Below are 70,182 nucleotides of genomic sequence, written 5' to 3' on the forward strand. Positions count from 1 at the left end.
CGCGGCCTGAAGTCTGAGCAGTCTCTGTCTGAATTCTGGCTCTGCCTCCTGCCAGCTGCAGTCCCACTTGGGCCTTTATCCTGCAGGCCTCAGTTTCCTCCTCTTAACATCGAGACAAAAGCCCTACCTCACAGAAGTGTTATGAGCTCTGAGATGGAATGTTCCAGTGCTTTGCACAGGGCTGGTGCAAGAAACGGTTACCGAGACAGAGACTTCTGTGGCTTATTTTGTGCCATCACTGCCCCTCGCTGTGCTGGGTCAGGTGCTCTTTCCCTGGCCCTTGACTCGCTGAGTCTCGGCGCTTTCAGTTTTACCAAGCATAGGTCTGCGCATTGCCATTTTCTCTTCTTTCTCTCCTTTCACCCTTCCCCTCTGCTTTGGTCTTTGAGCCTCTTGTAGGTTGACTGGGGAGGGGACAATAAGACACGAGCCTCGTCCATCCCTGGCGGTCATTGCTGCTGTCTCCCTGGGGCCTCGGGCTGGGCCTCCATCACCTCTGTCTTTCCCTGGGACTCCTGCCCCTGGTGCTGTGCTCACACGCCCTGCTGCTGCCAGCACACCGGGGGCCCAGGACCATCGAGGTGGCTTGTCACCTCTTGCAGCATGTTTGCCCCATGGGCAACTCTCCGTCTGCGTCCTGACAAGCGACAGGTGTGCGGGCTGCCTGCCCCCCAGCCCCGGGCCTGCCCCCCCTTCCTGGTTCTCTCCCCCTTCCACCTGCTCCCAGCGGGCATCAGCCAGGTGTGTAGTGACCGGTGACCCTTCTGGGTCCATAACTCACTCGGAGCTCCCCAGTAATTTCCCTGTAACCTGGGAAAGGGAGATGGCTGGGGGTTTCTGGGAAATAGCAAAGCCGGTCCCCCTGCCCTTACAAGGGGGCGCCTGCCCTAAGTGGTGGGTTCTCTCTGTGGCCCTGGAGGTGGGTGTAATTTGGGGCAGCAGGAAGCGTTTTCCTCCTCTCCTCTTGTAGTGTCATCATTTCTGCTGAAGGCTGGGGGCAGAGACTTTTTCTGTTTTGTGCCCTGGTCTGTGGAAGGGAGGACAGAAGGGGGAGGAGAGGGAAAACCCCAGTGGGTTTCAGTCTTAGGTTTAGGGTCTCCCTGACCTAAGAGGGCCCCAGGAGCCAGAGGGGCAGCTGGGCGGGTCCCTTCCTGTGGCAGATTTGCTTGGCAGGACTTGGGGACTCATCACTGAATATTCAGCCTAACAGGGCCACTTAGAGGGAATAAGGGAACAGGGACGACATCAGAAGGGGCCTCAGCACCTCCCCCGCCGCTCTGGGGCCCGCCCCATTCCCCATCCTTCCTCCCCCCACCTTCTTCTCTGGCTCAGCATCCAAGGGCCCTGCCCGGGGCGGAGGGAGGGCAGGGTGTGGGTGTGGGTGTCCTTGGGGCTGGGGAGAAGCCGGTCAGCGTGGGGTTTGCCAAGTTCCCCCCATGGGCTCTGGGGAGCCTGGAGGACAGGGCTTGAGGGATGCATCCCACCACAGCCCACCCCGCATCCTCGGGCTTCGGCCCCCAGCCCCGCGCCGCCGGCTCCCATCACAGCATGCAGACCTCTGTGCTCTGTGTGCCTCTCCTCCCCAGGCCACCCCCAGCCCCGCGCCGCCGGCTCCCATCGCAGCATGCAGACCTCTGTGCTCTGTGTGCCTCTCCTCCCCAGGCCACCCCCAGCCCACAGTGGGGGAAGAAATGAAGACCCCTCTCACCCAGAGAGGAGCCAGGTTTAGGAAACACGGGGGACGGGCAGGAGAAGGACACCAGGCCGCACTGGACAGGCATCCAGGCTGTGCACTGCACAAGGTTAGCCCTGGCCAGGGCGCTGTTCCGAGTAGACACAAACTAATCTAGATGAGACCAAGTGGGTGAGCATGGGGTGCCGGCCGGGGCCAGGGCCTGAACCAGCCGGGTGTGTCCTTTTCCGTGACCCCATGCTGACACATCAGGAAGGTACCTGCACGCTCCCGGCACACCCACACACGCACGTACAGCTGGGCTCTCAGACCTGACCCCCATCCCCTCCTGGCTCCTGGGGGGCAGCTCCTGAGCCCGCAACTAAAGACCCAGGAGAGAACACACAAGTGAATGAATGAAGAAGTGGGTGAGTGAACAATGGAGGAAATGGACGATGAAAAGAACGGCTGAAAATTCTCACTGTCAGCCTTGATTCTGTGGGCCAAGCACAGCTCTAGACCTTGGAAGGCTCCCAAATCCATGCTGGGCAGAGGGGAGCCCCCTTTGCTATCAGGTTCACCCCCAAGCGGGCCTGGGGCTGGGTCCTGCAGGCTCTCCTAGCCGGTCCCAGGGCGCAGTGGGCAAACGCTGACTCTGGAGTCCACAGTTAAATCTCCAGCAGCCTGCCTGGGTGTCCGCTCCCCGAGCAGCTCACTCAGGCCATCTGGGGCTGGGGGTGAGGCGACCAGGAGGGGGCAGGTGTTTGCACCACTGTGGACCCCAGTGGGGACAGCGGGCCACTCCAGAAAAGCCCAGGCCTCTGTCCTCCCTCCCACGGCAGCATGGGCTCCGCCAGGCTGACCCCGGGCACAGGGCTGGGGGCAGTGCCAGGCGGCTAGGGTGCTCAGCCAGCTGGGAGCCCCCCCTCCCGGGCTCGGGCGAGAGGCTGGAACACAAAGCTATTTTTATTTATGGCCGTGTCAGTGGGCCGGCCCGCGTCTAGACAGCTGGTGTTATCGTCCGAGGCCATCCTGGAATGTGTGGCCCCATTTATTTAGAACAGAGGACGGCGTGAAGATTAAATGGCTCGTAAAAATAAGCTGGGGACCGATGCTGGGCCGGGGAGACAAGGTCACCCCGGCCGGGTCGATTGTCCTTGTTTGTTTTGGCCACAGGTATGTTTTCAGGGAAAACAAGGAGTGGTGGGCCCCCGGGAAAGCCAGCCCGGACCTCCCTCGGCCAGCACGTAGAGGGGGGCCACTGTCTCACCCACAAAGGGTGGGGGGGACAGGGAAGGACAAAGGAGACGCCACCTGGCCGGGGCCAGGCCTTCCGGGATGGCCAGCATTCTGCCTGCGGAAACCTCGGCTCCCCAGGGGGCTGGGAGCTGGGGTGAGTGGCCGCTGCGATCCCACCTGCCGCGCCTTGGGCGCCGCCCTCGGAACAGGGAACGGACCCCTGTGCCAGGCCGCTGCTGGGCACCCCTGTGTCTGGTCTTCCTGGAGATCAGGCCCTGGGAGACGGGTCAAGGAGATACCCACCCTGATCGCACATTTACCGCCTCATTCATCATCCATTCATTCATTCATCCATTCATTCACTCACTTGCTCCACAGATACATATTGAGACCCTCTGCTGTGCCAGTAGTGACCCAGGCCTTGTTGTCAAAGGGTTTCCAGAGAGACAAGGGGGAGCAGACACGCAATCACAGACATGCATCCCGTGCAAAATGCTGGAGACTCACAAATTATCTGCTCTTCTCACTGCCTTCGTTAACTCTGCCAGAGGCTTCCCGAAGCCCGTGGAAGTCTGCACTCCCGAGGAAGGAAGCCCTGGGCCCAGCGCTGACCACACACTGCAGCCCTCCCCTCCGGGTGCCTCCTCATGCCAGCACCCAACGCCAGGCCGGGGTCTGTGGGCTGGAAAGGCCCTGGGACCGCCTCTCCTGGAGGGCCTGGGAGGCCGCGCAGCATGCGCCAAGCCTGACGGACATGAACGGGTCACTCCTTTGTGTGTGACCTAGGATGACATCCTGGCTGCCCTGAGCCTTGGTATCACCGTTTGTCAAAGGGAGACGGGCACAGAAGCCCCATCTCAGGGTGCAGATCCGGGGCAGAGAGAGCTCAGCAAGGAGCCGCCCCTTATGAGGGCTTCTCAATGCCAGCAGTTAGCACCCGCGGGATACCTGCCATTCTCATCTCTCCACCTTCAGAGCCCAGCACAGGGCCTGACCCAAGGTGGGCATGCCAAAAACATTTGCCGATTGCACGAATGAAGTGACAGGCAGGGGTTTGCTGGGGCAAGGCCCACTTGGTGAGGGTTCTCAGGGGATGATGTCCTGGATCCAAACAGAAATGTCAATTCCTGGAAAAGAGAAGGAAGAGAAGTCAGCAAGGGTGGACTTGACTCAGCTTTTCCCAGGTAGCAAAGCAGCTGCAATTTGAACTTCTGTGCAGCCCCAGAACTGAGAAGGAGTGCAGGGGGTGGGGGGCCCCTGAGGCAAGGGGAAGGCTCAGACAGGGTCAGGGAGAGAGAGGCCCATCGGCCGAGACAGCGCGGCCAAGCAGGGAAGGCTGGACGCAGGGCCAGCCAGGTGCCCAGCCCGCCTCTGTCCCCACAAGCCCCGGCTTCTGTTCCTGAGAAGAGGGGACAGTGGGACCTCCTGCAGGGTGTGATGGGGCTGGGCAGGCTGGTTGGAGGGTCCCTGGTGCCCCATATTGTTCAGGGGCCACAGGACACTGGGCTGAATCCTGGTCCAGCATCCCCTGTGAGCTAGAGGGTCAGGGTGCTGGTGGAGCCCCTCTTTGGGTGGGGGTGGGGGTGCTAAGGGAACACGGCGTCTCTAGAATCTGGCCTCCACCCCACCCCAGCCCTGGCCAAAGGTACAAGTTCACTCTGACCTGGCCCAAAGGCTTACCTGGCCCTTCAACGTCAGGTCCTGGGGCTTTTGGGGTCCGGGAGGCTGCGGCCTCCTTCTCCTTGGCCTTTGGAAAAGCCCAGCAGTGTCTCCTGTTGGCCCTCCAGACCCAGCTGCAGCCCACCCTGCACCATTCCCAGCCCAGACCTCTTCTCTTGTCCACCTGATCTGTGTTTCTTGAGCACTTACTATGCACCAAGGCTGGCAAGCCACAGCAGGGACCGCAGAGAAGAGGTGCCTTGCCCTCCAAAGCGCCCGTTCCTGTGGCAGAAGGGCCTCAGGGCAGAGTCCTCGGGGCCACACCCAGGGCCCAGAGCAGTGTCGCCATGGAGCAAGCTCACTGGGTGCAACTGCAAGGTGCCCATGCCTCCATCAAGGGAGATGGCCTAGCACGGGGTCGAGAGCACAGGGTGTGGGGCCCGGGAGGCCTCGTTCCAGCTGCACCACCCCCAGCCGTGTGACCTGCGGCAAGTGAACTCGGACCCCAGACGAGGAGCCATGTGGTAGCTGGGGCCCAGGTCTTGGATGCCAGGAACTTTCCTGAACCGACGGCCCTCAGGAGGAGTGGGTCGCGGCCTGTGGCTTCTTTCCAGGAAACGACTGTAGAAGGGAAAGCAGCCTTGACTGGCGTGCGGCCGTTCTGGAGCCTGGGCTGGAAGGGACTGGGAGCCCAGCCCTCCCACCACGCCCACCACGTTGCATGGCAGTACCCCCGGAGCGCCAGGCGTGGACAGGTGTGGGTGCCAGGTGTGGGTGCCAGGTATGGGTACCAGCTGGGGTGCCAGGTGTGGACAGGTGTGCGTGCCAGGCATGAACCAGTATAGGTGCCAGGCGTGGACACTCCTGGGCTGAACACCCTGCCCTGTACTGAGTGGGCTGCAAACCGCCACCAGGGCTGCTCCAAGAAAAACAAGGTGCCCAGGGAGAACACGCAGAGTGCAGATTGTGGGTGGGTTTTGTGATGAGCACCCAGCGGGGATTCAGAGCCAGAGCAGAATAAGTGAGCTTGGATTCCTAGGGGTCTGGGTTACAGTTTCTGCCAACGGGCTGGTGGTGGGAGGCCACGAGCTGGGAGCACGACAGCACATTGTCTTATAGTACAGTACCCACCCAGCCCTTACCCGGTCCTCACTGTGTGCCAGATACCACTCCCAGCACCTTACACAAAGCAACCTGATGAGGCAGGTCCTATCGCCACCCCTGCTTGGCAGAGGAGCCTCCACAAATGGCAAACTTCCTCCCCCTGACAAACTCCTATTCATCCTTCAAAACCCTACTTGGCATCCCTTCTCTGACAGCCAGTGGAGTCCATTGCTTTCTCCTCCAGGCGCCATCTCCAGCATCTGCTGGTCTGTGCCCCATCCGCTGAGCTTCCTTAGGAACCTGGGTTTCTGAATTGGAATCCCCGGGGTGCAGCATGGGTCACAGACCAAATGGGGTAAGGGAGTCTGTGGGTCTTCTCCTCACTCCCGTGGGACTTCCCTGGCTCAGTGCTTGCCCTCTGCAGGAAAAGCCTCTTTAGTTTTCCTTGAAGGCAGCAAGGCCATCCTCCCAAAGGTGGGTCTAGGCTGAGCTCCTGCCCATGTCTCCTGGTTCCCCTCTAGGGAAACAACATTCCCAGCTCCTCGTCCCTGGGGAGATCAGATCAGAGAGGGCTCCCAGCTTCCAGGGATGCTGCAGGAGACCCAGGAGGAGAGGCCCCTGGACCAGAGGGGGCTGCCTTCTGGGAGACACAGGCATCTCTAGGATGTTTATCATTCCCACTTTCCCATAAATATGCTGAAAATGAGAACTTGGCCACGTATCAGTTTTGCTCCTTCTCAGAGAACTGCTGCACACCCAGGCTGGGTCTGATCTTTGCAGCACCAGGAGCTTGGCCAAAGGGATCCTTGTTCTCACTTGACAGAAGAGGCAACTGAGGTTCCCAAAGGTGGTGACCAGTCCAGGGTCATGAGATGGGCGGCCGGCACTCTGTGTCCGGAGCCTGGACCTCTGACCCTGTGCCTGGCTCTCTCTGCACTTCCATGGGCTGCTGTGGGCTTCACCCTGCAGCAGGCTGGCCTGGGCTCTCCCCAAATCCCACCATCCTTTCTGGGCCACAACCCCGGGCTCTTGGAAAAGAGGTCTCTGCTCATGATCTTTCCTTCTTCAGTTCTCTGCTGGAAGAAGTGGGAAAAAGGGAGCTGGGACTAGGTGGTGCAGTGACACGAGTTCCTCAGGCTGCAGAGAGAACCCCAGGGCCTGGCATGCTACCCCCGTGCCAGGCCCTGCCCCGCCCCGCCCCTCCTCGGGGAGCCCCAGCCCCCCGCCCGGCCCCGTTCCTCCCACCGCGGCCCTCGGAGGCGCTCTCACTCAAGGAAGAGCCAAATCCTAGTGCCGAGGAAAGGATGTTTTTCTTTCCAGTGGACAAAACATTTCTGGCGCTTTCAGGAGGGGACTGAACACTCTGTCCACTTTGGCGGGGTTTGGGATTCCTGGATGGACACAAGTGTGCCTTCACATGCAACAAGATGAATTATCCAGCCTCCGGCCCTGCTGCGCGCCCGCCCCACCCTCGTCCCACCCCTTCTCCCTTGTCACCCGCTCCGCTCCAGAGCAAACTTTCTGGGAAGTCTTTCCAAGTGGCCTCAGGAAGTGAACGCTTGAGTCATGTGCCTCTTGCCACAGGTCTCTGCTTCCAGGCCTCCTTGGCAGCAGGGAGGGACTGGGAAACGCCCCCAAGCCCCAAGTCCTGTGAACCCCAACAGCTCTCACGTTAGGGAAATCCCAGCCCGCCCCACGAGCTTGGCCTCTGTCCGGGCACTTTGGCCTGGATCCAAAGGTCGGTTCTCCCGGTGCCTCCCTGGGACTCCGCTGGCTCGCCAGGATTCACGGAGGCCTGGGAACCTTCCAGAGTCCTCGGCTGAGCTGAGCGCCCAGCCCTGGTCTCCCTGGCCTTCAATGCTTCACTTAACGAGGCTGGTGTCACGCGGCCAGAGGACAATGGATGGGTGGGACCAGGCCAGGTCTGTCTGCCTTGGGGACGGAAGGATGGACAGAAAGAGAACAGGAACGGCCACCCTGTGTCCACTCGTGAGTGCTTGGCAACAGCCCTGACCCCAGCCTGCTCCAAGGGTTGCCTCATTGCAGAGCTGCATGCAGGGTCTCAAGGCCTGCTCTAGACCCTGCCTATCCCACGGGGTCCCGTGGTGACCTTGGCGGAACATTCCAGAAGCCTAGGATCCCTGAAAGACACTGTGAATTTAGGACCTTGCTGCCACCCTCGGGAGCCGGGAGGCTTTAGAAAGCAGGCTTCCACCCTGGCTGCCCTCGGGGCAGGACAGATGCAGGCGAGGCCACCCAGCAAAGGCAGGGGGTTCCATGCCAGGGCCTGCACCCCCCGGGCAAGCTGAGTTCCGGAGGGAGGCAGACTGCTAACCAGTAAGCGAGCTTAAAAACCCAGCTCAGACACAACAGCTGGCAGCGGCTTCAAATAGTTCTCTGTCTGAAGTTGGAGTTGCTCACAGCCCTCCACTCCAGTAAATCAAACCATGTGCTCGGAGTTGCCTCGAACGGACCTGAGGCACCTCTGCTTGGCCGAGCCCCAGCCACGCCTTCCAGCCTCTCACGCTCTTCACTCTTCAACTGGCCCGCGAGTCACATTCCATCCCCTTGTAGGATCAGTTCGGAGCGGGCCTGCCTGCAGAAGCTGCAAGGATTCAAGCCCACCTCCTACACCCCAAGGAAAGACAGGGGGGCAGTGGGGGTGGTATCTCCACGGGCCACCTGGCACTTGGGCGTCACACGCCCTGGCTCAGTTTGTATTCAGGTGACCTCTGGGCAACACCCACCCTTCCCAGACCCCGGGACCCACTCACGGGAGCTGGGGAGACCAGAAAGGAGTCCAGGTCGTCCGCCCACTAAGAAGCAGTTGGGAAGGAACCACAAGCTCTTCTCCCCAGACAGGCCTCAGCCTGGCCCTCTGGCTTCCGAGCACATCCTGGGTGCCCACCCCGTGGAAGGACACCACTCCTCGGCAAGTGTGTTGTCCTGGGAGTGAGAGGCCAGGGCGGGAGGGAGCTGGTCCTGCAGCTGATGACCACGGTGATGCCTGCCTCTGACGTAGCACCCGCCACGGGCCTGGCGCTGGGCCGCGCTTCTCGTTGGCACCATCGTTCCACACATCCTCCCCGTCACCCTACGGGTGTGTGATCTGAAGATGGGTGGCATGGGTTGAGTGGTGGTCCCCCGAAAGACAGGTCCACGTCCTAAGCTCTGGGAACCGGGAACGGGAGCTTGTTTGGAAAATGAGACCTTTGCAGTTGTGATCGAGTTAAAGAGTCTTGAGATGATCATCTTGGATTACCCAGTGGGTCGTAAATCCATAGATCAGTGTCTTTGTAGGACAGACCCAGAGATCCAGAGGGGAAGGCCATGTGAGGACAGAGGTGGGGCCTGGAAGGATGCGGCCACAAGCCAAGAACTCCTGGGGCCACCCAAGGCTGGAAGAGGCCGGGATGGCACCTCCCTGAGAACCTCCAGACTTCCGGCCTCCAGAACAGTGAGGGAATAAACTTCTGTTGTTTGAAGCCAACTAGTCTACGGTAATTTGTTACAGCCTCCCCATGAAACTAACACAACATGAAAATTGAGGCTTGGAGAGGCTGACCAAGACCACCAGCTCTTTTTTTAAAAAATATTTTTATTAGTAAAACAACATGCAAACACACAAACATTCTTAAAATGCAACCATTCCATACATGGTGTACAGTCAATGGCTCACAATATCATCACATAGTTGTGTATTCATTGCCATGATCATTCTTTGAACATTTGCGTCACTCCAGAAAAAGAAATAAAAAGGAAAAACTCATATATCCCATATACCTCACCCTTCCCTCTCATTACTCTCATTAGTATTTCCATCTATCCAATTTAACCTTTGTTCCTCTATTATTTGTCTATTTTTTAATCCATATTTTTTTTACTCATCCGTCCATACCCTAGATAAAAGGAGCATCAGACACAAGGTTTTCACAATCACACAGTCACATTGTGAAAGCTGTATCATTATACAATCATCTTCAAGAAACATGGCTACTGGAACACAGCTCTACAGTTTGTGGTACTTCCCTCCGGCCGTTCTAATACACCATTAACTAAAAAGGGATATCTATATAATGCGTAAAAATAACCTCCAGGGTAACCTCTTGACTCTGGAATCTCTCAGCCACTGACATTTTATTTTGTCTCATTGCCCCCTTCCCCTTTTTGGTCAAGAAGGTTTTCTCGATCCCTTGCCGCCAGGTCCTGTCTCATCCCAGGATTCCTGTCCCACGCTGCCAGGGAGGTTTATACCCCTGGGAGTCATGTCCCGTGGTGGGGGGAGGGCGGTGAGTTCACCTGCCATGCCGGCTGAAGGAGAGGCCACCAGCTCCTACTTTCCCTGCTCTCTCCTCCCCACTCATGAGACTGATTTTAGAAAAGTGGATGTCGTTTCCATCCAGAGGGACAGAGGCTCCAGGGTCCAGGTACCTTCCCTGCCGAGATGACTGCCAGGAGTGGCTCGGGTGAACCTACATGTGTAAAAGGGTCTCCAGATGGCCAGGAGTGGGGCAAATCTTACTAACAGCTGCTTTTCTCGAGCACGTATGTAGGCCCGGCGGCTTTCCGAGGTTAAGACATTGGCTCACCTGAGCCTCGCAACGGTCCCATCAAGAGGGAAATATCCCACCCCACCCCCTGCCGACCCCGTCCTATGAAGGAGGAAACTGAGATGCGGAGAAGCGATGGGGAAGGGCGCCAGCGAACTTTACTTAAGCCAACTGGAAGTGACCGAAGGCCGTCACAAAAGACCACCTGTCGTATGGGTCCATTCACACGGGATGTCCAGAAAGGGAAAAGCACACCGGGGTGGCCAGGGGTCGGAGGGAGAGTGGCTGGGGGTGGGTGACTGCTCAATGGGCCCTGGGTCTCCTCTTGGGGTAGGAAAGTGACTTGGAACTAGATGGAGGTGGCAGTGGCACAACACTGCGAGTGCACTAAATGCCACTGAGTCGTCCTCTTTAAAAGGGTTTGTTAGGGTGCACGGGTAGTTCAGTGGTTAGAATGCCTGCCTTCCATGCGGGAGACCCGGGTTCGATTCCCGGACCATACACCCCCAGAAAAAAAAAAAAAAAAAGATAAAAGGGTTTGTTTTATGTTATGTGAATTTCACCTCCACCTTTTTTTTTTTTTATAAAGAAACCATTTGGACAAAGATGAGGTGGTCCTGGACCTCAGACCCTAGTTCCCTTAACTGTGGCTTCTCCATGGAGCCCCAGGGAGCTCATCCGTGGTGCTCCCCATTCACAGGCGAGCCCCGGAAGCTCGGGAGGTGCTCAGGGGAGCCTCCCACCTGGGCACCAAACTCCACCACCTGCTCCGAGCTCAGGCCCCGACACAGGGACCAGCTCAAAGATGAGAGTTCCTTTGCTTTCTGGCTGAAGTTCATGCCACTGATAGTCACCCGAAACGCGGGTGACCAGTTGTCACCATCTTTGCTGAACCCGAAATGTTAGGAAGGTCCGTCCCAAAGGTGCTTTGAAGTGCATTTCAGAAGGTGGGGCCCAGGGAACGTAGGGTTGGGGGTGTGTGCGGCTTGCTCTTTAACGTTGCAAAGAGACAGGAGGAGACAAGATCCGTGGGGAGACAGTCCTGGTGGGTGCCTGGTCCCAGCATGCTGGGCTGAGGTTGTGCGAAATACTTGTGGCCAGCCCCCTGGGTGGGTGGCCGGCTGGAAGAGGGGCGTCCCTGCGTGACAGCTCAGACGTCCACCTGGCATCATGAGCTCCTGGTTCAGTTTCCCAGGGACTAATTCCCTTGGGGAGACCAAAGCTCGGAGGTCCACCTTCCACTCTAGTACTTTCCCCTTGGACCTTGTCATGCTCATTCCTTCTGTGCTTGGGTGAGACACTGGCATGGCAGCTCTGAGATCTGGAGGAGGGTGGGAGACACAGAGCAGCTAGAGCTGGGCCAGTGGGGCAGGGGGGGTTCCCTTCTCCCCCGTCATGCTAACAGTCCCATGGAATCTTCTACATCAGGGCTCCCCAAGCTTCTCTGGTCTTGGCTCTTCCATTGCAGGACTTTGAAGGGCGCTGGGGAAGAGCATGGGGGTCCAAATGGGTACCATTCTGCATTTAATTTCAGGGGCCCCAGGGACCCTAGGGCCAAGGGTTCCCAGGTTGGCTACAACTGGGGATGTTCAAAGAGGGAGATTCCTGGGCCCCACTCTGCATCAGGATTTCTGGGATTTTGGATCTCCCCACTAAGTTCTCCAGAGGATTCGGATGCAGGAGGCATCAGTGACCCTCAGGCCGAGATTCCAAACCAGGTCCCATTCCCCACGCGGAGAGCTAAGACACTCCTGGGCATGCCCACCCCCGGCAGTGGTCAGGGGAAGACAGCGGGAGGGGGCCTCTGCCTTCTTTGCTCGCAGAACACACCCAGAGGAGGCTGCCGCTGGGGCCGGGGCAGGAAGGCAGAGTGGGGCCAAGGTCAGTGCCACCTTCCGTCTTGCCTGGGCTTTTCCACCGAGAACATTTCCCCTGCCCAGGAAAACCATTACCAGCCCGGCAGCCACAGCAGCAGCTGTTCTCCTGCCCAGGAAAAATTTCCAGCAAAGCGTTAGCTTTCTCTTTTGTTTAAAAAAAAAAGAAAAGAAAAAGAAAATCAGCGTCCAGCAGAGGCCACCGAAGGTCCCGGGCCGGGCTGCATCCTGCTTGCTGGCCACGGGGCCCCAGGAGGCCCTGGGGGAGCCGGGGGAGCGGCCTGCTCAGGGTTTGCTGCGGCAGGACATCATTTGTTGATTCTCGAGCCCGATCCCTCGCTCATGATTTCCTCCCTGGTTGCCATGGCCCCGCACAGAAAACACAGCAAACTCCTGGCCCCAGGCAGCTCGTTTATTTCAAATATTCTTTGCAGCTGGAACCCAACCATGTTTGGGTGTCTGGGCTGGAGCATGAACTAATTGCTCTGTCTTCGGCCCCCTCCCCGGCTCCCCCAGGATAGTTTATGGTTCAGTCAGGTCCAAATTCCTCATTTTGCAGAGAAGGAGCAGGAGGGGGGTTGGGGGGGGGGGAGGCATGCGCGGGAGGTGGACGGAGCTGGGGGGTTGCTCCCCTCTCCGGCCAAGCCCCGGAGGCTGCTACCTGCTGAAGGCGGGATGGTAACTACAACCACATGAGCCAGCGCTGCACAGACGGATTTATTAAGACGGTTCCCGTCGCTACGAGACCCTGTCCCCCCTACCCTCCCCCGCCCCCCACCTACCACCAATTCTCTCAGCAGCACAAAGGCCCTTGTTTTCCCCCAGGCCCCTCTCTCGCTCCCCCCACCGCCTGACCCCCTCTTTCCCTCCCCCACCGCCACCCCCTTCAAAAGAAGCCGGAATTCCAACTGCAACCCAGACATGAACTCCAACCTAAAAATACTTTGCAACCAGCCCTTTCCTCTGACCGCCGGCCCCGGCCCCGGGCGTGCCTGGGGGAGGCGTCTGGGGGTCCCTTTTGCCAATACCCACCTTGGTCATTGGAGGCTTTACCCGGGAAGAAAGAGCATTTATCAGGAAGTCAGTTTAGGAATGTCTGGGCCCTTCTCAAAGACCAAGTCCCACTCCAGGGAACTGCCCTTTTCCAGAACAGAGATGCGTGAGCTTTTTAAACATTGGTGTGCACGCCTGCCAAAATGCCAGCCCTGTGCAGACAGCCTCGACTCACCCTTCTGCCCTCCCGTGAGAAAAGCACAGGAATGACTGTCATTTTACGGGGGCTCGTCAAAGGTCACAAAGCTGGTGGGCATCAGGGCCGGTATTTGAACCCGGATCTGCCTCGGGGGTTCCTGGGCTCACCACTGGGTCAAACCCCTGGAATAATGTCGCTTTTCCCCAGAGACTTTGTAAGAGAAAGAGCTGACATGGTCCAAAGCGGTGGTCTTCGGACACTCTTAGGAAGAGTCGCCTGGGGAGGTGGGTGTGGGAGAATGCAGATTCCTAGGCCTGGCCCCCAGAGACCTTCATTTAGTCCATCTTGGGCAGGGCCCTGGAACCTGCATTTTACAAACACTGCCCGGTGATGCCGGTGCAGGAGGTCTGAGCAAAGCTGTTAGGTGTGTCTCCGAAAATGCGGGGACCCGGGCTTTGGTCCCCATGGTCTCAGGCCTCAGCCCAGGACACTTCTTGCAGCACCGCCCCATCCTACATGCCTTCAGAATGAAAAGTCCCCACAGCGCCACTAATGCTTTGGAACCAGTCATCAACATGTGATCAGAGCTAGTAAAGTTCTCGACTGCTCACTTTATCAGGAGGCTTTGTTCACCAATCCTCCAAATAAACCAGAGTTGCCTGCTCTCTCTGCTGAGTGTGGGCTGTGCCCACAGCAGCTGGCAGGATGGGCTCACGCTGGCCAAGGCTCACCCTGGGCACCGGGGACACAAGGACAGATAAAGGACAGGCTCCGACAGCCAGTACCTCAAGCTCAGGCTCCGTGGACCCTGCAAGGGCTTGTGCTCAGCTCCCTGTCAACTCAGCCTTTGTAACTATGTGCAGGAGACAGAGGCACCCATCCCTCTGCAGAGCCACCTTCGACTGGGCTCAGCAAGTTCCTTTAGTCTGGGCCACCAGGTCCATGTACTTCTGAGGAGGGATCGGGAGCCTTCTGGAATCATGCTCCGGGGATCTCTGCCATCTTGGGGTCCGGCTTGCATGCCTCTCTCTGCCAAGGGGTCATCATCTGCTGGAAACTGTGGGTGGTGGAGCCAGCTGGGCCCAGGAGGGGTCAGCCACACCTCTTTCCCTCCCCCAAGGCACAAAGGAGGGGCTCCAAAACGGTTTTGTATTTTAATAAACTTTCCTTTATTAGGTTACTGAGTATTACCAACGTTCATAAAATAGAATGGGAGTTTCAAAACTGTACAAGCCAAAAGGCTTTGGGCTGGTAGAAAAAGAAGGGGAGGGGGGAACGAGGCTCCCAGGGAGTTGGGTGGGGGGCGGGAGGTGCAGAGAGATGACGGAGAGCCAGCATCTCACCCGACGTCCCCGGGAGCCGCCGGGCAAGGCAACAGACTGAGCTCTGTACAAGTTCAATTCTCTTTTGTGCAACATCAACTAGAACGTGTCCCACCCTGAAGCCGGGGGATAGACAAGTCTTTAAAAGTCTTACAGGTAAGGTCACTCCCCTTGGGGAAAAAAAAAAAAAAAGCTCAAAATAATAAGGGAGCAATTTACACTCCTCACCCAGACTTGGCACCAATTTTGTGCTTTAAAAAATACACAACACTGGAAGATTTTTTTAAAGGTACCCTACAGCAGCTGTTTAAAACATACTTCTTACAGACAAATATATATGGATATATATTAAAGATTTTAAACAGATAAAGTCCTCTATTGTACCTGTACAGAAATAAGCTGACATCAGATTCCAAGAGAGGTGACTCTGGGATAAAATAAAGTTGGCAGCGCACGGGTCCACGGCGCTGGGGTCTGCTACATGGGGGAGTTGGAGGAGCATGTCCCTCTCCTGCTGGCCCCCCGCCCTCCCCCTCCCCCTTGGGAGGCTCGTGATGAAATTGGGACTGCACACTGCAGAGGTGTCATGAGGAGGTGTCATGCCCTGGGCCTGGCATCACCCATCCGGGTTTCTCAGGGCTTGGGACCCTCTTAGTACAGGTGGGTTCCCCGCTCTGGGGATGCACTTGGGAAACTTCAGCTAGAAAGGCAAAGTCAGACCCAAACAAACAAACAGACAAAACCCAAATCAAACCACGTGCAAAGGCATGTGAATCCGCGAGGTAAGCATTTACCTGGAGAGGCTGGGGGACCGCCGCCCGCCCACTCGGAGGACACCCTAAGACACTCGAATTGCACACGAGGCTGACTTTCCCTGAGGGGCCCACCGGGAACTCGGAGCGAGCCCCCTGGAAACTGTAGGTCAAGGGACTCGAACCGCGGGCTCACAGGGCACAGCCGGCGGGGGAGGCATGTGCACCCTAGGGCAGGGACGGGGGGATAAAAGCAACTGCACACCCGGACAGCGATGCCCGAAACGGGGCTTCCTTTCTAAGTGGAATAAATAAATGGCTTTTGTTATTGTTAAAAGAATAAATACGGGGTCCGGGGGAGGGACACCGGCAGCCGGGACTGATGCCAGGAGGTCCAGTGTCGGTCTCTGCCCTGGTGTCCATCGGTGGCACGCTCCCGACGTCCTGAGCTCTCCCGGCCGCGGCCCGGCCCCTGCTGGCCTGGACCCCCACCGCGGGGCGCGGCCTCCTGTTAGCACCCTTGAGCACCGTGGGGTCTCCTCTCCGGGCGCATGGCAGCCCCCGGCAGCACCCCCGTCCCCCCCCCCCCCAGAGCAGATCGGAGCTCAGCGTAGACTCTGGGGGAGTTTATTCGGATCTTTTGAAAAGGGGGAATGGGCTCCAGCCCGCGGGGGCTGCTCTGTGCCGACGTGGGAAAGGGGGAGAGGAGAATGTGTCGGGCTCCACCCATGTGCACCGGGCGGGGGTGAAGAGGTGGGGCCGGGACTCCTGCCCACGGCCACGGGTGCTGGTCCACGGCATGGGCGACCCCGGCAGCGGCGGCTCAGTGGGTTGGCACCAGGCCCGGGTGGCCCTGGCACGGGGCGGGCGTCACTGGTACAGGAGGTAGGCCTTGAGGGAGGCGGGCAGCGGCAGCGCGTGGATCTCCCCGAGACGCTCCTTCCCCAGGGCCAGGCGCACGGAGCGGCGGCAGAGATCCATGAGTGGCAGGGGCTCCGCTGGGGAAACGGAGGAAAGAGAGAGAGTGAGTGTCAGGTGAGCCCAGCTTGGCTGCACGCCTGGATGGTTCCGGAACAAATATCCTAATGACAGCAGCAAGGTTGGTGGCTGGCCCAAAGGGCCTTCCCTCGGCCGGGCAGCCTCCTAAGGCCCCATTTTGTAGATGGGGAAACTGAGGGACACGGCGTCCAAGTAACCTGCCCCTGGCACCACCCTGCTGGGAACAGACAGAGCTGGGATTCGAGCCTGGGCGGTTCACTCCACCCTGTCCTGACAAGCAGCTGCTGCAACTATCAGACTGGGGCAAATGATAGCCAGCCCACCCCAGCTGCACCCCCAGCCCCAGGCCCCACATAGGTGTCTGGTAAGGGAGTCGTTCTGTGTCAGCCCAATGGCTCGCAGGCTCCGTTATACAGCCGGGCACACTGAGGCACAGGGGGAGCTATGAGGTAGCAGGGCTGGGATTCAAATCTGAGCAGTCTGGCCCCAGTTCCATGCTCCATGTTGAACCAAGCTGCCAGCAAAATGTAAGAAATTTGTGCCTCAACTCACACGCTATGGGTGGCAGAGCAGGGAGGGGTCCGGGCCCGTCAGCTCCCACGGCTTGGCCCCAACCGGCAGGTCAGAGCTGGGGAAACCCTAGATCCCAGAGCTTCTGTGGGGCTGAGGACTGGAAAGCAAAGTGGAAATGCCAACTCAGCCACCAGCCACCACCAGGACCCTGGGATGTTAGCACCACCAGAGGGTCTCACAGCCAGGGCCTGGATCTCTTGGCCAAGCTGCCCCAGGCCCCCCAGTCAGAGTCACTTCTGGCTGCAGCCTCCACCCTGCAAGGGCCACTCTGGGTTGGTGCTGCAGGGGCACCCTGGGGCCATGCCTTCCCGGGAGGGCAGCTCTGTTCCTGGCGCAGCCAGACTTGGCTCCCAGAGGAGTCTGGAAAGGACTCCCGCCCAGACTTCTGAGCACCCAGAGGCCTGTGGGGGCAGAAATGCCCATATTCACCTCCCTCCCCGGCCTCCCCTTGCTGCCCCAGAGAGACCCCTCAGTTGCTCTCCTCCCTACCACCCCATACAGGTGAGCATGCCTGGAACTACTGGGGGCTTTAGGGGTCCTCCATAGCATCCTGGGTATGAAGTGAGCTTAAGCAAGCAAAGGGATCTGTGGCTTCATCCATGGTCACCTCTGGACTCTGTGACTCCCTCATGAGGGAAAATAAAGGTCAAACAAAAAACATCGCAGACTAGTATCCAGAATTTATAAAGAGATTGTTCATCTCAACAACAAAAAGACAGCCAACCCAATTACAAAATGGGAAAAAGACTTGAACAGACACCTCTCAGAAGAGGAAATACGGATGGCCAAGAGGCACATGAAGAGATGCTCAATGTCCCTGGCCATTAGAGAAATGCAAATCAAAACCACAATGAGATATCATCTCACACCCACCAGAATGGCCATTATCAACAAAACAGAAAATGACAAGTGCTGGAGAGGATGCGGAGAAAGAGGCACACTTATCCACTGTTGGTGGGAATGTCAAAGGGTGCAACCACTGTGGAAGGCAGTTTGGCGGTTCCTCAAAAAGCTGAATATAGAACTGCCATACGACCCAGCAATACCATTGCTAGGTATCTACTCAAAGGACTTAAGGGCAAAGACACAAACGGACATTTGCACACCAATGTTTATAGCAGCATTATTTACAATTGCAAAGAGATGGAAACAGCCAAAATCTCCATCAACAGAAGAGTGGCTAAACAAACTGTGGTATATACATACGATGGAATATTATGCAGCTTTAAGACAAGATAAACTTATGAACCATGTAATAACATGGATGGACCTAGAGAATATTATGCTGAGTGAATCCAGCCAAAAACTAAAGGACAAATACTGTATGGTCCCACTGATGTGAACGGACATTCGAGAATAAACTTGAAATATGTCATTGGTAACAGAGTTCAGCAGGAGTTAGAAACAGGGTAAGACAATGGGTAATTGAAGCTGAAGGGATACAGACTGTGCAACAGGACTAGATACAAAAACTCAAAAATGGACAGCACAATAATACCTAATTGTAAAGTAATCATGTTAAAACACTGAATGAAGCTGCATCTGAGCTATAGGTTTTTGTTTTGTTTTGTGTTGTTTTGTTTTGATTTTACTATTATTACTTTTATTTTTTTCTCTATATTAACATTCTATATCTTTTTCGGTTATGTTGCTAGTTCTTCTAAACCAATGCAAATGTACTAAGAAATGATGATCATGCATCTATGTGATGATGTTAAGAATTAATGATTGCATGTGTAGAATGGTATGATCTCTAAATGTTGGGTTAATTTCTTTTTTTCCGTTAATTAAAAAAAAAAAAAAAAGAGAAGGGATAATTGGAGATGAAGGGATACAGACTGTACAACGGGACTGGAAAAAAAAAAAAAAAAAAAAACATCGCAGAACAAAGCAGAATAGCCCATCAATTCCCTGGGACCCCATTCCACCAATAAAGCATGGGTTAAAAAGTTTCTTGGACTACTAAAATAACATTAAAAAGAAACTAAGTTAAGACCAAATCCTAGGGCTGGGAAGGGGGTGGTGGGGAAATGGGGAGCAGCCGGGGTTTCTTAGTGGGGTATGAAAATGCTCTCAAACGCACCTGGTGATGGCTGGACGCCCTGAAAACACTGAAGATGCTGCCTTGTGCGCTATACATGGGTGAACTGTGCAGCATGTGATTTATATCTTGATAAGACTGTTATTTACAAAAAGACCACTCTTAGCCTTGGCGATGCATCGACTAATTCTAGGTTTTGAAAGAAAATAAGCAACTGCCCCTCCTCTCCCCAAGGGGCCGCGGCTACAGCTGATGTGCGGCGGGAACTGATAAACACCTTTAATGGATGGTTTGGAACGGGGTCCTTCCCAGACACCTGACAGAGGCAGGAGGATGACCTAAATGACCTTCCGTGTCCATTAGGGTCAAGGACTCCACACACCCCCAATCGAATGGGCGCCATCCACCCTCCTACCTGCGTGCTGAGACTTTGCCCCTCTAAATGTCCTGCACCCCAAAACTCCCAGCCCCTAGATCTGGCTCCTCACCCTAGTGCTGCCCTGCACAGCTGCCTGGCCTCGAGCAGATGCTCCCCCTCTACCTGGGCCTCAGTTTCCCCATCAGTAAGACAAGGAGACCAGACCAGATGTCCTCCAGAGTCCACCTGGCCGAGATCCTGAAGGTCAGGAACGCCTCCAGCAGCGCTTGGCCGGGACTGCGGGGGAGGAGAGGCCCTTCTGCCCGGGCGAAGGGGCAATCTGGGCCGTGCGCCCCCTTCCCCACTCCGGAGTGCTGGCCCACCGCCACCTCGCCAGGCTGGAGCCCAGGGCCGTCCCGGGCCCCACCTTCCTAGCAGCAAAGGGGCTGCCCTCGGGGGTGGAAAGCCCTTGAGAAAGCATCAAGAACCACTGAAAGGGGCCAACAGGGAGCTCCTGGCACCGGCTTCTTGGCTGAACGGGTTTTGGGCCAATTCACGAGCAGCTCGAGAAGAAACGTTTCTCAGCACTTCGCGGCTCAGCCCTCAGTGCCCCAGAGGGCAGGAGCCTCACAGTACAGCTCTGGGGGTAGCGACAGCTTCCCCAGTGCCCACCCTGCGCCAGGCAGGAACCGCGGCCCCCAACCTACCGATGGGGAAAGGGGCCGGGGCAGGTGAGTACCGGCGCCTGAGGTCAGGGCCAAGGGCTAGAATCTGGAGACACACTCAGGTCCATCAGGCTCTAAAGTCTGGCTGTGCAGGAAAGAGGGAGCTCCCCACAGGCCTTTGAAGTTTATCCCAATGCGAAGGGGCCCGTGGTTACCTCCATCTGCCGGCCCAGACTGAAAGTGGCTGTGTGGGGTGGGGCGCTTCCAACACGGACTGACTTTGGACCACATGCAGTGAAGAATCGGCCTGGTCCAAAGAGAGACTCTGCCCTCGGCTCCTGAGTGCGGTCTATAGGCCGCTGGCTTGTCCTGCCTGGTAGGAGTGTCTGTTTGCCCGGAGACTTTGGCCACTAGACATCTAGCAATGTGATCGAGGACAGGGCCTGGGGCCCCCGTGTTCCAGTTCCAACCTCCAGGAGGGGAGGAGAGTCAAGGTCAGCCACATGGGCACAAGGTCAGCTGTGATGGAGCCCCAGTAAAACTCTGGACGCTGAGGCCCAGCTGCGAGCCTCTGGGTGGCGACACTGTTACGCTATGACACTCCTGGCTGAGAGGGGCCCCACCGACCAGGACTGCCCGGGGAGGGGACGGCCGGAAGGTCCACGCAGGACGCCTCCTGGACTCTGCCGAAGCGTCTCCTCCCTTGGCTGGTTTTAATTCATACTCTTGCTAAAAGAGAACTGTGAGCATAAGTACAGCGCCTTCCCGAGTTCCGTGAGCCCTTCTAGCAGATCACTGAACCTACAGCAGTTTTGGGGACCCCCAAATGTGTGTCTGGCATCTGACGCGAGGACAGTCTTGTGGGGATTTGGCAGCTTGGCTAATCTCCTTTGTGTCATGGAACCAGGAGTACGCTCTCCCAACACGCCAGATTTTCTAGAAAGGCTAGAGGTATGGCGCCAAGGCCTGAAAACATGACTGGCGCCACCCAAGGCCTCCCCTCGGGCCTCTTCTACACAAACAGAGGTCAGGTCCTCTGTTCTCTCAGGAGGCAAAACACAGGTATGAGGGCCCGCTGGGGCAGCTTTCCAAAGGCCAGCAGAGCCCGACGATGGCTGCAGGCAGCCTCAGGAACGGACGTGCATAGCGCCCTGGAAAACCACCCCAAGGATCTCTGCTGGCTGCTAACCCCAGAAGGTCTCTCCTCCTCAAGGCCTCTGTCCGGGGTGCACAAGGCTTTTTTACCCAGCTCCATCTACAAAGCCAGGATCCCCTTGAAATGCCACATAGAAAGTTCCCAAACAGGGAAGGCAGAGCTACTGCCACACCGCCCCTGAGGCCCGGGGCCGGCCGAGCGGGCCGCATCTGCATGATGGGGCGCTGGCCCCTCTGCCAACCCTCAAGGAGCGCGGCGTGCCTCATTTACATAATTTTTATGAATGAGAGAAGGTGAGGCCGAGAGGGCGGGCAGAATCAGGAGCTATTTACGGGGGCAGCTGGTGAGGAACGGGAGGCGCCGACTTCCCCGGGAGCCCGTGGGCCCGGCGCCTCTGCCACCTTCCGACCCAGCTCGGGGCTCCCGGGAGTGCGGGGCTGGGCGGCAGTCACAGGCCCAACGCTCACGTCGGGAGAGGCCCTGGACCCTGCGGGGGGCCACAGGCCCCGACCCCTGCCTCCGAACCTCTGTCCTCATCTGACCAGACTTCCTGGGGGCAGAGGACCGAGAATAGCCCCCTACCCCATCACCTCCCCCCACCAGAAGGGAGCCCCTGGCGAGGGGGGCAAACAGGCTACCCCACAAGGAGCCCCCCAGGGCCTGGCTGGAACGAGGTGCATGAAGGGCCAAGACGAGGCTGCTGAGTTGAAAGCTTCCCCGAGAGGAAGAGCCGACCCCTCCCTAAGCCCTCAGCCCCGAGGAGTCACACCAGTCCTTCCTGCTGCTGTAAAGGAGGAATTTCTAATTGCCAAACTGCAGGGAAAATGTTTCCTTAGAAGGAAGTATTAAAAGTGGGGGGTGTCAACTCTTATGAAAGACCTAAAATTACAGATCCAAGAAGTGCAGCGCACCCCAAAGAGATTAGACCCAAATAGGTGTTCTCCAAGACACTTACTAGTTAGAATGTCAGAGGTCAAAGAGAAAGAGAGGATCTTGAAAGCAGCAAGAGAAAAACAATCCATCACATACAAGGGAAACCCAAAAAGACTATGTGTAGATTTCTCAGCAGAAACCATGGAGGCTAGACGACAGTGGGATGATATATTTAATTTACTAAAAGAGAAAAACTGCCAACCAAGACTCCTATATCCAGCAAAATTGTCCTTCAAAAATGAGGGAGAAATTAAAACATTCTCAGACAAAAAGTCACTGAGAGAATTTGTGACCAAGAGACCAGCTCTGCAAGAAATACTAAAGGGAGCACTAGAGTCAGATACAAAAAGACAGAAGAGAGAGGTATGGAGAAGAGTGTAGAAAGAAGGAAAGTCAGATATGATATATATAATACAAAAGGCAAAATGGTAGAGGAAAATATTATCCAAACAGTAATAACACTAAATGTTAATGAACTGAATTCCCCAATCAAAAGACATAGATTGGCAGAATGGATTAAAAAACAGGATCCTTCTATATGCTGTCTACAGGAAACACATCTTAGACCCAAACATAAACATAGGTTGAAAGTGAAAGGTTGGGAAAAGATATTTCATGCAAATAACAACCAGAAAAGAGCAGGAGTGGCTATACTAATATCCAACAAATTAGACTTCAAATGTAAAACAGTTAAAAGAGACAAAGAAGGACACTATCTACTAATAAAAGGAACAATTCAACAAGAAGACATAACAATCATAAATATTTACGCACCGAACAAGAATGCCCCAAAATACGTAAGGAATACACTGCAAACACTGAAAAGGGAAATAGACACATATACCATAATAGTTGGAGACTTCAATTCCCCACTCTCATCAATGGACAGAACATCTAGACAGAGGACCAATAAAGAAATAGAGAATCTGAATATTACTCTAAATGAGCTAGACTTAACAGACATTTATAGGACATTACATCCCACAACAGCAGGATACACCTTTTTCTCAAGTGTTCATGGATCATTCTCAAAGATAGACCATATGCTGGGTCACAAAGCAAGTCTTAACAAATTTAAAAAGATTGAAATCATACACAACACTTTCTCGGATCATAAAGGAATGAAGTTGGAAATCAATAATAGGCAGAGTGCCAGAAAATCCACAAATACGTGGAGGCTCAACAACACACTCTTAAACAATGAGTGGGTCAAAGAAGAAATTGCAAGAGAAATTAGTAAATACCTCGAGGCGAATGAAAATGAAAACACAACATATCAAAACTTATGGGACGCAGCAAAGGCAGTGCTAAGAGGGAAATTTATTGCCCTAAATGCCTATATCAGAAAAGAAGAAAAGGCAAAAATTCAGGAATTAACTGTCCACTTGGAAGAACTGGAGAAAGAACAGCAAACTAATCCCAAAGCAAGCAAAAGGAAAGAAATAACAAAGATCAGAGCAGAAATAAATGAAATTGAAAACATGAAAACAATAGAGAAAATCAATAAGACCAGAAGTTGGTTCTATGAGAAAATCAATAAGATTGATGGGCCCTTATCAAGATTGACAAAAAGAAGAAGAGAGAGGATGCAAATAAATAAGATCAAAATGGAAGAGGAGACATAACTACTGACCTCACAGAAATAAAGGAGGTAATAACAGGATAACTATGAACAACTTTACGCTAATAAATACAACAATTTAGATGAAATGGACGGGTTCCTGGAAAGACATGAACAACCAATTTTGACTCAAGAAGAAATAGATGACCTCAACAAACCAATCACAAGTAAAGAAATTCAATTAGTCATCCAAAAGCTTCCTAAAAAGAAAAGTCTAGGACCAGACGGATTCACATGTGAATTCTACCAAACATTCCAGAAAGAATTAGTACCAACCCTGCTCAAACTCTTCAAAAAAATTGAAGTGGAGGGAAAACTACCTAATTCATTCTATGAAGCCAACATCACCCTCATACCAAAACCAGGCAAAGATATTACAAAAAAAGAAAACTACAGACCAATCTCTCTAATGAATATAGATGCAAAAATCCTCAATAAAATTCTAGCAAATCGTATCCAACAACACATTAAAAGAATTATACATCATGACCAAGTAGGATTCATCCCAGGTATGCAAGGATGGTTCAACATAAGAAAATCAATTAATGTAATACACCACATCAACAAATCAAAGCAGAAAAATCACATGATCATCTCAATTGATGCAGAGAAGGCATTTGACAAGATTCAACATCCTTTCCTGTTGAAAACACTTCAAAAGATTGGAATACAAGGGAACTTCCTTAAAATGATAGAGGGAATATATGAAAAACCCACAGCTAATATCATCCTCAATGGGGAAAAATTGAAAACTTTCCCCCTAAGATCAGGAACAAGACAAGGATGTCCACTATCACCATTATTATTCAACATTCTGTTGGAGGTTCTAGCCAGAGCAATTAGACAAGAAAAAGAAATACAAGGCATCAAAATTGGAAAGGAAGAAGTAAAACTATCACTGTTTGCAGACGATATGATACTATACGTCGAAAACCCAGAAAAATCCACAACAAAACTACTAGAGCTAATAATTGAGTACAGCAAAGTAGCAGGTTACAAGATCAACATTCAAAAATCTGTAGTATTTCTATACACTAGTAATGAACAAGCTGAGGGGGAAATCAAGAAACGAATCCCATTTACAATTGCAACTAAAAGAATAAAATACCTAGGAATAAATTTAACTAAAGAGACAAAAAACCTATATAAAGAAAACTACAAAAAACTGCTAAAAGAAATCACAGAAGACCTAAATAGATGGAAGGGCATACCGTGTTCATGGATTGGAAGATTAAATATAGTTAAGACGTCAATCCTACCTAAATTGATTTACAGATTCAATGCAATACCAATCAAAATCCCAACAACTTATTTTTCAGAAATAGAAAAACCAATAAGCAAATTTATCTGGAAGGGCAGGGTGCCCCGAATTGCTAAAAACATCTTGAGGAAAAAAAACGAAGCTGGAGGTCTCGCACTTTATATGCCCGACTTTAAGGCATATTATGAAGCCACAGTGGTCAAAACAGCATGGTATTGGCATAAAGATAGATATATCGACCAATGGAATCGAATAGAGTGCTCAGATATAGACCCTCTCATCTATGGACATTTGATCTTTGATAAGGCAGTCAAGCCAACTCACCTGGGACAGAACAGTCTCTTCAATAAATGGTGCCTAGAGAACTGGATATCCATATGCAAAAGAATGAAAGAGGACCCATATCTCACACCCTATACAAAAGTTAACTCAAAATGGATTAAAGATCTAAACATTAGGTCTAAGACCATAAAACAGTTAGAGGAAAATGTCGGGAGATATCTTATGAAACTTACAACTGGAGGTGGTTTTATGGACCTTAAACCTAAAGCAAGAGCACTGAAGAAGGAAATAAATAAATGGGAGCTCCTCAAAATTAAACACTTTTGTGCATCAAAGAACTTCATCAAGAAAGTAGAAAGACAGCCTACACAATGGGAGACAATATTTGGAAATGACATATCAGATATAGGTCTAGTATCCAGAATTTATAAAGAGATTGTTCAACTCAACAACAAAAAGACAGCCAACCCAATTACAAAATGGGAAAAAGACTTGAACAGACACCTATCAGAAGAGGAAATACAAATGGCTAAAAGGCACATGAAGAGATGCTCAATGTCCCTGGCCATTAGAGAAATGCAAATCAAAACCACAATGAGATATCATCTCATACCCACGAGAATGGCCATTATCAACAAAACAGAAAATGACAAGTGCTGCAGAGGATGCGGAGAAAGAGGCACACTTATCCACTGTTGGTGGGAATGTCAAATGGTGCAACCACTGTGGAAGGCAGTTTGGCGGTTCCTCAAAAAACTGAATATAGAATTGCCATACGACCCAGCAATACCATTGCTAGGTATCTACTCAAAGGACTTAAGGGCAAAGACACAAACGGACATTTGCACACCAATGTTTATAGCAGCGTTATTTACAATTGCAAAGAGATGGAAACAGCCAAAATGTCCATCAACAGACGAGTGGCTAAACAAACTATGGTATATACATACGATGGAATATTATGCAGCTTTAAGACAGGATAAACTTATGAAGCATGTAATAACATGGATGGACCTAGAGAACATTATGCTGAGTGAGTCTAGCCAAAAACTAAAAGACAAATACTGTATGGTCCCACTGATGTGAACCGACACTCGAGAATAAACTTGGAATATGTCATTGGTAACAGAGTCAAGCAGGAGTTAGAAACAGGGTAAGATAATGGGTAATTGGAGCTGAAGGGATACAGACTGTGCAGCAGGACTAGATACAAAAACTCAAAAATGGACAGCACAATAATACCTAATTGTAAAGTAATCATGTTAAAACACTGAATGAAGCTGCATCTGAGCTATAGGTTTTTTTTTTGTTGCTGTTGTTTTTTTATTTTTTGTTTGTTTTTGTCTGTCTGGTTGTTTTTTTTTTGTTTTTACTATTATTATTACTTTTAGTTTTTTTCTCTATATGAACATTCTATATCTTTTTCTGTTGTGTTGCTAGTTCTTCTAAACTGATGCAAATGTACTAAGAAACGATGATCATGCATCTATGTGATGATGTTAAGAATTACTGATTGCATATGTAGAATGGTATGATTTCTAAATGTTGGGTTAATTTCTTTTTTTTCTTTTTTCCGTTAATTAATAAAAAAAAAATAAATTAAAAAAAAAAGTGGGGGGTGTTGGGGGGCCCATGGGGTCAGGGAGTCTCCTGGCACCCAGGCAGGGTGTGGCTCACAAACAGACTCCCCTAGTCTGTACCTCCAGGAGGGGCGTCGGTCAGACAGGGGTCACGCTGAGTCCTGGGCTCCCCCCCGGCCCCTCCTCCTCAAGAAGTGCCAGGAAGGGATGTGGGGGAGACACAGCTGCCCTTCTGGGGTCTCGGCACCCAGGCCTCTTGCCAGAGCGCATGGGAGGTCACACACATGGGGCACACATTGGGGTTCCCCAATAACTCACTTGTCACCTCATGGGATCCCTGTGCTGGGAGGGTCTGCCCGGTGTGCAGGGAAGAACGAGGGGGCCGGGAGAACACGGCCTGAGCCAGCCTGGCAACTCTGCAGCTGCCCCAGGCTGGACCCAGCATGGGGTGGGTGGGGGGTGCCGGGTGGGAAGGTGCCCAACTTTCTAGATGCCCAGGGGGTGGCCAGGGGGCTGAGAGATCACGGCTGCAGAGGGCAAAGCTCACTCTCCCTGGGGCAGAGGGCAGCTTTTGTCACCCACCCCCCACCCAGGGTGCCCCTCCATCTGGGTGGTCTCACCCAGTACACACAGCTTTAGAGAACATCCATCCACAGATGACCCCCAGCTAGGACCCCTGCCTGGATCACTGTCCTGACACCCACCTGGACATGTTGGGGAGCATCTCAAATTTAATTTCCACTCTGACACCTCCTCCGCTCAGAGGCCCCACCTTGGCCACGGCGGCCCCTTCTTCCACCTGCCCAGGCCCAGCACCTCGCGGCCACCCTTGACTCTTCCTTCCCCATCTCCCACCCCACCCACAGACGTGCACCTTCCCAATGGATCCAGAGACTGCCCCCTCCCACCGCACCCGGTCCACGGCCCACCACCTCCCACTCGGATGCCTGTGGAAGCCTCTCGGGCCTCCAGGTGGTCACTTTTGCTTCCCTGCTGATTTCCTACACCACAGCTGGGGTGATCCTTCTAGGACATGAGACAACCCTCAACGGAGGAGGGAGGTGTCAGTGTCGGCACTCCAGGCCGGCTGTGCTAACACAGGTACCTCACCCTCCTTCCTAAACTCAAAGGGGAGCAGATGACAGCACCCCTCTCGGGAACCGACAGCATCCGTGTCTACAGCCTATAGGAAGAGGGGCCCATCCCGGTCTCACCAGGGCTGGGGGAAAAGAGAAAGTGTGGGGCCCTGGCAGCCATGACATCATGAGTGAGGGGTCCCTTGGGGTGCCTCGTTAGCTACAAGTGTCGGGAGGTGGCCATGCAAGCCACATGGCCCCTCTCGCCCCTCCAAGGTCCAGCTCAAGGATGCAGCTCCCAGCTTAAACTTTCCAAGCAAGAAAAATTAGGAAAGCTTCAAACTCCCCATCAGATGCAGGCCTACGTGGCACCTTTCTCCACTCACCAGGCAGGCATAGGGGCCCCGGGCTGGCTGTTTGGGCGGGATGGTCCTGCTGCAGCCCTGACCTGGCCCAGAGGCGCCCACAGGCTCCCGGTTCTGGGAGGGAGCTGGGCTGAGTGGGTGTAGTAGCTCACAGAGTCGTTCCCAGAGGGGCTGGGGCTGGGCCTCTCTGCTGGTCACCTACAGGCCCTCAGCCTAGCAATGCCCTCACTTCTGTGTCTGTGCCGGGAGCCAGAGCTCCGCACAGCTCCTCGTGCCTTCCGGCCTGTCCCGGGCTGGCTCGGCTGGGGAATCACTACCACTTGTTCATTTCACCTGCCGGAGGCCTCTCAGAACCTGCTGGGCTGGATCCCTGATCCAGGTCTGAGGTTGCTTCCTTGGGGAGGTGACCCGCTGGGGCATACCTGGCCACCTCTGCTAGGAGGTGCCACAGCCTGGGGTGCCAGGCTGGCCCGGGGCAGGGCTAGAGAGCACTAGGGTGCAGGGCAGGGCCAGGGCAGGGCCAGGGAGCACTAGGGTGCACGGCAGGGCCAGGGAGCCCTGGGGTACAGAGCAGGGCCAGGGCAGGGCCAGGGAGCACTAGGGTGCACGGCAGGGCCAGGGAGCCCTGGGGTACAGAGCAGGGCCAGGGCAGGGCCAGGGAGCACTAGGGTGCAGAGCAGGGCCAGGGCAGGGCCAGGGAGCACTAGGGTGCACGGCAGGGCCAGGGCAGGGCCAGGGAGCCCTGCAGCCTACACCACAGCTGTCTGCCAGGGTGCAGGGCTCACCTATTAGGCAGGATGTGGAGGGAGGGAGGCACTCAGTCCTGCCCACCACTGCAGGGGGTTGCCCCACCAGAATATCGCAAAGTGGGGAAGAGAAGGGGGAGGAGCAGTGGGAGACTCAGAGGGTTTGGAGACTCCCGGTCTGTGTGTGTCTGCGGGTGGGGAAAGGGGACCTCGTCCACTGCTTGCCTGGCCTGCAGGGTGAAGTCAGGACTCGGGGTCACTGAATCAAACCCCCCCTTTAGGCAGAGTCAGCCCAGGTGGATAGAACTTTCTGACTCAAGCTGAATGGGTCTCCGGCTCTGGCAGGTGGACTGAGGGCCAAGCACAGGGATGGATAGTTCTGGAACACCGGGACCTCCTGCAGCCACAGAACCCCCCACCTCCCAGAACCAGGCCGGTGTCTCTGCACGTGGGCTGTTGTCACATGCCATCTGAAAGCCACTCCCTTCTTCACAGGGACATGGAAACTGCTGCTGAAGGCCTGGGCGCGTGTCTAGCTCACGTGCTCCTCTACCAAGGCCTCCCCATGACCCTACAAACCCTTCTTGGGGTGCCAAGCCCCAGAGAAACCACTCAGAAGCCTCCAGCCCCAGAGAGAAAGACCCCAAACCTGTCTAACGAGCAAGGGAGGCCCTAGCCGCCGCGTACAGGAAGTAGTGCAACCCTCAAGGCTGCAAACGCTGGACCCAAGGACACGCTGGCTACGGACAGAATTTGGCCAACCACGGAGCAAGCCAAGAGGCAGGTCAAGCAGAAACCAAGGAGTTCCATAAAGACTATCCATCCCTCCAGCCACCCACATCCATCCCTCTGTCCATCCACCCACCAGTCTTCCATCTGTCCACCGTCACCATCCCCCACCAGGGGCCACACGGAGAAGACACTTACGGTCGAGTCCGTTCAAATAGCGCATGCGGATCTCACAGTGGCCCCAGACAGCGCTCACGACGGGGTACAGTTTTTTGCCCTTGAGTCCCCGGAATGCCACTCCCATGTACTGTCCATCCACAATGAAGCTCAGCGTCCCGTCGTCCATGTCCAGGGCCACGAGGAAGGAGTCGGGGACGATGAACGTCTCGTCCGGCTCCAGGAAGGCGGGGTAGGTTTTGCTGGGCTGGTTTTTGCCATCGTGGTAGAGCCGGTTCCGCCCCAAGTCCCAGCCCCACGACTCGTGGTTGTTTCCCACGAGGGTCGTGTACCCGACGGAGTGCAGGGGGGCGTCGGCCGTGGCCACGCCCACCACGGCGTGGGTGCCCCGCTGCCGCATGGCCCAGGTGATCTGCCACACGTGCAGCCCCCGCGTGTAGCCCACCTTGCCCCGGATGGCGTCCGTGCTCTGGGCCACCGGGTGGCGGTGGAAGATGAGCTTGTCGTCCTCCTTCACAAAGACGTTGAGCGAGCGGTCGTTGTGGTTCCAGGAGTGGAGCAGCTGGACGTCGTGGGGCACGGGCGGCATGTCCAGCAGCAGGTCCAGGCGCGTGGGCCTGCAGTAGTCCAGGCCCTGCAGCTCCTGCTTCAGGGGCCGGTACGAGGGGTCCCTCATGTCCACCGTCTTTATCCCCCCAGTGACCTTCTGACCCATGTTCGCCCGTGGGTGTCACCTCCGTACAGGATCCCGAGGCTAAGAGTCATCAATCACGGGGCCTCTCTTCCAGGTTTCCGATCAGGCCGAGAAGGAATTCCTAAGGAAGGTTGCTAGGAGACCTCTGCAAGTTGTGGAGCATTCGGCCTTGCCTAATGCACGGAAAGAAAAACAGGAGCGCGGGTGAGCAGGGGCTGCAGGAAGAAAGGGAAAAAGTGAACTATGAGCACAGGGCTACTAGAAACTGGTCGGCCCCCGAGAGCACACCTCGCAGCCTTATTTCCGTGACCCCCCCATCACCGAGTCACACCCGAGATGGGGCAGGGCCATGTGGGGACCCCGCCTGGGCCTGGAATGAAATCCCCCTTGCCCTGTCCCTGCGGCAGCACCGTCGTAAAGGAAAGGGGCAGCTGGGGCTCCGGGACCAGGGGTGACCCTGAAAGGCATGGGGTGCCCAGTTGCAGCACACGGCAGGCACTCACCACATACCCCACTGGTGCTGGGGCTCAGTTTCATGGGGCAGGAGGCCAAGTCGGCACACACCCTGAAACTGGCCATCAGGCAGCGGGCATCTTCTTAGGCCAAAATGAGACAAAGCTGATTTCCCTGGCCTGGATGTTTAAAGCCCTCCAGTACCAGCGGCAGCTGTTCAAGCTGCAAAGTCACAGCGGCACCCCCAGTTCCCTCTGGGGAAGGGAGCCTTGGAGCAGGTGGGAAGCTCACTGGGGGGTCTGGGTGTGCCCTCAGATGGCAAGGCCCCACGCAGTTGCTGTGGCCGGCGTGGATCAGCCCAGGCCCTGGGCTGGCCGGGGGCATGCAGGAGGCCCCAGTCCCTAGTCTTCAGGCAGTTTTAGAGCTGGAGTTAGGACAAGCAGGGCTTTTTCCCCACCCACAGCCTCCGGGGAGCCATGGATTTTTTGCTCTGCAGGTAGCAGCACTGCCTGTGAGGACGCGTGGCCCCTGGGCGCTACTTTGCGGTCCCTGGGCGCTTGAAAGGAGCGCAGGGAGGCAGTGCTGGGGGACGCCTCTCATAGGGCCTGAGTCCTGTCCCCTCTCATCAGCAGTGCCCTGAAAAGGGGACAGCCCAGGGGGAGGGGCAGGAGGCACAGGCTGGGGCTATCCCGCGGCTCCTGCCCTCTGTTTCCCACCTCAGGAGGGTGGGGGGGGGGGGGTGGACAACAACAGGTCGTTTTGGCTTCCTGGGCCTCACCCAGGAGGAAGGTTCTTTCTGCCACCGCACCCCTCCTCGGCTTCTGGAAGTGTGTTCTGGCTGCCCGGCTTGGGGTACAGGCTCCAGGCAGCCGAGGAAGAAGGCAGGCCCCTGGCCATGGAAGCGCAATCACCAAGGGCGTGCAGGAGACACCCCAAGAGAGACCACCCAGGCCTCCTGTTCTGAGGACCCCCTGGGAACAAAAACGTAGGTGGCCGAGGCTGCGTCTCTCTGCAGCTGGCCTACTGCTCCGCCAGCCTGTGGGGGGGTCCATCACCGGCCCTGGCTGCAAGGACGGCCGCCCGCGGGGGTGAGAAGGGCAGGGGCACCAGCCACGCGGCCATCAGCAGCCTGACATGGGAGACCTGGGGACCTTGGAGCGCCTGGGCCTGTGGGGCCAGGAGGAGGAGTGGACCTTCAGTGGGGCCGGACACCTCTCTCGGATCCCCAGACAACGTCCTGGAGGTGGCCAGGCCTCCTGGAGGCCTGTCTCCGGCAGAACATTCTGGCACAGGAACATTCGGGTTCCTGGGACTCCCCTTTTCCCTGTGGGACCGGGGGCTCTCTTGCTTGCTGAGACAACCATTTTCTCAGAGACAGGCTAGAAATCCTGCGCCAAACCTGTGCAAAGCCAGAGTAGAGCACAAGTGTCCCTTTGCAGCTAGTGACCATCTGGTTCTGGAATATTCTTAGGATACAGTGACCTCATGTCCTGAATCTCCCAGGACAGTCCCAACTCCATCCACCCTGGGAGCCACTGAACCCCCCGGGGGCTCTCTCTCTGCCTCTGCTGAGGGGCTCCCTGTGGCTTCAGGGCCTGGGTGCTGTGTAGGAATCTTTCCCAGGTCACCGGGACAGTGGAAGGAGCCTGGGTTTGGGCAGAAACATGGTCCAGGTGACCGTGGGGAAGGGCCAAGCTCGGCTGCAGCTTCCCTGACTCCTCTCCCCCAGTGCCCTCCACCCTCCGTGGGAGTGTCTTGGGGAGCCCGTGGGGTGGGGGTGGCTGGCCAGAGGCAGGCCCTAAGGCAGAGCTGAATGAGCAGGGACAGGGTACAGAGGCCCCACACCCATCTCTCTGCCTGGACACCCACTCAACCCCGTGAGGACACTGCCTGGCTCTAAGAAAGCTCACTTTATGGCTTCCTGGAGGGAAGCACCCACCTCCCTTGGTCTGCTCTACTGGAGGGAAGGCTTGTCTCTCGGGATCCCACTTGGCCTGGAAACCCACCCTCAATGCCGCCCATGGGAACAGGGAGGCAGGGCGAGGAGGAGGGCACAGGGGGGAGAGGAGAGCATGAATCGGGGCATGAGGGAGAAGGAACATGGGGGGAGAAGTTGTCCAAACTAAAATACTTGGAAGGAAATGGTGGGAGTGGAGAGAGACCAATATAGGGTGGGGGGGAGAGGAGGAGGGAAGGAGGGGAGGGAGGGGGAGGGAAGGGAGGAGAGGGAGGGGGAGGGGGAGGGAGGGGGAGGCAGCTTCCAGGTGGGTAAGCCTGGCCAACTAGCAGCCCTATCTCAGCTAGACCAGGGGTTGGCAAGCTGCTTCCATAAAGGGCCACAGAAGAAATATTTTGAAGTCAGACAGTCCTGGCTGCAAGCACTCAGCTCAGCCACTGGAGCATGAAAGCTACATAAATAAATGAGCTTGGCTGTATCTAATAAAACTTTATTTACAAAAACAGGCGGCTCCATGGTCTGCCGACGCCAGAGCCAGAGCCAGGGGCCCACGTGGGGTTCTCCAAAAAGGCCGCCATGCTGCCTGGGGGGCATCGGAAGGGGCTCCGGCAGCAGGGGCGGTCTGCGACCAGAAGAGTCAGCAAAATCTCAGCATGGAGATTTCATGCACACTCATGCACACACATGCGTGCACATACACCTGCAGTACACTGCCGGGGAGATGCCACCACCTCCGCTGGCCACCCAAGTCCAGTGGCACCAACCTGGCAACTGCATTTCCACCCTTCCTGGGCCCGTGTCGGGAGTGACCAGAGGTCCCCCCCCCGCTGGCCCTGGACCCCATGGCTTCGGGAGTCCCTGGGAGGGAGGAAGCTGGGGGGAGGGGCATCCTCCCGGGGGTGGGGGCAGCAGGTGAAGGTGCTAATGACATCATGGGGTGGCCTCTCGGCAGGGCACCCAAGCCCCAGCCAGCGGTCGTGGGCTACCTACTCCATTGCTTCTGAGTTGTCCTGCTAGCTGAGTCACCCCCTAGATGGCCAACTGCCGTGGCAACTCCAAGGCCACTCTTGACTCATCTGTCACCCACCCGTCCCCATCTCGTGTCCAGACTATGGTTAAAGTTGGCACTTCCTTCTCACCAGCTTCTTGCTGTCTACCCTTAGCCACCCCCTTGCTGCGGGGATGACACTGAAGCCATCAGCTGCCCCCTCCTCTCATCTACTTTAAAATACAGCCACAGAGATCCACCCTTTCCCAGCCCCACCCCTTTCTCTGACCTCAGCCCAGCGGGGGCGTCCCCTGCAGCCTCCTCCCGTAGCTGCACCTTCCACGGGGCCAGCTCTGTCCTGGCCCTGCCTTCCTGGAGCTGCCAGGCCTGGGAAAACTCATGCGATGAGGCCATGGCTTGGGCCACTTACTAGGATTCGACCCTAACTTCTTTGAGTTTCCGTTTGCTCATCCAGAAGACAGGACGTCACTGTGTCACATGCTCACTAAGGAGCCAATTGAGACAACATCCAAGAGAGGACTTGACACAACTGGCATTTTTACTTTCGCTTCCCACCCCACCCCATGCCGAGACCATGCTCTGCAGCCCTAACAAAGCACCCCATCATCCAGCCTCCCGGGTCCTACACCCGCCCTGAGCCACCCAGGGGTGGGCTACAGCAGAGCGAGTTTCAGGCACCTTCTAGACCAGGGGTCAGCAAGCTTTTTCTTTAAAGGGTCAGATAGTAAATATTTTAGGCTTTGTGAGCAGGATATGAATGAAGGGGTGTGGCTATGTTCCAATAAAACTTTTCATTTACAGAAACAGGCAGGGCGCTGGATTTGGCCCCTGGGCCATAGTTTGCCAGCTCCTGTTCTAAAGCCAAGCAAGTCATGCTAACCTCATTGCCAAAACACCTGGACGCAGACCGCAGGGGAGCGGGTTGGCCCCACCCCCAGGTGCTGCGTGACGGACAGCCGGCTGGGCCAGGAGGGAGCCCAGCGGGGCCCAGAACCCCAGGTGAGAAGTGGGGAGAGCCGATGGGGCCCCCGCTCTGGGATGGCCCCCCTTGCTTGTCTTTCCATCTGAGAAAGGGAAATGCTCATGCCCAGGCCTTGCAGGGCCTGGAGGGGCCACGGGAGAGTCGGAGCGGTGATGACTCAGTGAGCCCTGGCGAGTCTCAGGAGGAAGGGGCCCAGCTCCTGAGCAGGAGCAAAGCTGCCAAGGGTACAGAGGCCGCGTACCACCCCGGGAAGGCACAGGAGGGGCAGTGGCCACGTAGGCCAAGTAGGCTCTGTCGGGGCATCACTAGTCAGGTGTCACCCACAAGCACACACACACATGCACACACAGATGCAGGCATAGCACACACATAGTACACATACATGCATGCATGCATATACTCACACCCATAGTACACACACTCACACACACATGAACTCACACGCATGCATGCATAGCTCACATAGCACACACTCATGCATATTCTCACTCCTGTAGTACACACACGCATGCACGCACACACACCTGCAGTACAAATTCTCCGTCCCAGGGCAGCACAACTGGTGCCACACACAGGGCTCCAGTGCCCAGAGCTTTCCAAAGGCAAATGCAGCCCAGCAAAAGGGGTGAGGAGGAGTAAGGAGGGAGGAGAAAGGTGAGGAGGGGTAAGAAGGAGGTGAGGAGGAGATAAGAAGGGGTGAGAAGGAGGTGGTGAGGAGGAGGTGAGGAAGGGTGAGAAGGAGGTGAGAAGGGACAAGAAGGAGGTGAGGAAGGTGAGAAGGAGGTGGGAAGGGGTGGTGAGAAGGAATGAGAAGGGGGTGGTAAGGAGGTGAGAAATGGTGCGAGGAGGTGAGAAGGAAAAGAGAAAGGGTAAGAAGGGGTGAAAAGGAGATGAGAAGGGGTGAGAAGGGGTGGGGAGGTGAGGAGATGAGAAGGGGTGAGAAGGAGGTGAGAAGGAGGCGAGAAGGGGGTAAAGAGAAGGTGAAGTGGGTGAGAAGGAGGCGAGAAAGAGGTGAGAAGGGGTCGAGGAGGATGTGAAAAGGAGGTGAGAAGCGGGTGAGAAGGAGGTGAGAAAGAGGTGAGAAGAGAGTGAGAAGAGGTGAGAAGAGAGTGAGAAGGGGTGACGAGTACACCAGTGGGATTTAGGGCTCAGCAGGAGGTCAGGGATCTGTGGTCCTGATGGGGGAGGGGGGTTGCCACCCTCATCAGCAGGCTAAAGGCAGCAGAGTAAGAATTTCACCCAGGGTAAGACCATGAGTGTCTGTGTGTCTGTGCATACAGAAGCATATATGTACATGTATGACGTGTGTGTCTGCATATGTAAGCATACATGAATATGCATGATGTCTATGCAAACAAAAGTACACATGTATACTTGTGACATGTCTGTGCATACATTATGATGTACGTGTGCAGTGCGTGTGTCTGTGCATACATTAGTATAACGTACATGTGTGCTGTGTGTGTCTGTGTCTGTGCACATGTTAGTATAATGTATGTGTGTGATGTGCCTGTGCATACACTAGTATATGTGTGCAATGCATGTGTCTGTGCATACACTAGTATAATGTATGTGTGCAATGCATGTGTCTGAGCATAAATTAGCATGATGTTTGTGTGTGATGTGTGTCTGTGCATACATTAGCATGACGTATGTGTGTGAAGTGTATGTGTCAGTGGATTTGTACATATGGATGCTACAGCTGTCTGTGCTCCTAATACTTATAGGAACACTATAAGAAATCTCCCTGCAGCAGTGCTGTGGGCTGGAAGCTCCTAGTAAGATTTCCTACAAGTAAAATCAGATTCACGTGAGGATCAAAAAGGGTCAAGGGAGAAAAACAGTCATGAGATGGCGGCTGGGGCGCGGTGGGGAGCCTGTGCGCTGCACAGCTCCGGCGGCCCGGCAGGGACAAAGCAGAAGTTATCGCATCTTATTTGGGCTTTAAGTGCCAACAGGACTCCGGGGGTGGGACGGGCTGCAGTGGCCGCCAGACGGCGTCCACGCGCACAGCCTCCTTACGTGGAGCGAGCTGCCCACCCGCCCACATGGCCGCTCGCCTCTCCTCGGGCGTGTTTGGAGAGTCAGCGTCTCCACGTCCTCGAGTGGCGACGTGGCATCTGTGGGCTGAGTGTGCACGGGGGACTCTCTGTTCCCACCGCCACTGCCCTGTGCTCTGCTGGTCCCAGCTCAGCCCGGTTTCCCCAACAGCCCCGACCCCTGCCCCTGTCCTGCCCCTAGCACCGGCCCCCTCATGCCTATGCAGGGAAGTAACACAGGTGAGGGAAGGTAATACAGGTTGGGGGGGATAACGCAGGTGGGAGGTGACACAGGTGGGGGATAACGCAGGTGCCCCCCGCCCCCAAGAGACAACGCAGGTGGGGATAACACAAGTGAGGGGGATAACAGGTGGGGGAATAATGCAGGTGGGGGTGACACAGGTGGGCGGTGGTAATGAGAGAAAGAGCTTTTGAGGTGTGTCCCGTCTCCTGCACTGGGTGACTGGGTGGGGGAGGCATCCAGGCCACGCACCGGGGCGAGCCAGGGGGCCCCTTGGATGTGCTGACATAACAACAAGCGACACATTTTTTAAAGGTAAGTTGCCCTCTTAAAGGTACGGTGCAGACAATATGTAGGGTATGACCCCATTTCTGTATGAACAGAATTTTTAAAGATTCTGCCTGCCCATGTTTATATGTCTGTAGGCACAGAGAAAGGTCTAGAAGAATAAACACTGAGGCTTTCACAATGGTTGATCACGGAGAGTGAGGGTGGGAAAAATACATGCCCCCTTTATACACTTTCTACCTTGAAATTTTAAGAGACGTGCATGTATGACCTTTGCAACGGAAATGGTTTTTAAGCATGTGAGAAAGAAAAGGCTGAAAGACACCGATTTAACACGCCACGTTCACAAGAACAAATTACCCCCAAAACAACTCCAAAATGTTCTACGAGTGTCAGTTCTTATAAAGCAAGCACCGGAATTTCACCCGTGGAGATACACGTTGAGGCTCCATTAGCAGCCCATGAGCACTGAAAATAAGGGCTCATCCCAAAGCGGGACCTAATTTTTGCAATAATTTCTCCTAAGACTTCCAGTGACGCCGCTTCTGAATTACCCAGTTAACTGAGTCAAAAAGAGGCGGCTGCCTGCCTCTGCTGTCCCAAATCACCACACAGAGTGGCCTCCGGGGCTCGGCCCCTGTGGGGGCAGCTGCAGGGCGGAGATGGTTCAGCAAAGCGTGAATTCCCGCAGGCCCACCCCGCCTGGTCCGGCCGCCTCTGGGAGGAGGCGAGGAAGGACAAGGAGCTCGGCTAGCAGAGAACATGGCCTGCACCCACCCCCCCACCCCCACTTTAATTTTACAATTTTGCAAAAGGGCTTTGGGGCCAAATGGCCCGGGAACAACACCTCTCCTAAAAATCACCCCTTCTGCTGCTTCAGAGGCGGTCTGTCACCCCAGCAGTACTCCTTGTTGGATTCACGTCCATGGGGACCAGTGAACGGGGCCGGGAGGAGGGGACCCACAGGGAAGGGGCCGCCAGGAGTGGCCCCCGCACACTCACCTCCTTCCAGCTCAGCCCCCCTCAGCGACTCCGAGTGACCCCAGAACAGTAAAACGATTGTTTTGACCCACGACGGGGAAAGAATGAAATTCAGGATGTGGAACAAGGTGACCTATTTATAAAGCCTCCTTTCACCTGAAGATCAAATGTGCTCTGCCCCCTCCACCTCCCCGCCTCCCACGCCTGTGGTTGCAGACCAGGATTCTGCAAGACAAGTCCGCCCTGAGCGGTGCCCGCCGCGGGCTCTTATGTCAGCACGCGGCCTCTGCAGCCAGGCCCAGGGGATGCACCGCTCGCCTGCCAATGAGGGCTCTGAGCTCTTGGATTCTAGGGCTCCTTTCCGCCAGCCTGGTCCCAAGTGGCAGGAATAGGCTTTCTGGGTGGCAATGCTCAGAGTGGCCGGGAGGTGTGCCAGCCAGGCCAGGGCACGGGGGCCAGCGACGGCAGGACGGTGCCACGCGGCCCCTCCACCCCAGCTGCCCACTTCGGAGCGGCACCCGCCCGGGAGAGCCCAGGGAGAGCAGGGCTCTTGCCCAAGCAGAGACATAAAAATAAGTCTCTCGATGAAAAATTCTGGAAATAGAGGTGGTAGCTGCATCATTTCGTGAATGTACTTAACGCCACTGACTTAGTTCAAGTCCGCTCAAAATGGTAAATGTTCTCGGCATAAAAAGCATAAAATTTATCAGCATAAAAAAGGAATGGGAGGATCAAGATGAGAAAAAATACAAGTCTCTTCTCCCAGAACCACCAGAAAGGATTAAAGCCTTCTGGAAAGTTCTGACAAGCGATTTGAGAGAGAAAAATCCCACACGGTCCAGAGCACTAGCCTCTGACCTCAAAAGACCAAAAATGCACCTGCTGTAAACACCTACAGAAGGGCCCAGATTACTCATGATACTTTCAGAAAGGGCTCGGATCGGTTGGGCCGCGCCCCTGGGAAATCAGCATTACATTCATATAGAGACTGAAAATTAAAATAAAAAGTGGCGGCTGCAGCCTAGTTAAGGCTGTGAGTGCAACAGCTCGTGCCCTCGTGCGGGGGGCAGGTTGTGTCCTCTGGGGTCTGGTGACACAGCAGCCGCAGGACGGCCCACCCTCGAGTGCCGGTGGGAATGACGGCAGCCTCGGACAGCACCCAGCCCGCGGCTCGGGCGAGCCTCGAAACGCGCCCCAAAGAATCGAGCAGAAATCTGGCAGGGCCCGGGAGCAGCGCCGGCACCGCAGGCACATCCAGGAGGAACAGCTGGTGACTGAATCAGAAGCCCCAGCCGCGTTCCTCACCCTCGCTTGCCCCCCAAGCTCCCAAGGAAGGCGGAAAAGGGGGCCCGAGGCAGATGCCTGCACCCCCTGTACCCCCTGCTCGCTCACTCGGGTCCTGGGAGAAGAGGTGAAGCTCATCTCCCCGAGGGCGGGGGCGGAGCGGGCAGCGGGCGGGAGGGTGGCCGGCCCCGGGGGGCAGGAAGGCTCTCCCCGCAGGCCCGGCCTCTCTCCCGCCAGCCGCCCGCGGAAGGCTCACTGCACACCCCCTGCCGGCCTGAGAAAAGGGGTCTTGGCTCCACCTGCCACTTCTCTCCATCAAAGCGGCCTCCTGGGAGCAGGGAGTCTGACCCGACCCAGGCTTTCCTGGGGGCTGGGACCCCTATGGGATCAGGGGATGCTCTGGCTTCTTCCACAGGGTGCGCTGAACTGGGAAAGGTCACAGCGGGGAGTGGACCCTGGGATCAGCCCATGTCCCTCTGGGGGTACTGAGCAGGAGAGATGCGGCAAAGGCCAGGGAGAGGCTCCGAGGCCTTGGACCGGATGAGGGTACACAGAGGCCATCCCACTGCTGCCGCGAGGGTTTAGCAGGGCCGGGGGTGTGGCGCCCGTCAACCAGCCCTGCAGACCCAGCACAACGCTCTGGGACCACCTGCAGCTGTAGAGGAGGGACGGCAGGCATTCCTGCTTGTGATGTGGACTGTGCAGCCGGAGCCTCCTGCATGGTTTTGGGTATACAGTAGGTGCTTAATACACGCTGCTCCCTCCCCTTCCTCCTGCCTCACCATCAACACCGGGGGATGCCTGGAGAGACGGGGTCCTGCGCACACAACAGGAGGGAACGCCCAGGCAGGCTACTGCACCCTAGGGCCTGACAGGGTGTACAGGCACAGGGGCCGATTGGGATGATAAATGCACAGCTTAGGACGATACTGTGAACCACCGACAGTACACTTTGGATGATTACATGGTATGCAAATATATAATATTTATCAATAAAATTGCATTAAAATTAAAAAAAACAACCACACCGCTGTGCTTAGATAGGTGACCTTATTAGGAGCTTCCCTTCCTGTACATTTCCCTGCCGTTGTTATCATTGAAAAACATAAATGGGCAAACCTGTGTGTTCATCAGCTGATGAATGGATAAACCACAGGTGTCTCCACACCATGGAGTATTACTCAGTCATGAAAAGGAAAGCGGTACTGAAACCTGCTACAACATGGGTGAGCCCCGATAACATGCTGAGTGAAAGAAGCCAGCATAAAAGGTCACATGTTCCATTTACATGAAATATTCAGAAGAAGGTAAATCCAGAGACAGAAATTAGATTGTTGGTTGGCAGGGGCTAGAGGCTGGGGTGGAAATGTGCGTATGTGTGTGTGGGGGCAGGAGGGTGGCTGCTTAAGGGGTGTGGGGTTTCTGCTTTGGGGTGCTGAAAGTGTTTTGGACTGACACAGGTGATGGCTGCAAAAGCTTGCAAATGCACTGAACGCCAGAGTTGTTCACCTGGGAATACTGACTTTTATGTAAGGTGAAGCTCATTTCAATTAAAAAAAAAGAGAACTAATGGATGAAAAATGTCCAGCTCTCCCAAATTCCCACGGGCAGGAGGTGGGCGAGGGTGGGCGGCAGTGGGGCAGGGACAGGCCTGGAGCTGCCCTCGTCACAGAAGCGGGTTTGTGGCCCAGGGGTCCACGCACGGCTGCGGCCAACGACACTCGTGTGTGCAGCGCCAAGAGCCCTCTAGGGCCGCGTCGCTGCGGCCCCGACCCCACCTCCCTTTTCTTTTCTCCAGAGTGCAGCGCTGTGGCTTGGCAGTCCCTGCCGCCTCGAGGCAGCACCTGCGGATCCAGTTTCTCTGGAGGAATTTGGAATGTGTGCTGCACCTCCGGCCGGCGCCCAGGCCGGGTCCGGGGAAGGGCTGACCAACCCACGTACAGGCGCCACCGCTCTGGGCACAAGGCCGCGGAAAACCCGGGGTCACGCCAGAGCCCTTGTCCACACGTCTCCCACTCCGGGAACGAGGCGGGATGAGGAGAAACACGCCCGCGTCCAAGTGGGTCAACACCCGAGGCCACTCCAAAGTGGCCAAGGCCCTGCCCCCTGCTGTCAGAGGGTCTGGTCACCCGACCCCGCACTCTGACCCCAGCCACACCTCCGGCACCTGCCTACCAGCCATGACGCCACGCTGCCAACCGAGCTTCTGCCCACGGCCAGGGGGCCCCCAGGCCCCGGTGCAATATGACTGGACTTGTTACCACATGGAAATCCGTTCCAGTGGGCTGAGTTTCTGCAGGTCTCAAGAGGATTATCAGTTGCAGACCTGGGCATGACCCAAGCACCTCTAATCATGGGCTCAGAGCCGCAGCCAGCCCTGCTCTTGCAAAACATGCAAAGTTGGCCAAAACCCCTGTGTTCAAGGCCAAGGGTTCTGAGTTGCTCATTCACACATCTACCAAGCCCCCAGCGACCAGCACTGTAGACCTTTTTCAAGAAACCCTTCCTCCCTCCACACCCACCCCTAAATTACAAATGCTGGCTCTCCCTGGGATACCTTCCTTTAAACAATCCAGTGAGTTTGGAACATTTCCAAAGGCCCGTCCTTGGTCCCTGAGCACCTCAACAAGGTGGCTGATACCAAAATGTGGGCCATACGCAGTGTTTAGGAAACCCAGAGGGGTTTCCCCACCCCGAACTTCCAGAAACGTTTCCTCCAGGTAGAAACTGGTAAGAACCAACGACACAGACTAGGAGAAGTGACCCAACCTGAGAGATGGTCTGTGAGTGTTTTGATGATGAGCACTTGGAAAACACCCGATTTCAGTGCAGGTGCCTCACGAATGGCCTCACAGCTGTACTTCATTCCAAAAATACTTATTCGGCCCCTACTACATGCACAGAATGGGTGAAAACTGCTGCCCTCGTGTAGCTTACAGTGTAGTAGAGAAGAAAGAATCATGATCATCTAATCCACGGCTGAAGGACTCTGGCTCTTGTTGAGTGTAACCCTAGGGAAACAACAGTCATCGAGTTACAAACTTGACGGCCGAGCCACTGAGTCACCGGGGCTACTCATCTGCCCCCTGAGCTCTGGTTCTGCACCTCCCCCTCGGCACCTACGGAGGTGACACAGGCCAGCACGCCTGGACGCTCTACTGCTGAGCGTGACTGATCACGGCTCACACGGTTTGTACATCAGTCTCTAGGGAGTTTGGTAGCAGCCACTAAATTTTAGGAACACTGGATACATCAGGGAGAAAAGAAATCCAGTTCCTGAATCTGTAAAATGTGGGCTCTGATGACCCAAAGGGCTCAGCCTGCTCCTATGGGATCCTCACCTGAGTAGCCCTGCTGCCTCTCTCCAAGACATCCTGGAACTGAAACAGGTGGCTAGAGGAAGACTCCTTTACTAAGTACCTATGAAATGGAGGAAACACACACAGCCTGGAGTTGGCACCCTGGCTTTAAACTGCAGCTCTAAGAGCTGGGTGGCCTTGGGCAAGTTCCCTAACCTCTCTAGGCTACAGTTCTCCCTCCTTAAAGTGGGGGTGCTAAATGTTCCAAACTCATTGGATTGTTTAAAGGAAGGTATCCCAGGGAAAGCCAGCATTTGTAATTTAGGGGTGGGTGTGGAGGAAGGAAGGGTTTCTTGAAAAAGGTCTACAGTCATTTCACAGTGGTGGAATGCAGCAGGACGAACCCTAAAACCTGACCCAAACTCAGCAACCTCAGTGAACAACAGCCTCCAGGCGTCCGTGACTCAGCTCCCTGGGGCCACCTCTCACCTTCTCAAAGCTGGTTAAGGCACAAAGTGGTGTCAATGGGGGCAGGGTGGGGGCTTCAGATTCCCTCTACCCCCCGCCCCAGACCCTGGCAGCTGCGGGCCTGCAGCAGTGTGGGGTGGGCGGCTGAGGGGGTCTACCAGGTCGCTGGAACTTAGCCATCCGGAGACACACCTAAGGAACGGGACTTGGATCTGGGGTAAGTTTGCTCCACGAATCACACTTAGAAAATGCAAAAGGAACAAAGGGGAAGTGGAAAAAAGGGAAACTGGCCCAACATCCATTTAATGGAGTAGTCCAGGATAGCAGTCAGAGGGGAGGGAGGAAGAAACGAGAATGGAGGCACCTGCTTGTCACAGCCGAGTCAGCCCAGCTTCCAGTAGGTAAGCGAGCTCAGGACTGGCCCTTCAAACTAGGCCAGGTCCCTGACCTCAGGTACATTTCAGGACTGCAGGCCTGAGGCTCTGTGACATTAGACAGGTATTTCTTCTGCAAGCCTGACTTTCCATAAAATAAAAACAGCAGCATGTTACCTTTGCAGGTGAAAAGGGTAGCAAAGTAAGGGGCCCAGTGGCATGTCACGGCTCAGACCATGAGCCCCAGGCGTGGGGTGGCCGCCTCCGTGCTGCAGCACCCCCAGCCCTGCAATGCTGCAGGCAGCACTCCTCCTCTCCCCTCCCAGCTGCCTTCATCCTCAGGCAGCACGTTTCCTGAGCTGGAGGGGGAACACAAACTCTCTCCCGCCGAACACGCTGAATATTTCTACCGCTGTCCCAAGTTTCCGTTCCCATATCAAAAGCTCCTCTTTTCTGCTGAGGCAGCCAGACCTGCCAACAAAACAAGCCATTGGGACCCGGGTTTTTGTAGCAGTGCCTTCCCCTTAAAATGCGCTGCAATGAATCACCCGGGGTTAATGGGCTCAGCAGCTGGGCTGGTGGAGGGATCCGTGTGAAAGTCACACGGTGAGCTCAGGCCTGTCCCCGCAGGCTGCCCGGGGCCCCCACACCCTGACCACCCCTCCAGGCACCTAGTCAGAAAACCAGACAGGCCTGGGCCCACGCACACGGGGCCCCCTTCCCTGCTCTAGAAAGAGTCCCCATGGGTGTGGGAGCCAGTAACTCGTGCCCCGTGCCCCGTGCCCCTGGGTGCTGGCTACTTCTGGGTGGCCTGGGCACCAGCAGCACAGCACCACCAGGGAGCTCGTCAGAAATGCCGAGTCTCAGGCCTCACCCCAGCCCAAACGTCGCTTTAATCAGGGTCTCCGTGACCAGTGTGCTGCGGGAGGATGGCGCTGCCAGGTTGGGTCACCCCCGAGGTGGGAGACTCCCAGGAAAGACACAGCAGAAAGAAGACCTCGGAATTTTCATCTCTCCAGGAAGCCAGTCCTGAAACAGAACTGACTCTTAACCAGCTAACTCCAGAGTGGACCAGCTTCACAGGAGCCGTGGGGAGCGGCGGGGCCCTGACCTGCCCGACGCGCAGACAGCGAGCGTGAAGGGGACGGTCCCTCGCCCCCTTCTGCTGGGGTCTGGGAAGACAAAGGTTCCCCTCTGCTCACAACCCACAGTGTCCTCCTGCCCTGCAAGGCCTCGTCACCTCCTCTGCTCCTCCCAATGTCCCTTAGACTCCAACTAACTAAACTAGCCTTGTCATTCCCTGAAGCGCCCCAAGCTTTCCGACGGCCACAACTGCCACAGCACAGCCCCTTTCACTCCCCGCCACCCCACCCGTGAGAAGCGGGCTACCCCAGGGCGCCCACCTGGCCCCCTCCTCCATGGAGCCTTCCCAGCTTGGCTCCTGCAGCCCAGCCCCCCACGGCCTACCTCTGTCTCCTCCCCGCTTTCCCCCAGCATCGCCTCTGGACCCGGGCCCTGCGAGAACCGGGCTGGAGGGTCCCTCCCGGCCCTGAGCGCACATCCTGGCCAGAACCCCTCCCGGCGCGAGACCCCCCGCCCCACAAACACACCTGGCTGGACAGGTGGCCTCGGGGTCTCCTAGACACCTACCGGAGGTTCTTGAGTTCTGGAATGTTCCAGGCAAGTGGCCGGGGAGGGCGCCGGGAGAGGCGGCCCGCGAGCGAGGAGGGGAGCGCCGGAGCCGAGGGCCTGGCAGCCGCGGGGCCGCAGCAGCGCCGCCGTCCGCGAGGGGAAGCGGCCCTTGGTTACCGCGGGCCCGGGGAACACAGAAGGCAAAACAAACACGGAGGCCGCCCCGCGGCAGCTGGCTGCTCGCGCTGGCAACGAGGACGCGGTCACCGGGCGCTTCCCAAAGCCTCCGGCGTGGAGGCCGCGGCCCGACGGGGGGGGGGCCCGCTAGGAGCCGACCCCTCCCCAAGACGCGGCCCCCTCGCCCGCCGGCCCTGGGCAAGCCCGGGGAAGCGGGGCGGGGGCTCCGGGGGGCAGGGGGGCGGCGGCCGGGACATCAGGTTTTTAAACCGGCAGGAGGCCCGGCCCGCGGGGGCTGGGGGGATGAGGTGACGCCCCTTTTCCAAAGAGGGGCAGCGCCGGCCCAGCCCGGGCAGGGGGGCGGACGACGGCGCTGTTTGCTCAGTCCCCTTCCAGCTGTGGCGCCGACTCTCCTGTCCCCAAGAAACTTGTCAGCAATGAGCAGAAACTCACCAGCGGATGAGAAAACTCTTTACCAGACTCCAGGGACTCACCTGCCTCCTCCCTGGGGCAGGGGCAACCCAGCCCCCCAGGGGGCAGCGGGGAGTGAGGCCCCCGTGGAAACAGGGCAGGGGACAGCTGAGTGGCCTGAGGATGTCTTAGTGAGTCCAGGGCCAGCCTACATGGGGACTTTCACGGGGGTGGGGTGGGGTCCTGCCCAGCCCCCAGGGTTTACACCTGAGACCTGAATGGCTTCCAGGCTCTGGCTCCAGTCATGCTGCCCCTTCCCTGCCATCCTGACCCCGGGAAGGTGGCAGCAACTCCTCCCACCCCAGCCCTTCTGAAGGGAAGCAGTTGAGACAGGACGGGCCTCCAGGACCCCTGTCCCTGCGGTCCCCAAAGCCACACTGGGGTCAGCTTTTCTCCCGACATGACCTGAGCAGGCTGATCTCGGGCTAGAAGAGCCCACCCTTGCTTCCTGGACCCTCCTGGGGCCCTAACCCCAGCAAGGAGTCGGGGGTGGCAGAGGAGGGCCGGGCGCACCTCACTGCAGCCCCCTGCCATCCTGCCCCCCCACCAAAAAGGTTTCCTGTCCCCAGACCAGATAGATCTTAAAATTCAAACAAAGAAAAAACCTCAAGCAACCAGAATGGCTGCAGGTCCTCACAGGAGGTGCAGGGTGGGATGGGGTAGGGCTGCCTGGAAGGGATGGGGTGGGGGGACAGGGGGTGGGGAGGTCACCACAAAGTCCAGCTTCCACTGTCACCAGGGCACCTTCCTTTTGTTTGTTTGTTTGTTTTAACAAATCAGTATCTTTGGAGGCTGGAGGCCCCACCAAGGACCAGGGGCTTCTGAGCTCTCCCCACCCCAACGCAGCTCTGCTGTCAGAGGGACTTGAGAGCCAGCTCCCCCCATCCTCCCAGCCCCCCGCATCCCCAGCCACAGAGAAGAAATACAGGAAAGGCTGGAATTAACATGGGGAAGTCGAGTCTCAGGCCCCCACACTGACACACCGGGAATTTAAATGGGACATTTCTAGGACAACCTGACAGAAGCTACCAGGGAGCCCCCCTCTGACCGCCCCCCTACCCTGTTTCTTCCCCTCTCTATGTCTCGCCCTGGCTGATGAGCTGATGGAGAAGTTTCTTCCAGACCTTCAGAACTTAGACTTTGATCTTGGAGGTGGGAGGGGAGGGGACAAGAATCATCGCACTTAGGGGCCAGAGCCCTCCTTGGAGACCCACCCCCCTGCCTTTTCCCTACCCTTGCCCCACCCCACCTTCCGGCCTAGGCCGTCTGGACAAGGCGCCCGTGTTTGTCTTACCCGACAGACAGCATTTCTGCAACACTCAACAGGAACCCAGCTAGGGAAGAAGTGACTTAGCAGTGCTTTTTTCTGTTTAAAAATCAGTAAACCTGACCTTGATCCTTGTCCTTCTTGTGTGGTGACTGAAGGAAAATTGAAGCTATCAGGAAAAAATAAAAGCTTTTTGAAGCAGCCTGGATGTTTCCCTAACCACCTCCTACCCATGCGGCAAGTATGCATGCCTGCCCTGCAAGGCCCTGCTGGGGTGGGGAAACTGAGGCACATCAGCACCACCAGCGAGATGCTATCCTGAAAGTTTCCATCAGAGCAGTATGTATGGTCGGGAGAACTGCTGAGGCTCAGGGGCTGGGGCAGGCTGGGGTGGGGGGCAGAGGGAGGCGGACAGGGGGACCCACAGGGCTGCCCTTTGAGGGGTCCTGGCCCAAGGGGTGAGATTTCAGGAACAGAAATGGGCCGAGGGAAGAAGCCCCATAGCAGAAGGAGGGAGGTGCGCTTGGGACAGGGGTGGGGACCGAGTTCGACTAGGGTGATGGCACATTTAGGACGATGACGTAAGGGAGACGGAAGGGTCTGGAATGAGATGGTCAAGGCCCTGAGGACCAGGCAGTGCCAAGCAGGGTCCCAAGTGTGTTGGCAGGGACCAGGTGGGAGGTGACAGATGAGAAAGCTGCCTCCCTCTGCAAGTTCATCCAACCTCCTGGGTTTCTGGATAGGAACGGGAAAGACCTATAAACAGACAGCTAGCGGCCTTCTCTTTGCATGGAGCAGTTATACTTTTGCTACTCAATGAAATGTGCGTTAACGCTCAGAGGCGCCACAAACATGGCCACTGATACCCTTTTATTGCCCCTGCCGTGGCCAGGGTGCACTCGCTGCCCACCCACAGGGGGCCGTGGCCACCTGCCTCTCCGGAAGCACTGCCCAAATGCTGTCAGAAAACACGGGGCCCACAGTCCTCCCCTCGTCTTTCTTTCTTTCTTTTGCTTTGGAGGAGGTAAGTTAAGAACCAGGAAGGAAGAATTTGCAAATTTCTTTTAGGTAAACAGAAAATGTGAAGTATGCTAACAACCCAAGAAATAACACTTCAAACCAACAGCATGCGATAGCACTGCTAATGTCTCACCCGTGAAAATGAGAAGCTGCATAAGTATGTGCTCCAGAAGACCGCCGGGAGGATCAAAGGCGGTGATGAAAATACAGAGGGTCTAGCAGCTCCTGGTGCACAGTAGGTCTACCAACCACGCTGGATGCTCACCGGGTGCCCAGGGTGTCCGGAGCCCTTCCGAGCACTTTGTATTTTAAATATATTAGCGTGTTCAGGTGCTGGCTATAATGACCGCTTCCCAGGTGCTCAAACCATAACTCCAAAGACAATCTTCCAGCGGATGAACCCAAGAGCACGATCCCGTTGTAAGGCAGAAGGAAGCCTTACAGACCCGCCAGTGAAAACATTCCGTTTTAGGTGAAAAACAGAAAAATTAAGCGAGGCCTAGAAAGAGGAAGTGACAACAGAGGAGTCCCTCTATCCAGTGCTACTGGAACAAATGGAAAATGCTAAGATCTCCAGCTCATTCTCCCTGGCCACGCTCTGTCCGCCACATTGAGCGGCCCAATGGTGAAGGTTGCCTGTACATCAATCCGTGTAAGCCAGGAGAGGAAAACCGACCCTCGCTGAGCTAGAACGTGCCTATTTATTTGGCTGACGGGCTCCTCAGACCTCTTTGCCAACCTCTTTTCTTTTCAGTTGGAATAAAATAAAAATAAGAGGAGGCCTTAAAATAGTCCCAGGCAGCGTCCAGCTCAGGTCTAGGCTCCGTGAGGCTGTTTCCCGAGGCTGAGACTGCTGGGGTATGTTCAGGTGCAGCTCCCGGCTGCCAGCGCAGCAAAGATTTGATGTGGAAATAGAAGTGGACTCAAGAAAAGAGACACGTTTGTGAAAGGCCGAGCCTGAAACTGCTAAGCTGCAGAGACAGGTTACTGTCCAGGAAATGACTCATGTCTCCCTGGTCCCACGGGGCCAGCGGTGGGAACAGAACATCGAGCAGGGTAGTTCCCGTGCTCACGACCGTTTCCTTCATGGGCTGCAAACCCCCATGGGGCCGATGATGGGGGTTGCTGGGGCCCAATGTGGCCTCCAGTGGAGGTGCAGGCGGGGCTGGCTGGTAGAGGGTGCAGGAGGCCAGCCTGAATGCCTGGAGCTCCTGGGGAGGCCAGAGGGCCAAGACCGGCCCCTGGACCCCATGCCCTCTCCCGCTGCCACCCACACTTCCTGTGGCCTCCACCACCTTCCATGCTGTCAGGCTGCAGAACCCAGCAAGCTGGCTTTGGGCCCCAGCCACTCTGGGGAAGCTGTTCGCTCAAGGTCAGTGAGCTCTTAATCGATAAATTGAACAGGCCTTTTTTTTTTAAAAAAAAGGCATCTTCTTTACCTTTCTACTATGTTTGATAATCCTGACCACGTCCTTGCCCTTTTAATGCCCTTTGGTTTCTAAGACATGATGCTAAAACCTACTCTCCAGACCCGCCACCCCAGCTCCTTTGCAGGTTCTTCTTTCTGCTTCTTGCTTAAATGCAGATGGTCTCCAGGGCCCCCCGCCCCTGCTCACAGACCCCCTCGGGGGCCCCTCTGCTCCCGTGGCTCCAGGTAGGAGCTCCTTTCCTTCCTGAACCCATCCCTTCAAATGTGACATGTCCACCAAACAGCACCGCTCTCCTGGCGGTGACCAGCCCCCAGCAACCTTGAGCTGCCCCTCCCAGCGCTGCAGTCCGGCCAGCCTCTGTCCTCAGCCTCCTGCTCAACCAGATGCAAACCCTGGTCTCCTTGACACCTCCTCTTCTCGGCTTCCACATTACCACCAAGTGCTGTTAACCCCTTCCCTGAAGCTGCTCAAATCTATGCCCACTCAAGCCATTTAGACGATTTGCTCACAAGGCCAAAGTCTCCAAATGGGTCTCCCCCACCCAGACCGATCAGCCTAAAACACTCAGTTATTTTGTATTTATTTATTTATTTGGCACGGGCAGGCACCAGGAATCGAACCCGGGTCTCCAGCATGGCAGGTGAGAACTCTGCCTGCCGAGCCACCATCACACCGACTTTTTCTTCTTTGAAAATATGTAATTCAAAAATGTTCAAAAGGTACTCAGGTTCTCAAAACCCCAAATTAACAATTGTCAACCACTTGTCACGTTTGCTTGGTCTTTTTGTTGCACGATAGACAAATGGCCAGGGAGATGATCTGAACAGGCAATTCAGAAACCGGTGAGTCCAAATGGCAAATAAACCTGTCTGAAAAGCTGCTTGGCTTCCCTGAAGGGACCTGCAATAGAGTCCTAACAAGCCATTGCTGCCCACCCTCAGATCGCTAAGTAAACCCGGAGGGTGTGCCTGCCACTGCTGGGCATGGGGGAGCCCGCAGGGTTGCGTGTCCGGCGGAAATGGGAAGCCAAGCAGCCTTTTGGGAAGCAAACTGGCAGTCAGCCCGGCAATAGTCCCACGCCCCGTACTTGAGCCGATGAAAATGCAAACACCGGTACTGAGGATCTCTGCGAGGGGATGGTCACTAGAGCTGTCACCATTCCCGGCACTCCAAACGAAGGGCACTGCTATTGGGGGAAGATCAGCCTGTTGGCACCTCAGCATACCTGCTCTATGGACTACTGAGAGGCAGTAAAAAGACCAGGCAGAACCACAGCAGTTAACCTGGAGATATTTCCAGGTGCATTTAGTGAGAAGGCAAGGGTAGACAGGGAAGATGAGCCCATTTTAATAAAATAATGGCCACCCCCAAAATAGACACATACCTTCCCCAAGCGGACAGAAAGGTGTGGAATATCCTGGAGCAGGAAGTGGCCCCGGGACGCCCTGGACAAGAAAAGACTCCCCGAGCCTTACAGCGTCAATGCTTCAGGAATAAAATGCCTGTGTGGTCATGCTCCCCCCAGAAGGCTCTGCATACACCCCGTACTTCATACACCGCAGCCAAACCTGCCGCCCCATGCAGTCTGACAGTGGTCCCAGCAGCCTTTCACCCAAGGTGGGACCTGCCAGGTCTAAGCATCAGCGCTTGGTTGGGTGCCAGCCTCACCTCCTGAAACACTCCCCCCTCCCCACGTTTCTCCCGGCCTCTAGCTCCTCTCACCTGCCCCACCCACCACCCAGCATCACGTGGGTGCCCCAAACGCCCTCCTGCCTACAGCTCGAAGTCCTGCAACCCTGGCGCACCCCCTCCATCCATCTTGCTTTGCTTCCCCCCACCAAACTCCGCACCTCTCCCACCCATCAAGTCCCCGACCCGAACTGCTCAGCGTCCCCCTTAACATTACACCCCTTTGGGGCTCTCCAAGCAGCTGCCTGGGTGCCTGCCCACCACCCAGCCGACTCTCCTGTGCAGCCCCCTGAGCTGGGGCAGGTCTTTCTGCCCTTTATCGGCACATCCTGGCTAATGCAGGGTCCATACCTACGAAGACAGAGCAGTGGCTGTCAGTCAGGCGTTTGTCATCCGTGACCCTCTTCCCCGGCTAGCTGCCACAGATGGAGGCAGGTGCCACTGGCACCTAGAGGGTGGAGGCCAGAGAGGCTGCTAGCCAGCCGATGGTCAGCAGGACAGCCCTCCACCACGAAGCACGGTCTGGCCCAAAGGTGCACAGAGCCATGACGGAGAAAGCGTAGATGGAAGGCTGCAGTACATCCCTGGGACACACAGCTCAGCGTGGGAAAGGCCCACCTGGGGCATGGGAACTGTGACTGCCCATCAGGGCTAGAGAGGGGCTGGGGTGGGGGACTTCAACTCCAAGGTGTCCCCAGGCCAGGCTGAGGCAGCTGGATTGGAACCTGGTGCTCGCCCCATGCGGCCACCAGGCTTCTGTGCTACCCTGAACAAGACACTGAACTTCTCTGCGCCTTGGTTTCCCTATCTACACAATGGAAATCAGCTGCTCCCTAAAGCGAACTCCACAGATTCTTAAGGATCTGAAAAACGGTTTCTGAGTTTGGGGAAGAGCATTTATTTATTCTCTCCTACAGATTCGCAAAACCCACCAGCCTCTTAAAGGCTCTGAAAAGTCCCGCAGGAGCCCGAAACTCAGCAGTTAAACTTGAGAAGTTCCCAAACTCGAAGACAAGGGAGCTCCCCTCTCACTTTATACCTTTTCAGACCATCCCGAGGGTGCCGGTTTGGGGAATGGATGGCGAGGTCTCTGAGAGTGGCTCCGCTGGGATTCTGTGACAAGCGGGGCCCCTGCTGCCTCCCTCACCCCTGGGAAGGAGCCCTTCCCCCAGCCACACCGACCTTGCTCCACAGGACATGTGTGCAAGTGAGCTCTGGAGCTGCGAGTTCTACAACGTGCTATAGGGAGGTCTCATCCGCCTGCCTGGCTGTGCCGGCCACACCTGCCGTGGGTCCTCCTGAAGTCCAGGACTCCCTGGGGAAGCCTAGGTGGGGGCTCACTCCTTAGGGGGGGGTGGGACAGAGGAGTTTCTCCACCCCGTTGGGGCCTGTCCTCTTCCTCTAGGCCAGAGGTCAGCACACTAGTCCACAGGCCAAGGCTGGCCTAGCTCCTACTTGTGCAAATCAAGTTTTAGTGGATCCCCAGTGCACCATGGGTTCATGGCCCAGCCGCAGCTGCACTCACACCACGGTGGCAGAGCTCAGCGCTGGGATGAGGCTGCGCGGCCGGCAGAGCGCACGCTCCACTCTCTGGGCCTCCACCGTACAGGTGTGTGTGCTCAGAGCCCTGGACGAGACTTCAGGAACAAGCATCCACCATCAAGGAAGCGGGGCCACAGCCCTCCCCCAAACACCTGCAAGGCTCCGTTAGCTAGCTCGGTCCTCCTGTGCCAATGCGTGCCCGTGGGGAGTATCCATGTGAGTATTCCGTTATTGCAGCACCGTTTGTTGAATTTTTGCTTGTTTTTTTCTTTCTTTGTTTGCTGGCTTGTTTTTGCTTTTGGGAAGTGCATGGGCCGGGAATCAAACCCGGGTCTCCCGCATGGCAGGGGAAAATTCTACCACTGAACTACTCTTGCACCCCCAACTCATCCTTTTTTGATTATGGACCTATTATCAAACAGCTTCCAAGCATCTGAACTTCGCCTATTTATAAAGGATTCCCACGAGGCTCTGCATCAAGAGATTACACACATTATGAAATGCACACAAAAGAAATCCAAGAGGATGTGACAAAACTTAAAATAGTGCTACTGTTGTTCCACGTGGGCCCACTGGGGCCGTGGGCTCGCGGGGTTACCCCCGGCACATGGCAGAGAGTGGGGGGTTCAGCTCTTCCCAAGAAACGATGGCGGCCTCGGCACACCCGCCCCAGAGGCCCCAAAGTGGAAGACCCCTAGGTGGGGGGACGTCCAGGGTCCCGGGACCCAGGTCCCTTCCCCCTACCCAAACTGGAGGGCTGGGTGAGGGCTGCGGGCCGGAAAGGAAGGATTAGGGACCCCTTCGCCCCCGAGATGGCGCCAGCTGCTCTTGCGGCAGCGAATGCCCTGTGCATCCAGGGGGATTTTTGTGTTTTGACTCAGAGGCAATAAATCTTTCCAATGAAGCCAATGCAGACTAAACTGCAGCGAAGAGTAAAGCATCCCCCGCCCGCCCCCTCAGCAGCCGGCCCGCGCTGACCGTGCTGGCAGGGGAGAAGGAGGAATGTTGGGGAGAGTCGCCAGGGCGGCTCCGGGAAGGCAAGGATCACTTTGCCCCAGCAGTGCCTTCTGGAAGTGGGGGAACAACTGCCCCCCTGGTTCTCAGACTCCCCCAGCTTCCTGGCCCGCCCCCTCCCTCCAGCCTCCCCCATCCCGGGGAGAACTCAGGGCCACGTGCAGATGGTGACCCGGAGTGCAGCAGGTCACACAGGTACCTTCCCACTAACTTGGGACCTGCTTCTGGCCACCGGGCAAGGGGCCGTTTGGGGCTCAGACACTCTGATTTTCCGAGGGGACTTCACGCTCCAAGAACTTCCATGGGGGTCCAGTCTGGGGGGCCGGGGGAGGAGTGGGGGTACCGAGTAGTGCTAGGACTAACTCACAAGTCTTCTCGCCAAATACCCGGCCAGCCAAAGAGGGGAGCAGAGCAAACCGGGGTTACGGAGGACCTCCCTGTCCTGTCCCCGCCTGTGGCCAGCCCAGCGGCTCTCCTGTCCCCCAAGCAACCGACAGAAGCAAGGAGGCGTGGGGGCTTGGCCCAGGGGTCCTGGGGCCCAGGAGAGCTCTGTCCCCACGGCCACCCCTTGCCATGATAACATGCAACACCAACGGGACAGCACTCTGGGGTCCAATGCAGGACCCCTCCCTCTGCCTGAAAGCATGCACCAACTCTGCCATGTGAAGATGCCCACAGGTCCCTAATGAGTTGTCGTTAGGCCTCTCTTGTCCTATTTCGGAGGACCCCTGACCCATTTCCCAGGCCGGGGCAGTGGGAGGAGCTTCCCCACTCCTGGCTGCGGGGCAGGCACACGACCTGGTCTCCTGCATCAGAACCACGCACCATCATGACGGGGATTATATGGGACCAGGAGCTGCCAGTGCTGGGATTCTGCTTAACTTTCTGAGAAAGGGCCCACTGGGAGGAAAGCAGATGCTTAAATGGAGAGAGAGGTGCCTGCTGATGCCAGCGTCTAAGCCCCTGGATCCCGCTGTGCCTGAAGCCCCTTGATGTTTTCGCCATTCACAGTTCAACAAGCAAGGCTCCTTTTGCTGAAGCCTGTTTGGACCAGGTTTTCTGCCACTGCAAATGGAGAAGTCCTGACCAGCTCCAAGTCAAGCTTTGTAAAGATTCCAAAACATGCTGACCATTGAAGTCCTTACCTCTCGGCCACACAGAGTTGGGGGACGGGGGCAGTGCTGGGATTGCTGCCTTTCTCACTTGCCCCTCCCCCTGGGGGCTCCTCCTTGAAGCCAGGGCTCACTGTGCCAGGGGATCCAGCACCCAGGGGCATCTGCTGTGTGAATGAGGAAGGAGCTGCCCTGCCTCATGGTGGTGGAGCTCACCTACGGTGTGCAAGGGGGGTGCAGAGCGCAAGCCTACTCTATGGAAGCAAGCGCTGCTCTATGGAATCAGCCATGCTCGCACCCACACTGTACTCTGTGGGGTCCGGTCCCAGCCCCTCTCATCCGGTAACTGCAGGAACTTAGCCATCTCCCCCAGTCTCAGTCCCAAGTTGGGCCTTGTCCCTCCTCTGTCTCTGTCCACTCAGTGAAAAGCCGATGTCTGACAGTGGCACAGAGGTCCCGGGACTGGCCTCCTGTCGCCTCCCTCCCTTCCCGTGCTCTGTCCTGCCTCACTGGCTTTCCCACCACAGGGCCTTTGCACGTCCCAAAGCCTCTGCCCGGTGCACCCACACTCAGCCCAGGTACCTGGATAGCTAGTCCCTCCCCGCCACAGGGCCTTGGTTCAAGGGTCACCTCGTCACAGAGGCCTTTCCCAGCCATCTGTTTAAAACGGCCTCTGCTCCCCACACCCCGCCTCCTTTCCCTTCTTTACTCTCTCCACTGAGCTTTTCAATTACAGTTGATTTTCCTTATTCTAGAAAGCCACAGAAAACACTAAGTTAGCAAATACTAAACCATGGCCCCTCAGGGAAAGACAGCATTAGGGTGCCTGCCAGCCACTGGTCACAACATTTTAGTGACACATCAGTACACGTACACTTGTTTTGTGTGTGTTTCTCTTTCAAGACGCCTTATTAAACATGAACTGCTGATTCACGACTGCGAACTCGCAGCCATGGCACTGGCCGTGTATCTGAATGATGCGCATCCAATGCACGCCTTCTCCATCACAGCCTCCTTGCACTTAGGAACACTAGACGGCACGTCAGCGCTGCACTTGGCAAAAGCACAAAAATGTGTAAAATGTGGCACTAAACAGACTACAAATAGGACTCTTGTTTCCAGCTCAAACCAGAAGGCAGAACATCCCGAAGTGCGTCCTCGGCCGGGAACATGAGTTTTGGGCAACCCTAATTTTTCACCACTCTGTGCACGTCCACAAACGACCGCAAAAGCGCTGCCATTGTTCATTGGGGGGTTTCAAATAAGTTCCAGCGAGGAGGCGAATTTGCAAATACCAGATCCACAAATAATAAGGGTCGACTGTACACGTACTCAGTTCTCTGCTTATACTCAGTCTCACCATAAGAATACAGGCTCCAGGAGGGCTGTGTCCGTCCATGGCCATTATCCAGCACCTAGAGCACAGGCTGGCACATAGTAGGTGCTCAATAAATGCTGTTGAGTGAGTGAATGAATGGCTCTCCCACCTCAAAACTCATGTTCTTTCTGTTTCATGATGTCACCTGCCCACACTGCCATGTGCCACTGAAGTGTCCCACCTGGGAAAGAGGGTCAAGTCGCACCCCCTCCTACACCCCTTCCATCTGTCTGTCCCTGACCTGCTACGGAACGTTCCCCAGAGGGACCCAAAGCTCCTCTGCTCAGGCCCCTCCTGAGGCTAAGTCACTCCCCAAACCGTGCCTGGCACACAGGGCCAGCCTGCACCCAGAAAGCAGGGAGCACCTTGGCCCCATACCCCACCTGCGTTGACCACTCTTTCCCAGGGGCGAGGTGCATTAACACGGGGCCAGATAACACCTCACAGTCCCATCTGGACAGCCGGCGCCTGCTGGGGAACTCGAGTCAGCCATGGGGGCAGAGAGGGGCTGCCTGGGGGGCTCTCCTGCCGTTGCCAGCTCTGAGCGGGCGGGGGCTGCCGCCCTGGCTGCACCCACACAAGCCTCCCGTGCAGGAGGCAGCAACTCGGGGGGGAGGGGCGGCTGCGCTTCCAGTCGTGGCTGCTGGCGGCCCCCCTGTTCATCCCGTGTGGGCCGGCTCCCTGAGGCACCCCATCAGCCCGTCCGTGAGGCTGGGCCCCGCCCGCGCCCCACCCTACCCAGTTATCCCAGCAAGGATGTGTCTGGTCGGATTTGACAAATGCTGGCCCAGGACCCCGTGGATGGACTTGTTTTCGCGAAGGTGACCATCTGCCCCAAATTGGCTCTGAGGGGTCCAGGGTGACAGGAGGCTCCACTGCCCGGAGTTGTGGCTCCGAGGCTGTCACCCATGTTCCCAGGGAGCTTCTGAGCATCCGGAGACGCTGCCTGGCCGCGGCCTCCTGCCAGGAGCCCCATACAAAGTGCCCTTTATGGGAACAGGACAGGCCGGGCTGGCAGTTTCAGCCTCAGGGAAACCCAGGTTTGGACTTTCTCCGCGGGCACAACCGAGCCTTTGTTTTGACTCTGCCCCGTCCCTGCTCAGGCTGGCCTGCTCCTCGGGTCCAGGCCCCGTGCCCTGCCGAGCCAAGACCCGGGCCCAGGCCCAAAGCGTCACCCTAGAGAACAGCGAGGGACACGAGGCAGTGAGGAACGCACATCCAGGCCGAACACAAACCCCGTTCCAAACCAAAACCTCATTGCAGACCTACTATGCGCTGAGACCTGGGGTCGCAGTGCAACCCACCACAGATGGCGGCGACAAGTGTGACAGCACTGACAGTCCACGAACAGAGATGAGAGCCTACTAAGTGTCTGGCGGCTGCTGCCCGGAGGCAAAAAGGCCAAAGCTCTGCTCTCCTTGGAGGCCAGTCCAGCTGCAGCATGGGGACAGCCTTCCCGGCTAAGGAACAGGTGCACATGTGATTATCTACCAGAAATTGGGTTCCTTGCTTTGGCATGGTCTAAACAAATGAGGAACGAGGACAGGACGGGACAGCCAGGAACACAGACCAGATGCCTGAGAGGGTGTGCAGAGCTGGCTTGCAGCCGGCCAAGGGTCTAAGTAGCCACACACGGATCACCTCTCCACGGTCTGTGTCCTAATTCTTCCCAATTCACCACTGGGGGAAAGGCCCACAGTCCCAAGGTCCCGAGCTGCGGCTGAAATCCATTCTGCACCCCCTTGGGCACCCAGGAGCAGGGTGTTGGTGGTGCAAACCTGGCCCGGTCCAGGTGAGGCTGGGAAGCCGCCTACGGTTTTGCAGATCTGCCCCAATTGGGCTCTTGGCCGACAGGTGAGAGGAGGAAGCCCTCTCCTTGGAGGGAGATGGGCGTGTGTCCTTCTCCACGCTGCTCACACTGAGATTCTACAAAGACCAAAAATTCATCCCGAATTAAGGCCCTGGGGCCAGAGGAGGGGAAAGCAGCCAGCCCACCGTGGATTTCCGGGGCACAGCCTACTCAGGCCTGGGCACCTGGCGATGCTGTGATGGGGACCCAGACGCCATGGCCAGAATCGTTCAGGGTCCACCATGATCCCTGCCCAGCAGGACAGCTGAGCACAAGGGTTGGAGGGGGACGGAACAAGCCAGCGGCTGTACACAAGGACCATCGGCGGCCAAGTGCACGGCCCAGGGGCTGGGGTGATGAGAGGAGACCGGTCAGGCCCAGCAGGAACTCGTCTGTCATATCCAGACACTCCAAACCGCCAGAAGGGGAAAAGGTCAGATGCTCAGACAGCAGGCCCCGGAGCGTGGATTTCCCCTTTCCACAGCGGCAGAGGGGAGGGGGGCTGCCGGAAGGAGCGGCCCGCAGGCGGGAGCCCAGGAGGCAAAGTCCTCAAAGGCCCGTCCCGGGGAGGGTGGCCACCCTGCCCCCGAGACACGTGCTGTCCCCATTCCTCCCTGTCACAGCCGGCATCAAAGCACGGTGGCCAGACTGTCACTGCGGGAAGGTCACATCTGGGGCAGGGCTGGCGGCACGGGAAGGGAGGGACCGATTCCCAAGCCTCATGAGGGAACCTCCCTGCAAGTCCAGACGTCTGATACAGCCAGACAACAAAGGGAAGTGGGGCTGGAGAAGAGTATCAGGAAGGGGGGGTGTCCCATGGGGCCGGCAGTGGCACCTCTTCACCTCCGCCTCCTGCTGACCAGTCCGAACGCCTGCCACTTTTTGTGCGGCGTCTCCTGACCCCGTGGGCTATTCTGTCCGTTTCCAGCCTCAGTCAGACCAGCAGGTGGCCTAGGGCCCCTCCCCAGCCCACCTCTGCCCTGCTGACCAGCAGTGACACCATAGCTCCAAAGCCTCTGAAAATAATTCGTCAGCCTCAGCCCCAGGCCCCTTCCCAGTCACCCCAGTTAGCACGTGTAAATCCCATCTGCCAACAGGTCAATATACAAGACAAATTAGGAACAGGTCAACGACAACAAATGAAAATCTGTCAAAAATGTGTACAAGTGAGAGAGAGGCACAGGCTTTGGAGTTGAAAACTCTGTGGTTCAAATCCCAGCTCTGCCCTTTGTCCTGCAATGATCCAAGGTTTTCTGAATTTCAGTTTCTCCATCAGTAAAAGGAGGGTAATGACAGCATCTGCCCTGTAGGACTGTGCTGAGGATCCGATGAGACGAAGCCGGGGCACACTCAGCCTGGAGTATTGCTCAAGAGAAGCTACAGAGTTGGCTCCAGGACTAGAAAGCAGCTTAGCTCAGCACCGGGAATAAGTCCCAGAGATTTGGCTTATTAATAAAGAGCCAATTAAAGACCTCACACCCACTAGGCTGGCGATTATTTTAAAAAGGAAAGTAACAAGTGTTGACAAGGATGCAGAGAAACGGAAACCTTAGTGCACTGCTGGTGAGAAAACAAAATGGTGCAGCCACTGTGGAAGAGTTTGGCAGTTCCTCAAAAAATTAAACTAGAACTTCCATATGACCTGGCAATCCCACTTCGAGGTGTATTCCCCAAAGAACTGAAAGCAGGAACTTACCAATGTTCACAGCAGCATTCTTCACAATTGCCCAAAGGCAGAAGCAACCCAAGCGTCCACTGACAGATGAATGGATAAACAAGATGTGGTCTCTCCATACAATGGAATATTGTTTAGCCATAAAAGGGATATAGTTGTGATACACGGACACATCTGATACATGGATGAGCCTGAATGTATCATGTTGAGTGAAATAAGTGAGACACAAAAAGACAGATAACTGTACGACTACACTTGTATAGAATATCTAGAACATGCAAATTCAGAGACAGAGAGTAGACTACAGTTTATGGTATCGGGTGGGGTGGAGGATGGGTAAAGGGTGCAGGGCTTCTGTTTGGGGTGATGGGAAAGTTCTGGTAATGGATGGTGGTGAAAGCAGCACAACCCTGTGACTGTAATTAATCCCAATGCATTGCATCCTTGGGGGTGGCTAAGATGGGAAAGTCATGTTGTATATGGGTTCCCACAACTGAAATAGAGAGACAGAGACCAAAGAGAGAATAACAACTGAATGTAATACATGATTCTGGACTGGATCCAATAACGGAGGAGAAAAGGCCCAAAAAGACAATATTGGGACATACCAATAAATTGGATTATAGACTGTAAGCTTTAGGTCAGTGTTAAAATTTCTGACCTTGATACCTGTACATAAGGTGGTTATATAAGCGAATATCCTTACTCTTAGGAAAAGCACATGGACGGAAGTGTTCAAGGGGCCTGATGTGTGCGATGTGCTCTCAAATATTCAGGATACAGATAACAGAGAGAAACAGACGACGGGTAACAGATGGACAGAAAGAGCGCACAATGCAGCAACGTGGCAAAATATTAAAGTTGGTGGATCTGGGTATCTGGGTGGGGGTATGATGGTGCTCTCTGTGTATGGCTTTTGTATTATTTTTACAACTTACCTGTAAGTTTGAAATTATTTCAAAATTGAAAGTTTTACACAAATAAATAAATAGCCAAACAAAACCCTTGGAGGAGGGGAGCTCAGGGAGAGCAGGTATTTAAATTGCCTACTCCTATTTCAGGGCAAAAAATTCCTATTTCTGCCCTGGGACAGCTTCTGTCCCTCTGCAGAGGAGGCCCACAGCTGCCCTGAGCAGGCTGCTGCCAGCAAGTAGACATCAAGAGCCCGTGGAGCCGCACACAGCGAGCGTGTGGCCAGTGGGGCCGCTGGCCTTGACTTGGCCACCTCACCCCCCCCCAGGCTCCAACCCATAAAACGTCACCCAAGATGCCCCCATGCCTAAGTGAGCCCCTTCCAGGCACCTGGTGCTGCCCCCAGCCAGCCGCGGCCTTCTGCTTCTCCCGACGCCAAGTTCAGCGGTTCACACTTGACCCTGTCTGTGACGCGGCTGGACCTGCAGCCGTAGACACGCTATGGCCCCGGGCTGTAGGAAAGGAAAGTGCCCCTCACCCCCAGGGAGCCTCAGGCGTGCTGAGATTCCGGCAAAGGCTGCACCGCCTCGGCCTCCCTCCCTGCTGCAAGAGCGGCTCCCACGGCCCTCACGCACATGGGCTTCTCTGCAGCACCGGGCAGAGGCTCGGCACACGTCCAGGCCTGAGAACAGGACCGCCGCAGCGCTGCCCCGGCAGGCGCCCAGGCCCGGGCGAGGGGAGACCACAGTCCGTGTCTCCCAGAAAAGGCCTGTGCTCGGAGGCCGCCGTGCCATCGGGGTATTTGGAATTCCAGAGCACACGTGCTTTCTTTGTAGTTTCCTGCTTCACCCTACACGTACCACTAGCCCAGAAACTCGATGCTCAAAAGAGCCAGCTAAGCCCAAAGAATGCAAATGTTTAAGGCCCACTGCCTGGGACGCCTCAGCAGACTAAACTAAGAAGGTTTAAGAGCTTTTTTCAGCTTTGTTTACTTTTTTTTTTGAAGGGGGTAGAAAGAGAAGGTTGAAAGGAAAAAAGACCATTTCCAGTACCTATAATGTACTACTGCCTTTTTCAGCCAGAATCCCAGGCCAGGTTACCCCAGTGGCAGGCTCCAGGGAATGGGAGTTTGAGATTCAAGAATTGGGAGATGGGGACAGAGCAGAGAAACAGGTGCCCGTTTTAAAGGAGTAGGGGGTGGGGAAGGGCTTCACTGGAGCCCAGGTGGTTTGGCCTCTCCCCCCACCCCACCACATCCACCTTTCCTGAGCAGATGTCACATGGATCCATCCCACTAGAACTGGCCACGGAGGTGCTGGCCTCAAAAGCACCCAGGACATAAACGAAAACTTCCCCACAAGGAAGCAAGAAACATAGAGTCTTTCCGATAGGGCACCTCCAAAAGGCAGCCGGTGCCAGGGAGGCAGGGGGAGGCCATCTGGGGGTGCAGCCGGGATCCCCCAGCAGGGATACAGCAACGACTAGAAAACAATCCAACTGGACCAGCCGGTCATCCCATCCACCATGGATTCCAGCACCCACCGGGCACCGAGCTCTGTCTCATGAGGCACGGGGTCCCCAGGACAAGGCAGAAGGAGCTGCCCTGGTGGAGACGGACAGGACAGGAGGTAAACACAGCGCCACGGGGTTTGAGCTGCTCCGGTCACGAAGAGGTTGGCCAGCTCACACATTCATTCATTCAGCAAGCTCCTAATGAGCACCTACTGTGCCCCAGCCACTGCACGGCACAGGCCCCAGGAACGGGCAGCCAGCACTCCAGGTCTCTGCCCTGGAGGATGTCTCGGGCCACAGGGCCTCCTGCAACCCCCACCACGTTCCCCAAGAGCTCCGAGTCGCCTCCTGGACTCTGTACAGGCCCCCAGTTGCACACAACTGGAGTAGGGCCGAGAGACAGAAAAGGCAGGAGCAGGCAGAGCCCTTTGGAGGTTACAGCCATCTGCTGGGCTGGGCACGGGGGAGACAGTCCAGGTGGACACACAGGGCACTGACAGTCCAAAGAGCTCCAGCCAGACAGACCTCCATGGTTAGCTACTCCCCTCGGGTCTGCCCTGCTCTTACTGCAATCCTCCTGCTGGAGCAAGGCTGGTCGTAGCGGGTTTTCAGTAGCTCTTTGTAGAAGGCAGTTTCTTCTGTGCAAAATTAGAAGGCAGAGAAGAGAAGTTTAAAGAGAAAGCAAAGTGGGCCAGGGGCCAGGGGGTCTGGCCTGGGCTGAGCAGGTGAGTCTGGCTGCCACTCCAGAAGCCACCTGACCCCAAGGGCTAGAAGGGGCAGAGGACCTTGTCATCCTTGTGAACAGGCATGGCCCCTTCCTGCCTCTGCTCCCAGGGACCAGGCCAGCAGGTGACAGGCCCCAGATGTTTGGGAACAGAGAGGAGCTTCCCACCTACAGCAAAGCTTATCACAGTGGGCTGTCCCGGTTCAGCCCACTGGTTGGACAGTGCTTTGAGGCCCACACTTCAAGCGGTGGTCTTACCATATTACACTCCCACCCCGGAAAGCTCACACCAGCCACCCCTGGACCCGAGAGGAGCCTGCACTTCAAAGCTACGTGAAACCTCTCATGACCCGCCACCCCAATCCTGTTCCCTGTCCCCCCCGATTCAGCCAACAGCTGGGGCTGCCAAGCAGGGGTCCCCAGGGAGGGCAGGGGCAGGCAGGGCCTGCCGGGTGGACACCCCTCTGCCCCTCCATTCCAAGGTCCCAGATAAGGAGAAGTAGCTGGCAGGGGTGGCAGGGGAGGGGATGGTGGCAGCAGGGAGCAGCAGCTCAGGGGCTCAGAGGCCCAGCCCTGTCCCCTTACCAGCTCCCTCATCCTGATGTCCACACCCTGCCCGGCTCAGCACCCAGTGACACAGCTCATCTCAGGGCCTTTCCAACACTGTCCCCATGGCCTCTGCCACCACTCCAATTCCTTCCCACTCTTTAGGACTCACTTCAGGGACCCCCCGGTGGGGCTCTTGGGCTGGGGTCCCACCTTGAGCTTGGCCTTGCACCAGGCACACTGCCTGTAATCCCCAGCCTTGTCCCCACACTGCACGATGAGTCCTCAGGACCAGGGACCCCGCCCTGGCCACAGACCCACAGAGACACTGACCCGGGCGACCCCGCTCCTGGCAAATTATAAATATGCAAAAGCGCATACTCTTTCTGAGCCACAGAAAGCAAATGCTCCGAGGCACCTGTCCCGCTGATGTCTGCGTCTCCTCGCGCCAATTCTGCGTGGTGAGCCCTACGTCCATGTTTGGAGATGTGGAAACTGAGGATCGAAGCAACTAAATAATTTGCCCAGGGCCGAGGTCAGGAGACAGAATCAAAACTCACTGTCTTCCAGAGGCCAGGGGCCTGGGAGCAGCGGCAGGAGGGTGGCCAGGGGGACACAGAGGGACAGGGCAGGCGGGCGAGAGGCTGCACCCCAGGCAGGTCTACACGCCAGGGCAGAAAGAAGCAAAGGAAAGAGGCAGAAGACCCAGGGGAACTAGCAGCAGTGGGGGGGCTCGCACAGAGGTGCCCCAGGCCTCTGGGGTGCCGCTGCCCAACTTCACCGCTTGTCCGCAGACATCCCAGGCCCGCTGACCCCCGCCTGCACTGGGCCACAGGAAATGTCATCCCGCCCCAGGCTGGAGCTTCCCAGAACAAACGCTGCATTTCCCTGAGTTGCCCGAGAGAGGGAAGTGAGCACAGCTGCTTCCCGTCCCCACCTGGCCGCCATGGGGTCCCAGTTCCCACCGAGCCACCGCCGTCTACCCCCCTTCCTCGGCCCTGGTCAGACCCCACACCCAGCCTGGGCATGCCAGGGCCCCGGGAAGCTCCAGAATAAAACAGGCCTAAAAGCCCAACAGAGGGGATGAGGCAGGGGAGCTGGGACTGTCTCCTGGTCTCCTGCCTGCATGGCCCATGAAAGAAGCACAGAGCCTGGCACACAGAGGCCCTTCACAAATATGTTAAGTGAATGGAAGATCAAAGAAGAATAAAAATCCCCACCCAAGGATGCGGGGCTCAAATTGAAGATGAGGGTATTTCTTAAGCACCTACTATGTGCCAGGCAGGTACACCTGTGCTCCCCATGGGCCTGCATTACAAATGCCCCCTTACAATCTCTTCCATCCTTTCCTTGTTCCTCCCTAACCAGCTCTTATACATCCTTAAAGGCCCAGCGTCAATGTCACCTCCTCCAGGAAGTCTTCTCGGATTCACCTACTAAGAGTAAACCCTAATCCCCTTCAAAGCTTCAGAACTGTGCTTGCCTCTTATTGCTGTTATCCCCCTCTGCACAGTATCATATCACTCAGAGAGTGATCTCTGTATTTCCACTCTTCCCTGCTAGCACATGAAGTAAATCCTCAAAGGTCAGGATTAAGGATTATAAATTCCAAAGCATCTTCACACCTCAGAGCCAGAAGGTGCTTTGGATGAGGGTTGGAGGAGAGCACCAGGCAGTTCACCCATGTGGTCCAGCTCCCACGGCAGTGCTTTTACACCCCATTTCACAGATGGGAAACTGAGGCTCAGAGAAGTTCAATGGCAACACTGAAGGTCCTGGAGTCAAGAAGAACCCCGTCATGTCCATCTGACTCCCAGGCCAGGCTCTTAATGCTTCCACCCCCACAGCTAGACTAAACACAGCTTCCTGGGGTGGCACCATGCAGCGAAAAAGCCAGATTCCTACAGAGGGGCCACGCTGCTCTCAAACTAGCCAAGAGACGTCACCAGGACACTTGCATCTGTGCTCGGAGACAGCAGGAAGCACTGGGAGCTGGACAGCCGCTAACATCCCAGGATACTTGTTGGCAAATTGCTCTAGGGCTCGGGTGCCCCTCCCCCTTCAATCAGCCCCTTCCCCACCACCCACCCCCTCACCATCCACCACGGAAGGGGCTCCGCCTGGCATGGCCCAGTGCCAAGGTCAGAGTCTGTTCAGCTTGGTCAGGTCCTGTGTCAAAGCACGGCACGTGTGGCAAGACAGACATTGCACGCATGCATGCTCTCCTCCCTTGTCCTTTGGGAGTTGTCCTCCACCCCTTCCCCAGGAGAACAGAACTCAACCCGGCACACGGTGGCCTCCAGCTCACCAGAACGTGCGGGTTGAAGCCAGCTCTCCCTGGCACCTTCCTCTTCCCCACCCGCCCCCTCACAGGACCGGGGCGTGGCTGCCGTCCCCTCTGAGCCTCTGTGCCCCCCATCCCCTGACCTCCGGTACCCTGTCTGGCCACACGCACAAAACCTGTCATGGGCCGAGTCCTCTTCTTGGGAAAGAAAACCCCCTCCATGCTTTGTTTTGTCTTTCCCCTTAAATGAAACAAATCACCCACGTAGTTAGTTACTGGAAACTCAAACATGTGAAACCAAACCGTTTGCAAAGAGAATTAGTCAGCAACCTCGGGAGGCTCGGCCCCCTACTGTAGGTGGAGCCTCCTGGGTCCCCAGGGCCCCTTTCCACCAGGGGAGCTGGGTGACCCCGGCCTCCCCGCCCTGGGGGGCAGAGGTGGCAGAGCTGCTCAAACTGTAGCTGAGGCCCAGTGGGGGTCAAAATCAGGATGTCCTGCAGGTCCCAAGGGCAAGTCCGCCTCTCAGTTTCCTCCCTCGTAAAAGGGGGATAGCAGGACCCATCATGGGGTGCTGCCTGGTGGGCTGGCTCAGGGTTAGGGGCTGCAGGGGTGTCTCCCCCAAATTCATGTCCAAGGAATCCCAGAGTGTGGCCTTCCGTGGAAACAGGGTCTTTGCAGATGGCGTTAGTGTAGACGAGCTCATCCTGGGTTAGGTGGGCATAAGCCCCATCACCGGGGTCCCTTCACCTAGAGGAGAGGCACCCAGGCACCCATGTGGAGGCCAGATGATGGTGCAGGCAGAGGCTGCGGGACCCCGAGGACCTCGGCCAGCACCCGAAGCTGGGAGAGGCCACGAAGGAGCCTCTCTTGGAGCCTGTGGAGGGAAGCCCTGCCCTCCCCCGGATCTGAGGCTCTGGCCTCTGGAACTGTGGGAGAACACCTCCTGTGGTTTTAAGCCCTCCTGTTTGTGGTGCTTAGCTTCGGCCGTGCTGGGGAACTAAAACCGGTGCCCTTCTGTCGTGGCGCTAAGACGGGTGTCTGGACTCCCAGTGACCGGTGCCCCCGAGGCCAGCCCGGGGCATCTCAGCGGGAGCGGCTCTCCCCAGGACGCAGCGTGCTGAGCTGGGAGCGACCGGGTCAGGGCAGGGGTCCCCATCCAAGTCCGGGCCCCACGACGCTGGTCTTCCCACCCTTTAGAGAGAGAGGGCAGGATCCCCTGACAGACCCGGAGAGAGAGGGCAGGATCCCCTGACAGACCCAGCGTGTTTTTTAAAAACAAACAAACATGCACTAAGGACACTAGAGCCCACCTGGGGTCCACTCCTCTCTTGCACAGACCCACATCTGCTTTGCCGCAGTCCCCCTCTCCTCTATCACCCACCCTCGGCTGCTCCCCTTCCTGGCCCTGGAGTGGGGGGCATCTGAATTTGTGACCCAGTTTAAAACCCTAGTTTTATTTAGGAGCATGGCCTCAGCCACTTGCCACTAGAAATATCCACAGGAAGGGTCCCTCGGGAAGGTAATTAGAGTCTGACGCTCCAGGCTGATTTTTCTTGGAGGAAAACAAGGACGCTGCTGCAGGAGGCCTGGTCCCAGCCTGGCCCGGGGAGACCTGGGGAGGGGCCGAAGCGGACCCTGCTCTGCATGGTTCACAAGATAAAGATCAGAAGCCGACAGCCCAGAAGCCGGCCCCCCGTTTCGCGAACCTCTCCCCTCTCCCACTGCTCATGAACCAAAAGGTACCCGGGTCCTTGGGGCCGCCCGGCTCTGGACCCCCCCAGGGGTGGCACCAAGACGCAGCTCAGGTCAGAGAGACAGGATGCCCGCCCGCTCTCCCAGCCAGCCTGCTGCTCTGTTTATATTTTGGGGGAGGAGGAAAAATTAGGCAGGACATGGCCAGATCGACTCGAAAATGTCAAGTGGGCATTCGAGGACGTGTTCAGGTTGTCTAAGTCCCTCCCGAGGGGAAGGGAACTAGCTGTCTGGTGGTGGCCACTCGTCCGCTCCACCTTCCCCTAGCACCTGCCGAGGGCCGCTGTCCCAGCCCCACCCCAGCCTCCTGCACCCTCCACTAGGAAGCCGTCCTGTGCCCCCTCCCTTGCCTATTAAAGCCTCCCTCTTCCAGGAAACTCTGCCTCCCCCCACCTTCCCCAGCACACCTGGGCACAGGCCCCAGGCAGGGCGTGCACTGTGCTTCCCATGACAGCCGCCTTTTGAGGCCTCCCACCCCCACCCCTCTTTTCAGGCTCAGAGGCAGAGTGTACAGAGCTTCGGAGCACAGGGTGCCTGGACTCACCGGCTGGGTGACAAGGTGTCTCAGCCTTCTGCATTCTGCTTTCCCCATCTGTAAAAGGGGGACAATGCCGCCCGCCCCATGGGGTCCTCCAGGATGGTAAAGGATCGAATGCATGGAAAGAATCTAGGACGGCGCCTGGCGCACATCCGTGCACTCGAAAGCCATGAGCGGGTCCATGCCATTTCTAAACGCAGCAGGAGAAGGTGGTCCAGGCGCCCGGCCTGGGCACCGGCTGGGGTGGTCAGCCTGGGGACCGGCTGGGGTGGTCAGCCTGGGCACCGGCTGGGGTGGTCAGCCTGGGGACCGGCTAGGGTGGTGGGCCTGGGGACCGGCTGGGGTGGTCAGCCTGGGCACCAGCTGGGGTGGTCAGCCTGGGCACCGGCTGGGGCGGTCGGCCTGCACGGCCTGCCATGAGCGGGCACACGCCTCGGCCTGGAAACTTCACCCGGCCGCTGTCACCAGGTGCTTTCCAAAACCGTGCCACTTCAGCGAGATGAGTCAACGAGCGAGGTCAGCCCATCTTCCACCAGATTCCACTCACGAGCTGCTCATTCTAGAAACTTCCGCGGCTATGACTTTGCTATCAGCACCAACAGATTTCGAGAAAAACCACCTTCTCCCCATGCCCCCTACCCCGGGCACACACACGGCCTGCTGAGAAGAAAATGAATTCTAGGATGGTGATGAGGGCTGCCAACTGTATACATTTACTACAAACCAGCAAACTTACATGTACAGCAAGTGAGCTGCCTGGGCTGTAATCACACCTCAGGGACGCGGCTGGAAGACGGAACCCGCACCAGCTCCCTCTACCACGCTGGGCCGGCGCCCCTCTGCCTGCGCGTCCAGGAAGGCCAGGTACCTTCTTCGTCTTACAGAAAAAGGCAAGGGACGCAGTTACATGAAGACAAAACTGCGCCATGATCACAAGGGTGCTGGGTCCCGGTGCTCGGCCACTGGCCCAAGGAGAGTCTGAGCACAGCTATTTTACGTGACTCGGTGTTTCATTCCAAGCATCCAGGAATGCTCCAAACCCACCTTCCCGGACAGAAAATAGAGGTGACACCCCCCACACCTGAAACGGGGTGGGCACAGCCCCATTTCACCCTTGACACCCCGGAATTCCAGCAGAGCCACCCCGGATGCTGCTGCTCGCGCGAGCACAGCCTTCCCCCGTGCCTGTGGACAGGGTCTGGAGGGGAGGGTTGGGGGGAGGACTGGGGGGGAGGACTGGGGGGAGGGGCAGAGGGAGGCGACCCCGGGGCCTGCAGGAGAGCGGCCTGCAAGCTCCTTCTCAGCAGCGCAGGCGACTTTCCGCCAACTTGAATCTTGTACATCCTCCTCTCACACACATAAAAAAAAGCCCAAAAGGAGGGAACAAGGGCTAGTTACTGAAGCGGGGTGACGGGGCCTGGGCGCACAGCAGCCTCTCTGCTCTTGCAGGAGTTTGAAATTTTCCACTAAAGAGAAAAAGAAACACACACAAGCACAGCCAGCAAAGCCAAACCCCCACCGTGGGGCGGGAAAGAAGGTCCTCCTGCTCCCGTGTCCTGGGCCGCCCCCAGGCCATGTCCCTTCCTCTCTCTCTGTCCCCCTATGTCTCTCCGTCTCTGTGTGTCTCTCTGTCTCCCTCTGTTTATTCCTGTGTCTCTCTGTC

General features: G+C 56.3%; 1 protein-coding gene across 8 annotated transcripts; it reads right to left on the reverse strand.

Annotated features, from left to right (window-relative positions):
• Nucleotides 1-13,044: 13,044 nt before the first annotated feature.
• SPSB1 (splA/ryanodine receptor domain and SOCS box containing 1) lies at nt 13,045-46,939 on the reverse strand. 8 transcript variants are annotated; one of them, XM_077151393.1, is made up of 5 exons: nt 45,463-45,599; nt 43,196-43,274; nt 42,792-42,865; nt 29,948-30,793; nt 14,323-16,362 (listed from the first exon to the last, which is right to left on the reverse strand). In XM_077151393.1, the coding sequence occupies exons 4-5, from the start codon at nt 30,639-30,641 to the stop codon at nt 16,235-16,237; spliced, it is 822 nt and encodes a 273-aa protein (XP_077007508.1). In that variant the 5' UTR covers nt 30,642-30,793; nt 42,792-42,865; nt 43,196-43,274; nt 45,463-45,599; the 3' UTR covers nt 14,323-16,234. The 8 variants fall into 8 exon arrangements, with proteins under 8 accessions (XP_077007513.1, XP_077007508.1, XP_077007506.1 ...); XM_077151391.1 differs by lacking the exons at nt 43,196-43,274; nt 45,463-45,599 and adding an exon at nt 45,606-45,650; XM_077151394.1 differs by lacking the exon at nt 43,196-43,274.
• Nucleotides 46,940-70,182: the final 23,243 nt, after the last annotated feature.

The sequence above is a fragment of the Tamandua tetradactyla genome, chromosome 2 (genome assembly GCF_023851605.1).
Source record: "Tamandua tetradactyla isolate mTamTet1 chromosome 2, mTamTet1.pri, whole genome shotgun sequence".
In the NCBI taxonomy this organism is placed as follows: domain Eukaryota; kingdom Metazoa; phylum Chordata; class Mammalia; order Pilosa; family Myrmecophagidae; genus Tamandua; species Tamandua tetradactyla.

Bases quoted from the DNA above. Each gene is read 5' to 3' on its own strand.
- SPSB1 (XM_077151398.1), bottom strand. From the start codon at position 30,641: ATGGGTCAGAAGGTCACTGGGGGGATAAAGACGGTGGACATGAGGGAC. The intron at 16,363-29,947 runs GTAAGTGTCTTC...CCGTTTCCCCAG, and splicing joins CTATTTGAACGGACTCGACC to CGGAGCCCCTGCCACTCATG.